The sequence below is a fragment of the Pelecanus crispus genome, chromosome 2 (assembly GCF_030463565.1).
Source record: "Pelecanus crispus isolate bPelCri1 chromosome 2, bPelCri1.pri, whole genome shotgun sequence".
In the NCBI taxonomy this organism is placed as follows: Eukaryota; Metazoa; Chordata; class Aves; order Pelecaniformes; family Pelecanidae; genus Pelecanus; species Pelecanus crispus.
In genome coordinates, this window is record NC_134644.1 from 83,319,647 (window position 1) to 83,391,735 (window position 72,089).

The 72,089-nt window shown below is 40.4% G+C and overlaps 1 pseudogene; it reads right to left on the reverse strand.

Annotated features, from left to right (window-relative positions):
* Positions 1–18,812: 18,812 nt before the first annotated feature.
* Positions 18,813–50,346, reverse strand: LOC142592876 (glutamate decarboxylase 1-like; annotated as a pseudogene).
* Between the last annotated feature and the right edge of the window lie 21,743 nt (positions 50,347–72,089).

Consider the following 72,089-nt stretch of genomic DNA (forward strand, 5'->3'; position numbering starts at 1 on the left):
ACAAAGAAGAAAACTGGAAGCCAGTCTAAGAAACTATTTGATTTTTCAAATCAGAAGTTATTTAAATTATTAGAACTGGGTCAAACTAAGATTTTGTTTCTGACCTCTCAAAATCTATGGGAAAGGCCAGATTCAGACCCATATTTGGAGAAGGTCTCTAGGTCTTCAGTAGGACAGAGAAAATATTATCATAGCTAAACATTGGTATGTTTGGATTCAAATCAAGACCAAGATGTTGCAGTCCAGGTTATAGTCTATGATCACTCAGGAAGATTTTACTGGGATCTACAAAATCTGAGAGATGTATTTTGTAGCCACAGGATAACACATTCTTTATCTGAAGTACCATCTATTTGAAACACTATTCTTGTGCTCTCCCCTTCAGGTTAGCAAAACGAGAGTTTTGCTGACACCAAAAGGTAGAAATAAGAAAGGTACCATGTGTCCCTGTGCATCAGAGAACAGCAAAGTGATTTGCGACCTGCTTCTTATTTATATATTTTGTTTGAATCTGTGTGCATAGTTTTTATTTGGTTGGTAGGCAAAAGGGAAGAAAAAAAGAACAAGCATTCAGTAGGTCAACTATTGATATAAGAGTCTGAGCAAGCAACTGCAAAATTCACTACAGTAATTTATCTGCATGGGTCAATGCCTATTGACTGCCTGAAAATAAAGGTCAATCACAGTGATAGATTTCAATGCCATAGCTATGAACATATATTAATAAACACAGCACAGAAGTGATTTTTTACTCCAGTGGAAAGGACAGATAATCAATATCCTTGTGTCCTTGCCCTGGCTGAACTTTGTACTTGGATTATGCTAATTAAAGACTAAATAAATTGCTGATGTTTTCATATAATTAAGATATGGAGGAAAACAATAAAGTAGAAAGTGGCTTTTTTTGGTTATTTCATGCCGAAATGAGCAAACAAAGCACCTAAGCCATTTGAGAAAACCCAAACTTGTTTTTTGCAAGCATCCTCTGCTGTCCCAGATATTATTTCTACTATATGCTTGCCACAAGAACAGATTCAGCCCTTTACACTGCAAACAAACATGGACAAGCAGTTTGGACAATTTTTTGTTCAACAGCCCAGAAGGTTTGGACTCTTGTTTTTTTCCAGACAGGTGGCCAAGCCATAAAGGTCCACTCATCCCTGGATGTTTCATCTAGACTGAGCATTGTTTTCTCAGACATTTGAAGCTCCCCTTTGGATAGAAGCCGCAGCGCAGCTTCCTGGCAGCCTGACTGTACCTGAACGCTGCAATTCCCCTTCCCCTTGTTTGCATCCCTTCCCTCTATTCCTGCCTGGCACTGGGACTTGTACAGCTGACCTGGGTGAGGGAGCTAATCCAGCTGAAAACTAATCACTTGATGTGGTAGGAGTAGGGTGCAGATGGAGCAGCTCCCCTCTCCCCATGTGCTCTTGAAAATGTCAGGAGGCCGGGAATAGGACCATGAAACTGAGACAGGGCTCAGCAGTCTGGCCCTAAGCAACCATAAACTGTGGTGGATGCACCTTGAGATGCAAACTGCAAATGAGTGAGGCTAAATATGCATTTTATCATGTGTAACCTGATGTTCTATGAAATGATTGAGTTTCGATCACTTGGGGCAATGACTGGCACAACAAGTATTCTATTATGCCATTTGACTGCTCTATCTCGTCATTGCAAGAAATGCCTACATTGGTCGGGTATTTCATGAAATACCTGGCATTAATATTACAGCCATACCGTGAAACCAGTCATTGAGTGAAATAGCTAAAATTTCCATTCATTTAGATAATAAATGCCTTGTAAAAATAAGTGTTAATTTTCTGAAATCATATGTAGAACTGTATGGGTCCAGGGGTGAGTATAAAAGACTACACAGTTGCTATAAATATGTACAGTAGAAATAGTTTTACTTCTCTTTTTGAGTTAGCAATTTCAAGTAATCAGGAACTAGGTATTTTACATATTATCTATCTATTATTTTCCGTATTTTCCTGTTATGAATAAAAACTTTAGCCAATTCTCAAACTGCTTAGGTGCTTAGGTTTATATCAGAACAGTAACATAGGTCTTTTCTTTTTTAAATATTTAAAATTACCTTGCATGCAGAATAAGCAGTTTGATTACATATACAATATCTAAACTGCAGATTTCTAAATGATCCCAGAGGAACCAGGCTTTCAAAATTGTAATCTCAGTTCTATACCTACACATGAAAGCACACAGAAAATGGCAGGAGCTACTAAATTTTTGTCTCCCTTCAAACTAACTGTTTGAAATGTGGATGCACTTGGATAAGCCTGCACCTAGGTGGTAGCCACATACCACTTGACAACAACCAGGCAGTTAATGTGCTCAAACTGCTATTTGTTACACAGAACAAGGGCATTTTACACTTGCATTATGTTCCCCCTTGGTTTTATCCACTTTTTCTTTCACTGTACAAAAGTTGGCATCTTTTTCTGAGGCACAGAACAATGCCTATAATAAAGAAAACAGCCACATTAAAATTACTGTCAGAGACATGTAAATAATAGCAAATGTGAAACAAAGAAGTGTATCAGTTAACTATTTCTCTTTAAACCTTTTCTTCTCCCCTCATCTCTCTCTTTTAACGTTTTTAACTTCCTTTTTTTGCCCTCTGAATTGAACCACAGCACCAAGTTAATTGGCCTCCTAGTGGCCCTATCAGTAAATGAGTTTTAATTCAGTTTCTTCAACAAAAAGCAATTCCTAGCAACTTATTCAGATACCCCTTTCCTTCCAAAAAGGATTGAATTTTTACTAAACCATAAAACTGGATACTATAACTTAAGTTGAATGTAAAAGGACAAAATGTTTCTCTGCTGTAATTTGTCTGTGTTAAATTTAGCTGAATTTGACCTTTAAGCTCAGTTTAAAATTAAAAATTCAGATTTTCCAAACATTTTTCAATTTTCTTTTTCATTGGAACTAGAGGTCAAATTTAAACTGAGTTTATTAATAGTTTACTTTCTTTCTGAGAGGAACAGAGCAGTCTCAAAAGACTTCCCTGCACAAGCAGTATTTTCTATTTTCAAATGAACATTTCAATCCTTGCCACTTTGTAACTCACTATTTCCCCTAAAGCAGTAAGACAACTGCAGTTTTGCAAACACCTACATTGCATATGAGCTGTAAAACTTTTAGCTTCTTTGCATTAACCTGTAAGGTTAGATTTAAGTCTGTGCTTAGAAACTTAAACAAATTCTTAACTATTTGTCTTTACAGTATCCTGAATTAAAAATTCAAATTTATTTAGGTGCTCTTTAATATTTGCTGTTTCTTACTCCTATCAAGTGACTGTACATATTTTAAGGTACATGTTAAAGCCTGAGTACAACATAGCATTATCTATTTGTATGCAAAGTACCTTGTACTTCATCATTTCCATATTTCCATCAAGTAGACTGGCAGCATTCACAATAGCTAAAGCTGTAGAAGCATAATAGATTTCTTAGTTCTCTGACCAGTTTTCCCACCCAGTCACTCAAGAAAAGGAGATTTCTTATCAGCTAAACCACTTACATCTCCACCTTCCCATTCATCTGCTGAATGGGAAGAGAGTTCAAATCAATTGAACCATTTAATTTCACTGTAAATAAAGGGGTTTAGGTGTCTTAATAATCTTTTCCCCTCCTTTCCCTCCTCTGCCTCTTCACATACATTTCCCAAATTTCCTTTTGAAAGTGTTGAAATAGAAGTTGAGACCTTTCAGGTATTTTCCTCTTTAAATAGCCCAAACTACCTTTGAGCTATAGCACCAATCTGTGGGTTGCACTGGCTTCCTGGCAATCACTGTAAGTTGGTACATATATTTCATTTAAAGAAATATTACTGCAGCCTTGACTGTTGCACAGCCGTTACATAGTATAAAATCAGATTAAAGCAAAATTCTACTGACTTATCCCAGGGGTACACTTTCCACCAGATAATACTTAGGTGTCACAGTGGTATTAAGAAGATCAGTTACAGTATAAAGACTGGCTATTGATCTGCCAGTCATTTAGATCAGGCATCTGACTGCAGAGCACTCTGGAGCCCTCCTGTCCCACCTATGCTGCCCTCTTTCCCATGGTGGGGGGAGGCATTGTGGGGATCACTCAGCTGTCATTCAGCTGTGGGGTCAGATCCCAGCTAGGGCACACAGCCAAGGTCTCAGGTACCTCAGTTTAGAAGAAAGTTACCTTTATGTACTCTATGTAAATCAAAATCAAGTTTTAAAAGTTGCAGAGATTTATATAGCATTTTAATCTAAAAGCACTTTCCTCTTTAAAATGACTTGACATTTTTTAAGGCTAATTAAGCAGAATTACATCATTAGATTATTTTACTCTTCTTAATATCTAGAGCCCAGCTTTCTCTTCAAATGCACCTGTTTTTTTAACTGATTATATGACATGAACTGAGAACAGATAGGTAGGGTGATTCTACCTACATGTCCGTCATAATGACTCCAAACCAAACAATGTTATCTTAACTCTCATGGCTAAATTCAACACAGTGGTAGTTCAAGACATTTCACGTGGTATATGCAGACACTCTGGAGATTGCAATTGTATACCTACTATTCTCTTTATCATTAAAACCTTCCAACTGTTTAACACTGAGTACTTTTTTTTTCACAAGGCACAACAGAGCTCCACTGCCATTGGTTTTGTTAGGTAGACTGAGCATGAATTCATGCTGGAAACAATTCAAGTTAACACCTCTAAACACTGCAGTTGTCATAATCTCTTAATTAATTTCCACAATAACATGTGGATTAAAATTTGCCAAGAGTTGTTACAATCTATCCCTTGAAATTTCCCACAAGATGTAGTGGTGTACATTGAGAGCTGTAATTTCAGTGCAGAGATGTTGCCTCAGACATCAGTGGGAAAACAGTAACGTTTGCAGCATGCTCCTAGCAGCACATCTCTGCAAGGGTGCTTCAGGATTGCCATGGGGTTTGAATGGGTTGTTTTGATGGTGTAAACCTGCTCCATGCTTATCAAACAAACCTCTTCACTATGCTTTAATTGAATTTTTTCATTATTTCCTTTAAGTTTCTTTTAGGACTTTCTGAGTGGTTGTGCCAGGGCAACACCCATGGCCTGGAACATGTGCTCAATCTCTCCTGGGAGTGAGGCAGACAGTTGACGTCAGAGCAGGGTCCAGTCCCTCAGACTGAGCAGCCAGAGGCTTATCACTTCCCATGTGTCTTTGGCTAGAGGAGACAGCTTGCATCAGGTTTTGAGCTAGTTTTTTGTTTTTGGTTTTTTTTTTTTTTGCCATCTGCTCTATTATATTTGTGCATTTCAGTTTGTGCTCATCATATTTTCTACAAGTATGGAAATTAATGATTTAATGCCATCCAGGTATTAACTCAGCCAACCAGTATGTTACTTTAGTGCCTCTAAAATAGTTAGAAGCACTAACACCAATACTGGTGTTTAGCTTCTCCCACAGCTGGGGAAGGAACAGGGCAGTTACATCCTGTGTGACTGTACATAAATTCAAGGGAAAAATGTATCTCAAGGCTTTAGATTAAGACAAGTTTTGCTTTAGTAAAGATGGTGGTATTCTTCCCCAGAACAGCAGGCATGGCCAGCTGTCCAGTGCAGAAAGTCACAAGGTTGTTTCATCATTCCCCTTTTTAGAGGCAAACCTGACCCCATGAGAGTTCAAGGAGTAAGATTTTTATTGAGCCTTCGACTGGGCAAAGTGGGGAAGTGCCTCAGTCTCCCCCTTTTGCTCCCTTGGGCAATGAAGCTGGTGAAGGGTCTGGAGCTCAGGCCTTATGAGGAGCGGCTGAGGGAACTGGGGTTGTTTAGCCTGGAGAAGAGGAGGCTGAGGGGAGACCTTATCGCTCTCTACAACTACCTGAAAGGAGGTTGTAGTGAGGTGGGTGTTGGTCTCTTCTCCCATGTAGTTAGCGATAGGACGAGAGGAAATGGGCTTAAGCTGAGCCAGGGGAGGTTTAGGTTGGATGTTAGGAAAAATTTCTTCACGGAAAGGGTGGTCAAGAATTGGAACAGGCTGCCCAGAGAGGTGGTGGTGGATTCACCATCCCTGGAAGTGTTCAAAAAACGGGTAGATGTGGCACTTTGGGACATGGTTTAGTCCAGTCTACCCTTGATTGGCTTAGAGTAGACTTGGTAGTGTAGGTTAATGGTTGGACTGGATGATCTTAAAGGTCTTTTCCAACCTAAACGATTCTATGATTCTATGATTCTATGGAATGAAAAATAGGTCCTTAGCCACCAATAAGTCACATTATTAGGCACATGAATATTTCACGTGAAATGAAACCACATGAAGGATGCCAAAAATCTAGCACGAACAGATCTTCCTTAGCCTCTCTGTTGTGTCACAGTACTGTTTTGATGGTGGGGTTTTTTTGGTACTCTGCCTTTTTGTAGTAATTTTTACTCAAGTGGTTGATCTTTCTTCATCTCTTTCGCCATCCCTGTTCTCCTCAGCCTTTTCTCTCTATCATTGCCACCCTGTGGAACAAGGACAACCCTCCCAAGGGCCCATGTGGCAGTGGGCTTAGGAGGACGGATGGAAATGTGTCCTCACCTTCCTGATGGAGGGCCAAGTGGCAGGAACAAGGAGGCATGAGCATTAATGCATCTTTCTCTTGAGGAAGAGATGGGGTGGGGGATGACAGAGCAAAGCTGGTACAAAACCCCTACCAGGTCCAGATTCTGCTCTTGGTGACTTCACAGGTGTAGAGAAGAACCCAACAGCAAGGCCAAACCTTCTTCCCTCATAAGTGTACCAGAGGTCAAGGAGATCTTTCTGGGCAAGATACAGACTGATGCTTATTTCCTTAAGATAAGGACTACAGAGAGAAGAGGAGATGCAGGAAAAGGATGGCACATTTCCCACGCCAAGGAGAGATGCAGAAATGTTCAGTCTTTTTTTACTGGCACTTTGTACAGCATAAGACAATGTCATAAATTTCACAACGTGGCACTTCGGGACATGGTTTAGTCTAGTCTACCCTTGATTGGCTTAGAGTAGACTTGGTAGTGTAGGTTAATGGTTGGACTGGATGATCTTAAAGGTCTTTTCCAACCTAAACAATTCTATGATTCTATGATTCTATAACCTATTCTCAAGCTGTCCTCATAGGTACATTGGTGGAAACCAGGCATGTGGTCTAAGATCATAAAGTCCAAAAGAAAGTCTCTTAGGAGCTCCAGTTTTACTTCTTAGTGACTTTCCTCTTCTCTTTCTGTACATCAATCCTTCTTTTCCTGCTGCTGAGAAAGATACAGAAAATGCATTTATACATTCTCAAGCCTTAAGATCTTCACCATTGAGGGATGGCTGCAGACAGACCCACAAAATACGCTTAGCATGCAAGATTGGTAATGTGCAATGTTTGCTTCATGCCATAGCATCAGTACACAGTGACACTGCAAAGGAGTGAATCAGTGCCAGCCCCTGTTGATGTGAGGTCTTTTGAGACTACATTCAATGCATTCATGCCTCCTCTACTCCCCAACTTCTAGAGGATTAGGTGTGAATTTTCTCTTCCTCTACTAGAAACTTACAGAAAAAGTTCCTTTTCTCACTTCTTTTCCAGGTTGCTTGCAGACTTTATTCACAGAGCAACAGAGAAAACTGTAAGAACACAGGTAAGTTTAAAAACTTTAATAAGGAGAAAGGAACATATGGTGCTGTATAGAAAGCAATGCTAACATTTCATTTTTGAAACCAGATTTGCTCCAAGAAAGCTAGCATAGGCATTATGTACCTGCAAGGAGAAGCTGGAGTGTCCAGAAGACACAGAGAGGCGGGTATTCAAAGACGGCGCCCCTGCACGCTTTCCACAAGCCCATGGATCGTTAGTAGGACGTTTCCAGGTTTAAAATCGCCAGGTTTTCTTCCACCTGCAGCCAGATGAAGAAGTTTGTCAGTGTGAAGTGCCTCTGCCACCATGTGGGAGCTTGCAGGAAGTGCAGGAGTGCCCTGTAACCAGCAACCACCATTCCTGCACCAAGACTCCTTTTAAATAAAGAAACTGGACAGTATTGCAGTTCTCTGCCAGCCCGGCTGCCTGTAGGGAATCACCCCAAATGACACACAGTCAAAGAAGCTTAATTTCTTCAGTTTTATTTTCCAATGGATTAGAGTAAAAAAAATGCACCGCCAAATTCCCAAAACTCCTGAAGTGGAGTATGACAAACTTTGTGGGAGTTGTAATCTGGAGCTGTGTATTTGTCACAGACACTCACATCCTTCATAAATCACTGTTGACTAATGAACAGCAAGGAGAGTGTTTTTCCAATAAAATACACATAACTTTAAATGGCAAAGGAGGACCTGTCAGCAGGCACTGCTCAAATGCATTAATTAAAAGCTGTTTAGCTGCTGGGAAACTGTCTGTGTTTTGATGCAGGCAGTTGCAGGCAATCCCAGGACCATGAGCATACATTTTTAAACCATTCAAGGACTAGATGTAGTCAGAGTTACAGAAATAAAATGCAGACACTAAAAAAAAAATAGATTATTTTGTATGGACTAGAATATTCATGCAAAAAAGAAAAGAGCATCTTGGTGCCAAGTACGCTGTAAACCCTTTCAGCCACCTATTTCCTACACACCGCTGTGGACATGAAACTTAGCTAAGCGATGCTGACACATAATTTAAAAAGACAGAGTTTGTCATGAACACCATTCTAAAAATATTTCATTGCCATGTGTTTGTTTAAGCTATCAGCAAGGTTTCTGCACCCATCACATACTCAGTAGTGGAGCTAGCTGGAAAAGGGGTGTAGAGGAGAGATGTGTGTGTGTGTTAGTATTACCATTGTTTACTTCTGCTCCTTTCTTGTTTTTGTTTTCGTCTAGCTCATTCAAAATGCAGACCATTTTTATGCCTTAGAACAAAGCAAAGAAGATCTCAAGCCCTTCATAAAGACCAATGCAATTGCCTAAAACATAGGGAAAAACAATAACCGGCTGTGTTAATTATTGCTCCTAGTTCTTTATATTCATATATGTATACATGCATATATACAAATGTGTACACATATAAATGAATATATATTTTTATATACTGCTCCTTACACTCATGAGAAAGGGAAACTGTATTCTAAGACCTTCTTAGATCCCTATGGGAAGAACCGTCATTGTAATATCTACTAATAGGACAGCAGTGGGTCCCAGGAAGGTCAAGGATTAAAGATTATTGAGAGTATTGTCTGATGCAGATGAAGTCTTCAATTCCCAGCCTGGTCCTGCAGAAGACAAGGGAGGGTGGAATAAAGGACAGTGGACAGTGTTACTGTCCTGAACTCTGCCAGCCTCATCTGAGGGCAAACATTTTGATCCAGTTGTATCCAGACCTAGGGCAAATGAGGTCCTATGAAATTTAATCTGATTATCACTGAAATAATAGGCTCTCTCTCCCTGTATGAATTATGTATATTTTACAAAAGTTGAGAGGTGCATGAATATCACTACACTGTAGCCATCATTATGTCTTTCTTTACTTGGATGACATTAAAATAATACTGTTAACCTTCTTCTAAGTCTGACTTCTTATGCAATGGCCCATCTTTATCTGGCTAACCTTTATGTCCTGACTGGGGATTTTCTGTGTAGCATTTGAAGATATCTGATTAGATACATGCAGACCAGAGACCATAATTAAAAATGAATCTAGAAAACTGACATTAAACTTTCCTCCTCTTCCTACGCTGTAGGGAACAAAAGTCAGCTGTGGGCGTTAATGACTGTAAGCTCTTTGCAGAGAAAACTGAACCTCTTAAAGGACTGAGATCCTGTACGTTCTCCAGTAAGAACTTAGGTTGTCCAAGTCAGTGAGTGCCACAGGAAGTTAAGCCACAGGTCCTGCAGCAACTACAGTGTTATGAGACCCTGGAGGCATAAGATGCTCTGGTGCCTGGCGCACTGAGCTAGAGGCCAGGAGGATCCAGATTTTACTCCTTGATTAGCCAAAGACTGATGCTGGTTTTGCTTCCAACCCTTTTTACTACCTATTTTGTTTGTAAGCCACACAGGGCAAAGACAATTCCTCACCCTGGGCTTGCACGGAGGCGAGTAAACCAAGTCAGGCTCAGTGCCAGCCTCAGTATGTTGATGCAAAGCACTCAGAAGTGAGTTGCCTATAGCATGACAGCCATTTATCACTTCTTTTATCCATGCTGTCTACAGTGGAGGCCAAAAGGGTCCTTAGACCCTCTCCATATGAACTTTTGCTGCTGTGGCCCAAGCTCCAGCTCCATGCAAAGAGTTGCTGCTTTGTCCCTGCTGAGATTGGGGCTGGGTCTGCCCATGCTATTCAGCACACAAGCCCTGCCTCTTGGCTGCACATCTTCCAGCCCCTGCCTTGTCATGCTGGCACTGGTGGGAGCTGAGAGTGCTCAGTCTCACCTTACATTGCTAAAACAGCAGCGAGAGCCCAGGGTGAGGCAAAGAGCCTAAGGAGCTCTCCCTTGTCCCCCTCTTCTGGCAAAACACCAGAGACCATCTCTGCTTTAGGCACTCTGTTCCCCACATCCCAGGGCAGAGCATAAGCACGATGCCAGGGACACCCCCAACCCCTTGTTCACCCCAAACAGACACTGTTTTCCTCCCAGCCAGCCTCTGCAGGAGCATCGTGAGAAGACAGAGAAGTGGGCAACGTCATGGCAAACTGGCAAGCAATGGCATATCATAGCATCTGCTGGTTGCTAGCCTCAGTTTTATCCCACCATTGCACTGCAGTTTTCTAGGCATGGACACTGATCTTTCTTTGATTCCTTTATGCACCAAGGAGACTGCGGACACGGAACAGGGAAAGATTCTTCATCTCTCCTGCATTGTCCTGCAAAGTAGATGGAGGCATGATGCAAGATATCACATGTGATGTCTCATATACGAGGTTTCTGGAAGAAATGAGGATTGTCACAAACACCACTTTAATGGCCAGTCATGCCCTGAATAAAGTGGGAGTCTGGCAGAAGTAGTAGTTGCTAAATAAGGGCAGTAAAATGACATCTGCACATACAGAAAGAGACTTGGACGTTCAGAGCGCTGCATCTTTTCAAGATAATTCTAGCAGGAATGAAATAAAGTAGAAGAGGTTTAATGCTAGGGAATCTAATCACATTGCTTTTTTATTATTATTTAAACAACACATCTACTAAAATAGACTCAATGAAAGTTAAACAAGCTCACTAAAACTTAATTTTCATTTGGTAATCCAAGGTCTTTCTGGAGATGTATGAGAAACACTAGAGAAAAGCTCTCTGCCTCCATTAATGTTTTATGTCAAAGTTATAATTTTATTCCAGAACTGCCTTGTTTCAGCCTCTGAGAGTAGTATTGTAATATCTTAGAGACTGCTATGCAGAGCAGTTTAATTACTATCAGATGGTTAGATCAACAGTGTGAAAGCACAGAACTCTCTTACTGATGAACAAGCCAGCAAAATTAAACCACTCACTGGAGATTGTTCCTTCTACAATACCAGTGAGAATTGTATTCCTAAATTAAAATTCCAAGTAATGCTCACTATCTATTTCTTTAAGGTGTGTGTTTGTTTGTGTTTTTGACTAGTGACCATATGTGGGATTTTCAGAATTACTTCAGCAACTAGGATTTCTACACCCCATTGCCAGAAAGGCCTCCAAGCTTCCAACACCTCCAAAAGCCAAAGTACCCAAAGCTATCACTTACTTTTGAAATCTGGGCTGAAATCTAGTTTTATGACCACTTTTGATGTTTGAACACAAAAGTGTCTCTATTCATCTCAGTCATAGCAAGTACTCTCCAAATAGTTTAATTACAAATTTTTTAAAATTGAAATGTGCATTTTAAGTTGGATGTCCAGAATTTTATTGTTGGAATATTTTAACTGAGGAGAAAATCATACTGTAAATTTATGCTATTACTGAAAATGCAGGCTTTTGGGAAAAAAAAAAAAAAAACAAATTTGGATTTGATGCACTGAATTACAGAAGAGCTGAATTAGTTTGCTCAAAAGTAGCATTGTAACATTTCACATAAATGGCCAAAAAGAAGAATTATGTTAAGACTCCCAGTGGGTAGACAAAACCTTTCACATGTTTTTAACAGCATGTATCATTCCTTGGAACAGGCCATTCCTTAGTCCTACCCTGCTGAAATTAATGAACCTAGTTACAAGCAGAGAGAAGGAATCCACTTTTTGTTTTACAATTGGCATTTAGGAGCAAACGAAATCTACTTGGGTGCTAATTCAAGTAATAATGTAATGGCTTGCCAGCTTTTCTCACATCTTAATGATGTACAGTAATAAAATTCACTATGATGATGACAGGATTCATTGTGTAGTTTTTTGAATGGCTAATTTTGTCTTGTGTGTTCCAGGGTACCAAACACTGGTGACTAAAATCATTCAGAAGAGTCTCAGACTTAGAGTATGGGGAGGGCTTAACAGTATTAAAAAGCTTTTCAAGGACAGAATACAAATGAGCAGTGAAATCAGAAAGAAAAAATAAGTTAAAAAACCAAACCAAAATAAAAGGAAAGGTGGTTAGAAGCAGAAGAAAACCTCTGATTATTTAAATCCATTGCAAATCAGGAAAGACTGAAAGCTAGCAGTCAGCCTGACGTACAGTGACTAACCAAAGGGTAAAAACATTGACTAATAAAGCAGGTTTTACATAAGAAATGTTTTTTTAAACCAGAAATCAAGCATCTGGAAGAAATTTCCAGGATTTATAGACATTTTTAGCACATTTTCTTTCCATACACTGTTTTTTTAAATTATTTTAAATAAACTCATATACACTTCATACCTCCCTTCATACCAGCATTCCCAGGCAAAACTTTACTGTTTGCCAGCAGTTCCAGTGATCTCTGTAAATTGCATGGAAGCAAATGTATGCAACAGCATACACATGTAAGGCACGTGGCCCCACTTCTTGCATATTTCTGAGGAATTGTGAATGGGTGTGGTGGAATATGACTGTACTGAAGCCTGACACAAGTCTTCAGTGGCACCTCTTTTTCTCTGTCTAGATTAGCAGTTTGCACACAGCATAACACACTTATGCGCACTGCAGCCTTCTGCTGATGGCCCTAATCAGATGGTTCTCAGTCAGATTATTAAAGAGCCAAAGTAACAGTCACATTAACAGGATTTTAAAGAATTTGGCTGTGGTCAGAAGAGGGTTATTCTTCTGCCTGGTCTCTGGACTAGCCAGTTGTGCAACTACCAAAATAATTTCTTTGCTTAAAGTCTGTTTTCTTCTGATCAATGGCCTGCCTTACCTCTATTTGTTTCTTCCATCCCCATTTCTCCTGTCACTTTTTACTGTAGTTGTTTCAACTGCTAGCTGCTCTGGCCAATGCAACCTCAATTCCTGTTGAATTTACTGTATGCTGTTATAATCAAGAGAATAAATAGGATCAATGTCTCCCTGAGCAGACTGAGTCTTGCAGGAGACTTCCCTCCAAGGACGTCCAGTTGCTTTATGGCTTGGTGCTAGCTCTTTTTCTGGCTAAATGTGTTTTGCAGACCTGAGCTGAGTTGGTCAGGAGTTATTCTAATGAGCTAGATTTCCTTTGAGAAATTTTAACCACCAGAAAGATTTCTTGGGTCTGGAGAGAGACCTGTGCTGTGCAGAGCTACCCCAGGAGCGTTAGTAGCGCAACACCTACCGTACATGAGCAAGAGCATGGATGCACTGGAGAACCAGATGGGTTTCAAGCCCCTAAAGCTACTGCTCTAAGAGTTGTCTCCCCTGTCCTGCTCATGCAGCTCTGTCATTGGCTACTGTATTTTGGGGTGGCTCCCACCTACGCCTCTTTTGTGTTGCTGCACTTTGCACAGTAAAACAAACATCCTTCAATATGGCAACCTCCTCCCAGACCATGAGGGTGCCTGACAGGAGATCACCTTGTCAAAGCCGTAAGTGAAATGAGAGGATCTTTACAGGGCAGCCTAGGTCTGCCTTTCCTGAGGGCAAAGAGAGGGGTGCTGCGGTTTAACTGAAGCACGGACACAGGCGTTAGATGGAAAAGGTGAGAAAGAAAGGACAGAAACTGGGGACAGAGAGGGATGGAAACAGTGGTGCTGAGCGGAAGATGCAAACTGCTGAAAGAGAAGGGAAGCTGATAGCATCTTGACAGAGATGAAGCTGGGTCAAGATACAGCTGACATTTAAAGCCCATACAATTCTCTATGCAAGCTGTATTTAAAATTGCTGTAGGGCTGCAAAGCCTCTCTTCTTTCCCTTTTACTGTTCAATATTGCAGTTTGAACAACTTCAGTGTGAAAGAGAGGCATAGCCTGGCAGGCTTCAGAGCAGGACCAGAACCATCTATATCAACATCCTTAAAAAGGCAGGTGGACATTCAGATTGACAGCGAGATACTAAACAAGGTTTTCACTGCTGCTTAAGAATGACAGACGAGAGTCTGCTAGAAAGAGGTTGGTTAATATTACCCCTTGATACAATTTTCACAAATCATTACACATTTTTACAAAAGAGTCAGCAGTTTTAAAAGAACCCCACTGGTCTTTCATCACTGTCGTTAACCCACATCATACAAAGAGTATTTTCCTTTGTATTCTAAATGCACATATTAACCAGCAAGTGGTCCTGTAGAAATTGAAATGACCCCTTAAAGACCCTTTGCCTTTTTAACAAGAAACAGCATTTTGCTGGGAAATCTATCCAAGTTAAGAGAATCATGGACTTAACAGCACATGAAAAACCCAAACCTTTACTTGGAAACCAGTTTAAAAATTACTTACTGTTTGTATGCCTGTAAGAGATGTGATAAGTTTTTTTTCCAGGCCCTGGGTGATCTGTCCCCTTGATCTTTCAGGCATCTCCTATTAAGAATCTAAATTAAATTAGCTGTTAAAACACAAGGTTTGTTTTCTATGTCTATTTCAGTAAACTGAATTTGCTCTCTTGTTGTTAAAGCACAAATAACTAGGTTAGTAAAAAGAAGGTAGAGGTAGTACTAGGAGCTGTATCAATCACAGGAATAAGATCAGGAAAAAAAGCACCTAAGGGGTGAGAACCATATCATGCTGCTATCATGTCCCAAAGGAGGTAGTTGAAACTGTATTGATAGAATAAGTTAAAACGAGCCTGGAAAACTTGTTTGAAGAGTATAGTTACAACAGTGCTCAGGGGATGGAGTAGGTCATTCCAGGTCACAATTCTTTTAGCGTTAATTTCTATCATTCAGTTCTACTGATTTTGCTTACAACACAAATTTTGTAATTTAAACTAACTGTGTCTGCATGCTGCAAATCATCCATGTACCAGTACTTAAGACGCTGGCGAGTAGCAGTGCAGAAAGAAACAGTGACAGCCCTAATAACTTTAATATTTACAAGAAGACTTAATGAAGCAATCCAACAGCCATGTTATACAATAAAGACAGCTGTACTCCAATACCTTTCTGTCAGATGTCAGGGGAAATGACAATGCTTTGCAACTCTTCGGTGGGACAATATTGGAAATACACGGACTGCCCTACAGGGCTGCTGCTACATTCTCCTCAGATGAGCCTGCAGCAGTGAAATGTGAACTTGAGAAGAAATATTTGGATGTACATTGCAAGAGAAAAAGAGGAAACAGTTTTCCTGGCAGATAACTGCGTTGTGTAAAAGACAGCTAACATTTCTAAGTTTTGCAGAAGATATTTTGAAGAGACTAGGAATGAACAGTGAGTGCACCTGAAGGAGGCTGGGTTCTCAAGGGCAGCAAAGCCCTGGTGTCACAGTTATTCTGGAAAATAACTGGAAAAGCAAGAAAGACATTAAAGCACCTGCTACTGCTCCTGTCACCATAATGACTTTTGTCCAGCTGAAAATAAAGAGAGAGGAAAAGCACCCCCTCCTCCCAAAAAAACCCTCCAATATTTTGCTTTCAGTCTTGGATCAGCAAAGTTTGATTTTGCCCATACTGCTGAGAAGCCTTGAACCAATTCTGACAATATAAGTCCAACTATGAGAGGGAACATGAGTAGCCCTGTAAATTCCTTTTCTTGAAATATGTTCATGGTCCTCATTCTTGAGCAGAAGGGAGGCTGACAAGATAGACAAGATACCATCTTGTCATGCCTGCTTTAGATTTTGCCATAGCTTTAGGGTAAGAATATCCTTGCCCTCCCAACCCTCTCCTGCTGTGTCGTCCTCAGAGTGACCTACTCAGATCTCTGTAGGACTCATGGAAGATGAGGAAGGTAGTTCTCTCTAGACTAGAATTAGTTTGCTACAGGATCTGCAGGAAGCATAATTTTATTTTTCACATTTGCTGTAAGAAAATCAGTCACCAGCCAGTCACCACGAAACCTAGTGACATGCATTTCAGAACAAAAGCTTGTCAAGAGAAACATAAAAAAAACCCAATAAGAAATCTAGCTTATTGCTAATTTTATAGTCATAACTCAAAGTCACCTAAGGCTCCAGTAAGCACAGACACAAGTTCTGATACCCTTACTTTGATATTTCTCTTCCTTGGATATTCATTTGATGCTTGATTAAAGTAGTCTTTTTAAAACACCATCATGTCTTTGCTTCTTCAGCTTTTTGATCCTGAAACAGAAAAGCGTACACAGTTTTCTCAAGTGGAAGAAGCACAGACTTGTTTATCTGCCAATAGCTATCTGGCAATTAATGAACATGTACCACATTTATAGCACTAGTGCATCAGGCTCCTTTGAACATTTGTGTCCATAATGTTTAGCAAATTGAAACATAACAATCTTTGGAACTGCCTCATTCCTGAGGTATCAGTAACAATGACATATTTGGGTGTCCCTACCAGCAAGTAGTGAAAAAGTGACAGGAAGAGAGTTGGAACTGAAAGCTTCCTCCTGTTAAGACAAGGGAATCATTCAGCAATCCCATTGCTGGTGATGGTCGTTGGGCTGAAAGAGGAGTCACAGCAGCTCTCCCAGCTGCTACAGTTTCTGAATTTCTCAGAAGAGGCTTCATCCCTTCTTTTTCAATGGTGCAGGGAAAATGAGGGGCTAATAGTCACTGCTTGCTGCAGTAATCTCTTTCGGCATTCATGTGGACAGGTTTTTTTTTACTCCCATTTTCTATTTTGCCATAGTAAAGTTGCAGCAGATAGCACATATAGCAAAAAAAAACCCCCCCAAAAATCCCTTGTCATTGCAGTCCATTGCTTTTACATTTTTTGTTTAATGAACTAAAGTGTGAAACTCTGAGATGCACAAAGATTTCAGATACAGATGTGATTTTTCTGATGTGCTTCATCATTCATTAGATTCTCTTTTGTCTATGTGTACATGAAATGCTCAAGGCTCAGAGAAAAGAGAGTAATTTAGTATAATGCAAAATTATGTAGGTGTTCTACAAACTTTACAGGCATTACACCATTACAATGGGAAAATACTTATATAGGAGGAAAAATACCCGTTAGAAATTACCTAATTCAATCTTACTGCCTTGTACAATGAATTAGACTCAATTTGCTTCCAGAGTCACAACTTATAAAAATTAGAAAAGAAAACATTCACTCTAGATTAATTAGTCCATAGATTGGAAAAGTGCAAGATATCCTCCTATAGTATATTTTAAAGCAATTCTTCCAGTAACTGCTGAAAGATACACACACAGATCTTAACTGATCTAAACACACACCACTTTATATGTACAGTGGGTGGGGGCAATTTCATTTTTATGTATCATATCCAAGTTACTTCTAGGTCTGCACAACTCTATGCTCTGACTTGTGTGTGAGTTATGACACAGTCAGAAATCCAGGCCTTTGTTGGTGACTATGGTCCCGTCAGGAAAGCTTCCCTCCAATTCCAGCAACTTGGTCACTCCTCCTTTCTTTTCCTTGCTTGATACTGGTAAGTGCATATGCAACATAAGGCTAGAGGAACCTCAAGATGACATCTAATGTGCTTGCTCGCCCCTGGACAAGGTCAAGTATAGATACATAATTACTGGAAAATGTTAGCTAAACTGGTTTTAAAAACCTCAAATGGCAAATGACGATTCTGTTTCTTTATAAACTATCCTGTTCTAGTACTCAGTTGTCACTACCATCAGGAAGCTGCTTCTTAATTTTGAACCCCAAACCTCCTTGAGTGAAGTATAAGCCTATTATTTTTTGCCTTCTTATGCTGGAACACAGACATACAAGACAAGTTACAAGACTCATCCAACGTTGCAGACATAAATTGCAGATGAGAGCAAAACACAGATTGAGTATATCACAAAACATAGCAGAACAGAAGTATTCAAACTAAGAGATGCAACATTTCCTACAAAGACATGATGCAGTGCCACAGAAAGCAACCAAGAGCACTCTAAAACAATCAGATGGCTAAACACAGCTTCAAAATTTCAGCTTGACTGTAAGGAAGAAAGCTGCAGGTAAAGGTCTCTCAAGCTACGACTTTCTATTCTACTCACTCTGCTGACAAAAGAGGGAATGCTATTTTTATAGCACTCAGTTCCTGCTACTGGGCTCAAATCAAACAAGAAAGTAAATATCAGCCCCAAAGAGAAGGTAGGATTCACACCAATTCACAATAATTAAATTTTGTTCAGACACTCCCCCAAAATAGCAAAAAACACCCCTCAGTTGAGGAAGCATCATACAACAAATTTCAAGCTCTGTGAAGTAGTAAAAAAATTCATTTATAAGCTGAGTGCTATGAAAACCTCTGTGCTGATTCTAGTGCGTACCAATGATGACAGCTTATTTCCAGCCTTAGAATGATTAATACCATGTTCAGCTAATACAAAGCAGGAAATTTCTGCTGTATTTAGGTGCCTCATAAAGTTAAGAGATTAATTATTACAAATCTTTGCCAAGTCTTTCAATTTCTTCAAGGAGAAAGCCAACATCTGGTTTCCTGGTAGCTGGGTTAGAGAAAATGATTCTGAAAAAATTGGCTTTGTCACCTTGGGGCTGGTAGCTAACCATTGTCATTCCTTCTTCTGTCATGTGTGCTTTGATCTTGGGAGCAATCTGCATACAAGATGGGAATGAGTGTGGTTAATAGCCTTTCTGAAAAAAGAAAAAAAAAAAAAAGAGCAAAGCTGCTTTCTCCTTCTGCTCTATACCTGGCTTTGCAATATAAGCTAGCATGCTGTTCAACCCAGATCAAAACGTTTCACAGGGGTGTGTCTAACTGATGAAAGAATTTGTCAGGAGGAGGAGAACAATGCATTATTTTGACTGCATAGTTTCAAGTGTCATATAGTCTTTACTGAAGCCAGAAAGAATTCTGTCTGAAGAAACACGGGGGAAAAAAGTAAATTCAAACCAAGGAAAGACAGTAAGTCCCTGGATTTGAAATAATTTGATAAAGGATTAATGCAAGTGTTTCATTCTGGGGATTATCTGATGAGTATTTGATGTGACTAATGCTTTCAGTAGTCATACTTTAACATTACAGCTCTATGACTAGTTAGATTACTGTTTCCTTATCAGACAGTTCCAAACCCCAAGAAGTTTTCAAAAGGCTAAACAAACAAGGGAGGCACTACAGTCATAGCGATGCTACCCTACCCCACTGCAGTAAGAGATCACCTGCTCCAGTACAATCCTTCCTCCCACACTTCTCTGCCTGGTCTTGCAGTCCCCTGCTGATCCCATGAATGCAGAAGCTATGTATGTCCTTCCACTCCCCTCCTGACTCCACCAAAACACCACAGAAAGCGATCATAAATTGCCTTTAGTCCCTCACTTGCAGCCCACTGCAGGGGGAAAAACTCATTCAGGCATCATTATGACAACCCTGGGAACAAGGAGAGAGGTAGAGACTCAGCAGGGCTGGGTCATTCAGACTGTAACACCGTGCAAAAGTAAGAAAGGACTGTAGCTGTATTAATACATCATGATTTTGTTACTGTTGGTGTAACATACATTCACAATTGTGTTACTCCTGTCATATTAATTCAAACATCTCCAGTATCACAAACACTTCCAAAAATATTTTATTATTTTCTTTGGAATATACATGTGTGACAAATTTCATTTGTCTTTGGATTTGTCCAGTTCTACTTCTGACATGTTCTTTGCACAACAATCAGAATTTGATGTTTGAATCCTGGTTACACTCAAACAAACAAAAGAGATTAGACTATTGAGAATTACTCCTAAATGCCTTAGTAACGTCCAGATTGACTGAATGTTAGAAACATTACCTGATGAAGTAATTTATCCCATTCTGGTCCACTTGGCCTTCCATTCAGACTTGGTGGGATGTACCAGAAGTAGACATTGGTAAGTTCAGGCTTCAAAAACAAAGTAAGTTTATTTCTCTGCTTAGGAAATACCAAATCACAACAGAAACCTCTCCTGCTCTTTGGTCTGAAGTCAGAGGACTTGACATATATTGAGCAGTAGCTGCATGATTTATACTCCAAGTAATTTACATTTTTCAGGAATTCTAGCCTGTATCTAGAGAACTATTGTTCTGCCCAAGGCTGATAATTACTGCAAATCAATACTACTTGTTACCCTCCTCATCATGCTTGCTTTCTACAGAAATTGACATCTATGAGAACTTTTCCCTGGAAAATGCTGAGTACTCCGGTCCTTATAAAGCAGAACATTAAAGCAGATGTTTAACATTAAACTGTTGAGCTGTTCTGTCATTATGTGAGCCTGAGAGCACAATGCCACACAAAAAGCAGTCTGAATCTCCATTACACATGCAATGCTGCCATTTTAAAATGCTGCCATTTTAAAAACAAATTCTTCAGAACAGAAAACAAGGCCATATTTCTAAGTTTCTCCTAGAATAAAAATAGTAGAAAAAATGAGTAGGGTTAAATGGGAGTGTTCTGTTTCAGTAATCCCAATTTCTACATTTTAAGCATATATTGCTATATAAGTAGTGAAACAAAAAAAGTCAAAAAAGGAATTTATTTTACCTTTTCAAACTACCTTGACATTACGAAAATTAGTCTAATCAACATAATAATCCTTGCACCTTCCTGCTCTCCCAGTGAAACCATTACAAATAAACACAACACTATGAAATTATTTGATTTTTTTACTGCTTTGACAGAATACTATGATAGGTTTTAGTCAACATCTTGCAGGATCAATACCTTCCTTACCTGTCCCCAGCCAATTATCTTCCTCCAGCTGAGCACTAAAAATAATTCTGACCTGATTTTCTACCCTTAGTTGCAATAGCAGCAGTGTTTGCTGAATAAGAAGGGTTAAAAATGCTTTGTTACTTCAAGAAATACATCTTACCATAAGAACTCTCAACAGTACACTATGATGCTTATCTGGAAAATGCCTGCTTCAATTAAACAAAGAAGAAATAAAAAACCCAAAGTACAACGTTACATTAGCAAAGAATACTGAGTATGTAAGAAGTAGAAGAGAGCAGAGATCAGAAAGATATTCCATTCATCCATATTTACCTCATCATCAAATACAAGCCCAAAGTTTTCCCTTGAACTTAGATCCTTGTAAAGGTACTCAGCAAGTTCAAGGAATCTGTTGGTAAGAGACTCTAAGCCTGATGTTCCCTGTTGAATATCAACTCATTTAGAGAATTGGTCATAGCAATGACAGACATTCACTATATATTATGTAGAGATAAACATGATGGTAGAAAATTATAGGTTACACTGACCTGATAACATTGTGTTGTACAGAACATACCAGTCTAGAATATGCCAACAATAGCTTTATAAAAGTAAGAAACTGTTATGAAATAATGTCATTTCTGGAATAAGCATTGGTTCTTGTCATTGTTGTTTGTGATTAAAGTACAAAAAAGTAAGTGCTCACATTTTATATCCTATGTTTACAATGGCAGCCTTTTATGCAGCGTGCACTACAGAACATAATTTTGTTTACCTAACTCAAAGAAGTGGCTGCCATATTCTAAATAAAATTAAAATTCCATACTTATACATAACTATTTAGAACAGGAAAACCGGCAACACCTTCTCAAGGAAAGGGACAAGATGTTTTAAGCTTTAAAGGCTGGAGATGTTTGGAAAACAAGGCTACACAAATAGAAGCGTGTAATGATCTTATATAGAAGATAGGAAGAAATCATAGACTCATAGAATATCTCAAGTTGGAAGGGACCCATAAGGATCACTGAGTCCAACTCCCTGCTCCTTGCAGGATCACCTAGAACTAAACCATATGACTAAGAGCGTCATCCAGATGCTCCTTGAACTCTGACAAGCTTGGTGCCGTGACCACTTCCCTGGGGAGCCTGTTCCAGTGACCCTCTCAGTGAAGAACCTTTTCCTAACATCTAATCTGAACTTTCCCTGATGCAGCTTCATTCCATTTCGTCGTGTCCTATCACTGGTCACCAGAGAGAGGAGATCAGCGCCTCCCCCTACGCTGCCCCCCTTAAGGCTGCGACGAGGTCGCCCCTCAACCTTCTCTTCTCCAAACCGAACAAATGAAGTGACCTCAGCCGCTCCTCATAAGTCTTGCACTCGAGGCCTTTCACCATCTTGATCACTCTCCTCTGGACACACTCTCATAGTTTGATGTCCTTCTTGGATTGAGGCACCCAAAACTGCACACAGTGCTTGAGGTGGGGCCGCACCAGGGCTGTGTAGAGTGGGACAATCACCTCCCTTGACTGGCTATGCTGTGCTTGATGCACCCTGGACAGAGTTGGCCCTTTTGGCTGCCAGGGCACACTGTTGACTCATATTCAATTTGCCATCCACCCAAACCCCCAGATCTCTTTCTGCAGGGCTGCTCTCTAGCCTCTTGTCCCCCAATTTGTACACATAACCAGGATTCCCCCATCCCAGGTGGAGAATCCTGCACTTGCTCTTTTTACATTTCATATAGTTGGTGATTGCTCAGCTCTCTAGTCTGTCCAGATCTCTCTGTAAGGCCTCTCTACCCTCAAGGAAATCCACAGCACCTCCTAGTTTAGTATCATCAGCAAACTTACTTAATGTATATTTGATCCCTGTGTCCAGATCATTTACAAAAAGAGCACTGGCCCTAAAATTAAGCCCTGGGGAATCCCACTGGTGACTGGCCACCAGCCTGATGTAACCCCTTTACTACAACTCTTTTGAGTCCAACCAGTCAGCCAATTGTTCACCCAATATATTATGGATTTATCTAGCTGTGTGCTGGACATTTTGTCCAGAAGGTTACTGTAAGAGACAGTATCAAAAGCTTTGCCCAAATCCAAACCCACCACATCTACTGGCTTCCCTTGGTCAACTAGATGGGTGACCTTGTCATAAAAGGAAATTAAGCTGATTAAGTAGGACTTTCCCCCCATGAACCTGTGCTGGCTATGGCCAATGACTGCATTGTCTCTCAGGTGTTTTTCAATAACTTCCAGGGTAACCTTCTCCATAATTTTACCTGGCACTGAAGTCAGACTGACAGCCCTGTAATTACCATGGTCTTCCTTCTTACCCTTCTTGAAAATTGGGACAACATTTGCCAGCTTCCAGTTGACTGGGACCTCTCCAGACTCCACAGACCACTGAAAAATAATGGAGAGAGGTCCCATGATAACATCGGCCAGCTCCTTCAGTACCCTAGGATGAAGACCACTGGGCACCATAGACTTGTGTGCATCCAGCTGGAGCAGCAAGACTCGAACAAGTTCAGAGTCAGCTGGGAATTTATCATCCCCCCAGTCATAGTCTTCCAACACAGGGCTCCAGGGGTCCCAGGGCCTATCACTGGTGTCAAAGACAGAGGTGAAGGTGGCATTAAATGTTTCTGCTTTGTCTGCATCCCTATTTGTGAGGTGACTGACCTCATCAAGTGATGGACCAATGTTATCTCAGATCCTCCTTTTGCTGATAACATTTAAAAAAGCCCTTTTTGTTGTCCTTCACAGTGCTGGCCAGCTTGAACTGTAATTGAGCTTTGGCTGCATGAATTTTCTACCTACAGTGGCAAAGAGCATGTCTGTAGTCCTCCCATGTCTCCTGTCTTTGCCTCCAATGTCCATACACTTTCCTTTTCCACCTGAGTTCTAGAAGAAAATCCCTGCTCAACCAAGCCAGCCTTCTGCACCATGTGCTTGACTTCTTACATGTTGGAAGTGCCTGCTCCTGCACTCCTAAGAGATGGCTCTTGAAAAGTGACCAGCATTCATGGACCCCAATACCTTCAAAAGCAGATTCTTGGGGAACTTTACGAACTAGCTCCTTCAGCAGCCTGAACTCTACTCTCCCCATATCCAGGGTCGAAGTTTTGCCAGCAGTTTTCCTCCTATTGCCAGCAATTTGAAATTCAACTACTTTGTGGTCACTGTGACCAAGACAGGCACCAATCACCATTTCTCCCACAAAACCTGTTTACAAACAACAAATCTAGGAGGACACCTTTCCTAGTCGGCTCCCTTAGCACCTGCACCAAGAAGTTATCTTCTACATGCTTCAGAAACTTCCTGGACCTGTTTGTGTGCACTGTATGATATTCTCAGTTGACGTCTGGGAAGTCAAAATCACCCATAAGGGCAATGGCAGGTGATCTAGTGATTCTCTTAATTCCTTGTAGAGTAATACATTAGTGTTGTCATCCTGGCTGGGTTTTCAATAGTAGATTCTCACAACAACTTCCACTTTATTTGCCTTCCCCTTCATCCTTACCCAGAGGCTCTAAACCATGACATCCCCAACTATAAGCACCCTACAATCCAACCCCTCCCTTACATACAGCATCAACCCCCCACCTCACCTGCCCTGCCTATCCCTCCTGAAGGGCCTACAACTGTCCATCACAGCACACCAGTCACAGGACTCACCAGGTTTTGCTTATGCCAATGACGTCATAGCTCTGGGACTGGGCCAAAGCTTCTAGCTCCTCTTGTTTATCCCTCATGCTGCATGCATTAGTATAAAGACATTTCAAATGTGTTCCACACTGATGGACCTCACTAACACACCATCCCTCAAACACTGGCATGCTGCCCTATGGCTTATCACTAGCGAGCCTGGTTTTATCCCTTTCCCCCTTCAAATCTAGATTAAAGCTCTTTTGATGAGCCCTGCTAACTCCTACACAAAGATCTTTTTCCCGCTTTGAGAAAGGTGTACCTTGTCTGTCACCAGCAGACCTGGTGTTGTGTAGGCTAGCCCATGATCAAAAAAACCCAAAATTCTGCTGGTGACACCAGTCACAGAGCCAGGTATTGATCTGCTGGGTCTTCCTGTTTCTTCCAACATAATTCCCTGCAACTGGAAGGACAGAGGAAAACACTATTTGTGCTTCTGATCTCTTAACCAGTCATCCCAAGGCCCTGAAGTCTTACTTGATTGCCCTTGGACTTCTTATTGCAACTTCATTGCTGCCTACACGAAAAAGTAGTAAAGGATAATAATCCAAGGGCTGTGCCAGGGTAGGAAGTTTTCTCATCACATCTTTAACCCAGGCCCCAGGGAGGCAGAAGACTTCTCTAAGAAGTGGGTCAGGTCGGCACATTGGGCCTTCTGTTGCCCTCAGAAGAAAGTCTCCTATGACAATGACGCATCTTTTTTTCTTTATGGAAGTGGTTTTGGTATGGGGTATAGGCCAACTTAACCTTGGTGACACGTCCAACCTAGATGAACCACCATCCTCATCATTGTTTGGTTCCACTTGCAGAGCCTTGTACCTATTATGCAGTGGCATCTGGGAAGGCGGGGTAATCGCAGGGGAGATGTGCCTGCTGCACCGGGCAGGAACTTGTTGCTGTTGCCCCCTATGCCATAAGTCACCCTGTTCTGCTGGGTGGAGAGAGGACAGGGGATCCTCTGTATCATGTGTCCTGTCTGCCTGACAGGTCTGTCCCAGGAATGGTAGGGTGCAGATCCAGTAGTCGATCTCTCTCTCGCACTCCCTGAAAGTCCTCAACCTGCTCACCTCCTCCCGGAGCTCTGTCCCTAGGCTGAGGAGTTCCTCTCTCTACCTGGGCCACCTCCCACAGGTGTGCTCACTGCTGCCCTCTGGTACTGGTGTAAGAGCAGGGCACAGCCTGCAGCCTGGCACCTGCGTGGCAGTGTGTTCCCATGGGAGCTCTGTCTGGGAAGCTGCTTCAGCGGCGGCAGGTACAGAGCTTAGAGGGGCCGTGGCTTTCTGCCGGGTGGATACCATTGCTCCCCGCTCGAGCTGGCAGAGCTACGGTGCCCTCCCGCACACACTGCCGCACCACGCCCCGCTTGCCTGCCCAGTTGCCACGCCACGCCCTGGCTGCCACGTCTTGCCCTGTTCGCTGTTGCTCCCCAGTGGCTTCTTTTATAGGCATGGGGCTCGGCTGTGGTTGCTCCTCTGGTCCTGCCCAGGTCTCATCAGCCGCTGTGGCATGAGTTGCAGGCTCCTGGCAGAGCTCTCTCCTCCCCTGAGGTTTTCCCAGTTCAGGAAACCCCCCTGTGCCCCTCACCAGAGCACTCTGCTGTGGGTCATGCCAGCACCGGAGCTGCTTGAAATGGCAATATAGGTTTTAAAGAGCATTAATATTCAAAAGAGTCCGGATTCATCTGAGAAGCTGCAAGTTCACATGCCTGTCACAGTCACAGGGTGTCAGTCAGCAGTAAGTCAATTAACCCTGAGTGACATTATTCTGCTACAAAAGTCACCAAGAGCATTCATTCAGTAGGCAGTTGATAGGTGCACCTCCTCTGTTTACAGATCTAGACCAGCAATGAAACTGAGTATATGCTGCTGCCTCCAGTTCCCCCCTCTTCCCCTCTCCAAAACATTTCTAGTATGGAAAGGAGAAAAGCAATGCATGAAGAGCCTTTTGGGTGACATGTTGACTTTTATAATGACAGGAAATATATCCCATCTCTTCAGTATAACATTGATGCAGAAGCAAGCAAAAATAAAAAAAACAATGGGCGATAAGCTATTATTTTGCGTTACGCCCCTGAAAGCTTGATTTTGAATATGGACAAAAGATAATTTTAATTCTTGCTATGTGTCTACATGCATTTGCAGTTGTTCTCTTTCCAAAACACTCTCTATCAGCATAGCTTTCCTTACAATGCTTATAGCAGTGATTTTGAAAAATGAATAAGCTGCCCTTTTTTCCACGCTTTAAAAAGCACGTTTACCCTGTCTGAATGTTGTGAAGCTTTTTAGCTGCTGAAGGGTCCCACAGCAAAACAGGATTTCAATGCTGTGATCTATGGTTTTGAACTCAATTCACCTGTCCTTCACCACTTACAAGTTTGACTTGTACTTTAAACTGCTTTAGGATCTCTGAACTGCTAAAGAGACCAGTTAAAGCAAAGATACTTGCAGGATGCTTAGCAGCATGTTTAGCTTAGGGTATAGAGAACCTACATGTTTTAATTTAAACAAGACACTTAATTCAAATAACTCTGGAGAGGGGAGATGAACCTCACAGCCATATAATCTCTAACTTGAATGCGACTCGTAAAAAAATGTGCTTCTTAATATTTCCTGCTGCATTCCAATTTAAAGTTTACTTTTATCTTTAATTTCAAATATTTTTCAGTCTGAAAGAATGACGAAAACTTTTAAGTTTCTGGAATAAATCTGTATATTCAGAGTCCTTTCCTACCTGGAAACAGGCTGGAACAAATAGCCTGCGTGCATTCGGTTACAAGATTGTAGAAGATCCTAGTAAAACAATATAATGGTCACTTTGTAATGATATGTGTGCAAAGAACTGTTTAGGCAAATTCATTTTTTTCTTTCTAACTGGAGGTTAAAAGAAAATAAGCAGGACTAAAAATCTCTCCTTGCTCAAAGCCACACCTCCATCAACTGAAGAGAAATAAAGATTTATGAAGCAGTAAGAGGATCTTCCCAGCTTAAACCCATGAAAATTAACAGCCAATCAGACATGTGAGGAAGCATCATGTGATGTTAAAGGTGATCATTCCCCCAAATGTGTTTTTCAGGCATTTAATTTTACCTCTAAGACAATATGTATCCTGTTGCTCCTGTGGCTAAGAATGACAGCACAGACTTTGGTAAATCTAACCACCAAATAAGCAAACCTGTTAACTTCTCATAGTAGTATCTCATAGGTACGTTGAGTGTATTTGCCATATAATGTCAAGTTTGAAAACTATAAAGCCCTACAGATAATTAATGCACCCACTGCAACATTACCCGGTGGCTTGTCTACATGAGAAAATTAGTGAGTACTTAGCTAGGCTATAAAATAATGCTACATTCCCTGTGTGGACTCCAAGCATCTCCATGAGAGGTTGGTTGATGCATTTTGAAAGCTACCCCATGCTGAGTATTTGAAGAACTACTTGCATAAGGAAACAGAAGTAACTAACATGTTATAAATTTACACTTTACCCTACTGCATGCTGACTTCTCCTGCAAATAAAACTCTCAGACACGCTGAACTCTTAAATACTGTACTAAGGTACCTAGCAGCACAAAGGATGATTTAACTTTTACTATGGTATATTCTGTTTTTCAGGCATTAGTTTGGCAAGCAAGCTTTGCTGTTGAAAGAATGGCAGTTTCCATAGGTATTTTAATGAAAAGGTGAGAGAAGCGAGTAGTCTGCTCTTCTAATTTATACAAAGAGACAACACTTAGAATAACAACTAACCCTGGGATCTGATAGAACCTCACTCAAATCTTTTCATTCAGTGTACTTCCAAATATTTGCAACAGCTTAGAAAAAGAAGTCTGGGTTTCTTGGAAGAATCCCAAATCAGATACTGTACCATGTAAACCTGATAATTCTGCCTTTCAATTTTAAATCTTTAAATTTATAAATGCATAAGCAAATGTAAGCTTGGCTCACACAACTCTGCAGTACTATTTTCTCCTTTTTGGGGAGAGTTTTCTGAAATCCAGAAGTGGGCTCAAAGACATTGCATCACTTTTTAGGTGTTTGCTAACAAAATAATGCTTTTCTTTTACAGATTCTTAGACACGCAAGACATGCATCCATTTTATGTTCTTCTTGAGCCCTCTCTGACTTTTTGAAACTGTTGAGAAGTGAACCTGATCACTGTCCTTGCACACATCTCCTCTACAGAGTATACCTGTAGGGTAGGATCTCAAGGAGGCTCCTAGGAACATGCTTCTCTACTCATTTGACACCAGTGGAATAGGAAAACCTCTCCTCTTGACCACACAATGGCTCTGGAGCAGGAAACATCAGACATATAAGCTATACAGCAGAGGACAAGGTTGGCTATACAAGCTATCAGAAAGCTCCAAAGAAAGAAGTAGTTAAAGAACTGATGCTTCTGTCCATGGTAACCCAGCTTTCATGCTTCTAGCATTAACAGGACCTCAAACCTGCTCACAGGAGTCACCCAAAGTGCATTGTGATAGAAAAGTGGGCCCACTTGTGCTACCTTTCCACAGATGAGGAAGGCTGAACATTGGAGCGGACCCATCAGCTTGTGTGGATTCAAAATAACAGAATGGGCCATAGAAATCAAATGTAATGTAAAGCACTATCCAGATGTTATGCATCTCTTAAGTACTCCAAACTGTTCCCATGGCGATAGAAGCTTATTAGTTATGTATGACCACCAGTTTGCATAGCACACAATTTGTGCCATATGTTATAGCTATGCTGTTCACCACAGTACAGTAGAGACCCCCCAGATTAGATTGACAGTAAAAACAACATACCTTCACAGCAGCACTATGGGCTAATTTGCCCTGATTCTGGGATTTAAACTACTTGCATATACCCACACAGCACTGTGGCCTGCAGTATAAATACACTCTGAAAAGGCTTGCAGTTCTAGGTCAGGGACATAGGATAACAAGTCAGGGTACAGAAACTGGGAGACATCATCCTTAAGAGGAAAGCACTTCCAAAAAGAAAATTAAAGGAAAAAAAAAGGCCAACGGTTGATGAGGAAATATGTTATTGTGGGATATTTTAAGCAGAAGCAACAGTTTGATGAAGCTGTAACACTTGTGGCAGGAAAAGGAAATACATGGAAGATATGTTCAAGAAAAGTTTAATACAGCAAGAGGGCAAAGAAATCAAAGAGAGAGGCTAGGATTTTTTTCTAAGGGGGCCAGGATTGATTTTTTTTCCTGTTTTTTTTTGTTTGTTTGTTTTTGGGGGGAGGGTTAGTTGGGGTTTGTTGGGGGGTTTTTTGGGAGGGGGAGGTTATTAGTTTGTTTTTGTTTTTTCCTAGATGCCAAATGTCATTGCATAGGGACAGAAAGCAGGGAGAGATTCAAAGCAGCAGAAATATGACAACAACGGCAAGAGAAAAATGATCATCTGAAAGAAAAAAAAATACACCATGTTCTTGTGCTCACCTTTCAATGCCTTTGAGTTTAAAAGAATGTTTCCTAGACATCATAGGGCCACCACCCCATGCAGCCTGCATAAGATGACTGACTTACACTCACAATAAAATAGGGAAAGATTTGCAACCATCATTAAATATTTTATCTTAGGAATACAAACTGTTCAATGAATTATTCAAGTATTACACAGAAAGAAACTCAAAGAGGAAAAGAAACTTAGAGCTTACCCTCTTCCCCCAGCACAATTAGAGGACAAAACCAATATATTAAAAAAGAAAGTAGGCTGATGACATATGACAAGTATTATAAAGGGCTGCACTATGCCAGTGATTTTCTATACCATGCTGTTGTTTATTATAGCAGATAATAAACTGGTTGTATTTGATTCAGCCTGTAGTTGTACAAATAGTTCTACTGGCTTCAAAATGGTTTAATGCATCAGTAAGATCAGCAGGATTTAGCACCATAACAAGAACTCAGAAATAACAAGGGTTATATTCTGGTCACCTTTATGCCAATCCACATTTCACTATTTTCAGTGAAGGCACGATTGCATATGAAAGTAAGTTTGGTCTTTAGCTACAAATAGTTGGATTACATGGATGTAAGAAAAGAATTTGCCTCTGTATTCATTCTGTATTCTTTATTCTGTAATCATCCTTTTCAAATATCTTGAGCTCCCACCTCTGAAGTACCAAACAGCAGCTATCAGAGCAAGACAGCTTTAAAACAGTTTCCTATTTTTCCCCATATAATTGACATCCTCTTCATATTTTGCAGAACTTAGAATATCTTTACAGGACACAGTGATTTCAGTGGAATAAGTTCATTATACTTTTATTATACTGTCATTGTACTATGGAAGAAATCAATGCTATGCACATCAGCATTCAACTGTTTTTACATGCAACAGCCAATATTTCCTTAAAATGGTTTCCTAATATTAGTCATGCCAGCCTATTTATAGCATCTATCTAGAAGTTTTCGGGAGGAGCTAATGGACTACAGCTCCTATAAACTTCAAAATCTGGGGCGGGGGGGGTGAATAAAAAAAATCAGACTATTTAGTAAACACACTGCCAAAGTTGGCTAAAGATATAAACCATAATTATTCATATCTTTTCACAACAGCAGCAAAACCCCAAAACCAAAACTAACTACTTTCCCCCCTACACCCACATACTTATACCAGAGCAAAGAATTTTCTTTAGGAAGCACAATCAACCTTACTTTGTTACAAGGCAAGTGTCCTGAAATAGGAGGGTAAACTGAATAACAACTCTGAAGACAGACAGTAACTCAGGAGCTCAAATGTTATAGGCTGCACAGGTAGTCTGTTTAATTTTTAGAGTTGTCTTAGCTGATGCAAGAACCACCATCTTAGAATTGGTATATGTTATATTACTGCATGAGTGCAGGTGACCTTTTTTTGTAAACAAGCACAACCTATACTGAAAGATTATATCCTCTTCTATCTTTTCTTCCGATAGCATCCATTCAGCTAAATAGGCCATTCGTTTCATAATCTCAGGAAAGCTGTACCTACGGAACTAATTCCAGTTTTTAAGCTTACAAGAATGCCAAGCGTTATTTCCAGAAAGCCTTACATCCACATGCATCCAGAGCTTGTGCTTCTCACATATATCAGCAATGTTAGAAAGAGGATCAAAGGCTCCATAAATGGTGGTACCAGCAGTGGCACTGATAAAGTGGGATGTGACCCTGAAAGTGATAGAAGATTTTGCAAGTCCACACGAGCTCAAAAACATCTCAGAAAACCTATTATGCTTTCCTCATATCTCTAGCAGAACTTATCTCTCTAATTAATAATGAAGAACATTCTTCTTTACTATCCCATCTCTTCCCATTTCTCAAATTCCTATTCCATTTCAGGGTGAACTGAAAAAAAGGGTGGTCTTCCAAAAAAGAAAAAAAACCCCAAAATATAATGGCACTGTATCTGTAGGATTGCTTTTATTTGTGTGTGAAACAATCTTATATATCTATGACAAAACACAACCTAAATACTGACATCCATCAGGAAACTTCCATTACTTCTAATCAGAAGCTATCCAAAGATACCACAAGCTCTTAAGCACTTTTCCAAATGTAGATCCTATTCCTGTTGTGGTGGTAATATAGCTGAAGAACATTTTCTGAGCTTTCTTGGCTCTCCCCCAAACGCATACGCAGGTGTTTCAGCAATGGGAAAAACTGAACAATAACAAAAGCCTCCATTTCAGATCAACCTGAAATGGAATATCTAAGCATCGAGTACCACAATAACTTTAAGTTACTTTTTAAAATAGCTTAGCTGTGAGCCAGAGTCAACATGTTTCATTTAAAAATATGTCAAAGCGAAGCATTTCAAATTTTTCTCCATTTGGAGAAAACTGGCTGAAACAGCAGGCCAGAATTTGACACAAATTAACAGACAGTTCTCATTCTCTTCAAAACCAGATTTTTCAGCTATTTTATTATTTCCGAGGGTGGGGTGGGGGGGAATATCCTGCTCTGTCTTTCACAATCAGTATCAATGACAATTTTATGTGAGTCAATGCTGCCAGATTTCAGATAATGTTGTCGGATTCAACTCCACATTAACAATGAGACTGAAAACAACAACTAGTCTTTTGATTTTCAGTATTTCAGTCTCCAAATCAGCTGGAATCATTTTCCCAGTGTCAAATATTGAAAGAACTGCCCCCCCCCAAAAAAAAAAAAAAAAAAAAAAGAGAATTGTGTCATTTATTCTTCTGATTAGTCTCTAAATATACAGGAAGCCAGGTATCAGATTCTACTTCTAAGACTATTTATAGTACTCTGTGTTCCTTATTATTTACCATGCTACTAAGTTCATATCTGCAAATTTTACCAGCCACAATTTCATGTCATCATCAACACTGTTGAGAAAAATAAAAAACAGCACTAGAGGAAGAACCGATTCCCCAGTTCATGTTCCTCAGCCTCTTTTCATCCAAGAACCACCTAAACTTTTGTAAAAAGCCATCATATGCCATTTGCGCATAGCGATCCTTACAATCCTTTTTGGTGGCTGTCTTGGTGTCTTTGGTCGCCTGCGGCCTCAGCCCCAGGCGTGGGCGAGACCTGGGCACGCAGCGGCCGTCCTGGCTCCTCACCGAGGGCAGCTGGGCCGGCAGGGAGAAGGCGGAGCACCCCTGTGCTCAGCCACACGGCCTCATAGGGCCGGGACCAACCTTCTCCTGAGCATTTACCCTCTGGACAAACACATTTACTAAGAATCCACATTTTAAAGCCATTTATAGCCCAGGGGGCTTCTTCCCCAAACTAGGATAAGTCAGATGTCATGCCCAAGTCCCTTTCAGGGCAAAACCTTCCAAAAACCGGTATTTTCTGCTTTTTCAGTGTCCTTCGTTAAAATTTCAATGTCATTACATTAATTTCATTTTTTAATTTTGTACCGGGCACAGGTGCCCAGGTGTCGGCAGCAGCAGCAGGGAGGGGGAAGGTGGGCACTGCCGGGCGGCCCCTGTGAGGAGAGGCCGGGGCTGCCCCGTGCAGACCCCAGCCGGTTCCAGGCGGTTCCAGGCGGTTCCAGGCGGCTCCCAGGGCCCCAGCGCAGGGCAGGGCCGAGCCCCTCAGCCCCGGGCGGGCGCCTCGGGGAAAGCCTCGGGGAGGAAGGGCAAAAGTGCAGCTGCCCGGCAGCCGGGGCTGAGGGAAACCCTGGGAGAAACAGCCCTGCGAGCCCCGAGGGGAGAGCGGGAGGAGGGCAGGGGGGGCCCCGGGCGCCCCGGCAGAGGTGCCCCTGCGGCCCTGGGACAGGGAAGAGTTCATCCCGGTTTTGAGTATCAGTGAGGAAAAGTTACAGACATGAGAATGTGCTAAGTTTCTGGATTGCCTGTCTTGTTTCAGAGTACGGATTCAGAGACTGAGGCCGTGATCCGAGGGCTGGAGCACCTCCCCTGTGAGGCCAGGCTGCGAGAGTTGGGGTTGTTCAGCCTGGAGAAGAGAAGGCTGCGGGGAGACCTTATTGCGGCCTTCCAGTACTTAAAGGCGGCCTACAGGAAAGATGGGGAGGGACTCTTTATCAGGGATTGTAGGATGAGGGGTAATGGTTTTAAACTGAAAGAGGGTAGATTTAGATTAGATATTAGGAAGAAATTCTTCACTATGACCATGGTGAGACACTGGGACAGGTTGCCCAGAGAAGCTGTGGATGTCCCCTCCCTGGAAGTGTTCAAGGCCAGGTTGGATGAGGCTTTCAGCAATGTGGTCTAGTGGAAGGTGCCCCTGCCTGTGGCAGGGGGGTTGAAACTAGATGATCTTTAAGGTCCCTTCCAACCCAAACCATTCTATATGCCTGCCCGCTGTATAGATTCAGTCATTGAGGCAACAGGGAGTGGAGGCATCAGCTTTTTAACCTTTCAATAATAACAATGATAGACAGCAACAGGAAAATAAAGCACTACAGGAAATACTACATTTTTTCCAGACATCTTAGTGATACTTAACCCCCTTCACCTCATGCTTTCATGGACAGAAGCAACACCACTCTCAGCTGGATTTTCTTTCTCCCCTCAATCTCAGTGTTATGTCACATGATACAACCATACATCATGTAACTGTGGCCATCCTCCATGTTGCAGAGCAGCAAAATGGAGAAATACACTCTCTGGAAATGCTTCAGTTTGCCCTGCTTTCTCAAAAATGAATGGGGTCAAGGAGCTCAAGACAACCTTGAAATTCTGGGATTCAGGGGCGGGGGGAACATGTATGTGTGTTGAGTGGTGGGAGTTGCCCTCTTAAATGCCTAGGACATCTCAACCTTAATAAACCAATTTTGCAAAAGAGGATAAGCCTTGAAGTAGAGAGTGCCACGGAAAGGAATGTTGCTTTTTAAATACAGGTACTACAAAGTGAGTTCCATGTAGCTTTCGCAAGATGCTGCATTAAGCAGAGAAGAAAATGTGAGGAAAGGTATCAAAGTTTAAACACAAACAGTTGGTTCTTATCCATTATGTAATATCTAAGAAACAAGCAGACCTCCCCTCATCCCATCCCCCACTTTTGTTTCATGATGCTTCTCACCAGAATTTGACAGCACACTGGGCATCATACAGTTTGTAACAAGAGCAGGTTTCCCCCCTGCAAGACTCCCAGTTTGCATTTTGACAATGCCAGGAAATAATGAAGAATTCAGTAATAGGTGGTGTGGGTGGTGGGTTGTTTTTTTTTTTTTCTTTTTTCCCCTGAGTGAAATGCAACTTAAATACTGTTTTAAAAAGAAAAAGCCTGAGGCAGAACTAAAGAGATGTGCCCTTAGAGCCCTGCACATATTTCAAGAGCAATGAATAGAGAAGAAATATGTCTGTAAACCTCTCCTTGAAACCACTACTGCACCTGTTCCACTAGTCTTATGTAGAGGATTTTTTTCTTCTCACTCTTCCAGTGAGAAGAAAAAAAATCTTCTAAACAAAACAGTAGAGGCCTAAAATGAAAGTAATTCAGACAGACTGAAAATGGTAGAGGGTGCTTGGACAGAAGCTTAGAAGAAGATAGACTCCAGCCAAGGCTGCCCTAGTTTAAGAGGCCAGTTCCTCACCATCTGTTCCAGTGCATCCAAATCACTTCAGGCAAATCCTTTCATTTGGAAAGCAAAGGCAGGTCTCTTGCACTCCTACCTGTGCCCAAGGAAGCACTCTGATATGAGCAAGGGCCTCCCACCCCACCTTAAGCTCCTGGGCTGCTACTGCCCGAAGGAGATGAATGTGTTTCAGGTAGGAGCAACTGGAAAATTATCACACACCTGGAAAGACTGAGTTAAGAAAGGACGAATCTATCTTATCCCACAGGTTTTTTCCCCCACATTTCCTGAAATGGCTGAGCAACACATTGCTCTTTGCACAGAGGAAGATGGCAAGAACACCCAATCCCATTCTCTGCCTAAAACACTTTCTGCCACCTTGACTCACACCAAAGAGCACCATTTCCTAGAGGCAAGTAAACAATGAGATTGTGGAATATAGGAGAGTCCAATAATTTTTACTGCATTTTTTTCCTCAGGCACAACAACCACTTTTTACTTAAACCGAACAGGGTAAGACCTGAATAAAGACCTACAAAAAGCAACTTGTAAAACTGAACCCTGTTTTTATGAACAGTGAATATTGTTCAAGACAGTCAGAGTTCATTTTATAAAATGGGATTCCCGCTACGAAACAGAACCAAAGGCACCCTGCATCAGAGGAAGTTAAGTGCAACAAAACATTCTTGATAGGCATGACACATCTTACCTTTTATCACAGTTCACTGTAATAACATTATCTGTCCTGATTCCAAGAACAGGTGCTGCTTTCTTCAGTGAATAGTGGCTCTTAAATCTGAAGAACAAAAGCATGTTTGTGCATACATGAACTATAAATGGTGTATATAAATATATATATTTATGTATGGTATACGTTCCTTTTCATTCTTTCTGTCCTAAAGAAATACATTGTGCATGACTCAGTTACATTAAAATGCCAGCATTAAAGAGGAGCCCTGTTAAAGTTCACCAGCATTCTGTTGGTTTGTGTCTTCAGCAGGAGCTGCAACACATCCTTCAGAAGCAGCTGTCTGTCTTCTGTAATGCATTCAGTTGTGCTACACTGTACTATGCCATATAGGAAACTAACAGTTTTTTCTCAGATGGTTTCATAATGCATTCTGATAAGAAGGTCACATATGTGTGCATGTGTATATATATATAATCATAGATAATTAACTTAAGCTTGGTACTCAGCAATTTACTAAACAATTTCACTCAGTTATAAGCGAGAAGCAATTTTGGAATGTTTCTTGTAATTTGTGATGGCATTATTATTGAGCAAGACTGTCATATAGTCATGCAATATCATCAACCATTTAAATTATAGTAGTAACACATTTGTATCATGAATACTTACTAAGTGGCATCATGAATACTTACTAAGTGGTTGGTTACTTGAGCATTGGTTAGTGCAGTTAGTCCTAAAGCAATAGGTGAAAGCACTGAGATATCTAGCTACTTAGAATCTCTCAAATCAAACATTACAGGATTTGCATAATATAAAGGAATAAATTTAATCTGAACTATTCTCCACCACTTTCGTTTGGGTATTAATATCCTTGACTTCAAAGTGGAAAACTAAAGCCATTAAAAACTTTGCTAACTTTTATCACATGCCTTCACAGCAACAAAATGAAAAGCAGGCAGGGAGCATTGCCCCCCGAAATGACAGCCCCAAAACACAGCTGAGGCAGCAGCACCAAGGTGGTGCTCACCATCACCTCAGCCTCTGCATGCACAGCTACAAGGTCACACTGTTCCTCTCCAAACACCTGCAGGGAGGCAGCTGGTCCCCACAGAGGGCTGTCACGGTCCATTTGGATCTCTCAAATTTACAGGACAATGTGCTCTGTGATTTAAACTTTATTTCATGAGCTCATTAAGAATTATGACAAACATGATAAACAGGGGCTTAACCTCCTTTTGCCCAGACTAGTCTGTCACGTGAATTCACTTATTCACCATTCAAGTCATAAAGTTTCATAACTTATAACCCATAACTCTTAATTCAGGCAGCTATGAGAAAAAGGAAAGAAAACAAAACCCAAGGGAATGAGTTACCTAGCTGATGGTGAGAGTGCTCACCCTTCCTGCTCCGTCATGGTGCAGACATCCCCTGTATCACACCAGGAAGCATGAAAGCTTCAGCAATCCAGCTGCTGTTGGATCCACTCCTAAAGCTTTTTGAGTAAACTGATGTTTTATACCTTCCATCTTGGAAGTTTGGTCTGTACCATTTCCATAAGTTAGGGGATTCTGAGGAAACTGCCAGCCAAAGATGATGGATGGCTGCAGGAGACAGCAATTTGCAGGTAGTAATGGCTGCATAATGGCGCTTCAGCTCTTTTCAGCCACCTTTCTTGCCTACGTGGTGCTTTCCCTTTGACCTCATGGCATTGCTCCCAGCATACATCAGGCCTGAGCATGAGCTGGGTTAGTCAAAATCTAAGCAGGAGTTGAGCGAACACTCGCAAGCGCACAGCCGCAGCACCGAGTGCCATGTCCATCCCACCTGCGTTGCCATGGCAGGGTGTCCTGGGAGAGTCCCTGAGGCGGGGCTGGGAGCAGGGCAGGGGAAGCAGGAGAAGGGAGCACAGCTTGGCCGCCCAACTGGCTGTGAGACACCCTGGTCCTACCAGGCAGATTCTCACACTTGAGGAAGAAATGCTCAGTTTTGCTGATACTTTGGAGACCCCCAGTATCAGCTTTTACACCCAGAGGGTGTTGCTGCTTTCACAAATGCCTCCAACTCCCTAACCTCTGGTGAAGGTCAAGCCCAAACAGCTGTGTACCAAGCTCATTCAGCTTGGCACACAATCCACCCAACTTCTTTGGCTGGGGATCAAAGCCTGGCAAATTTTTCAGTGCAAATCACGGCTCTTTTAAAGACGTTTGCAGCAGCAACACAAGGCAAGCACTCAGTGGCTTAGCCAAAGGGGCTGCAGGGCAGAGCGGTGTTGCCCAGATGCCCTCTGTGTGCATTACCAGTACTTTCTTTGTGCCACACAGCTACGAGTAGGAGTAGCCCAGTCACCTGCTCACCTGTCTTTGCCCCTGATGCTGGCGAACTGTGCTCTCCATACTTCTCCATAACAAAGGGCTGAGTGCTACTCTTGCTAAACAATCAGAGTTAAAGGAGCATCTGGACAATGCTCTTAGTCGTATAGTTTAGTGTTGGGTAGTCCTGTGAGGAGCAGGGGGTTGGACTCAATGATCTTTATAAGGGTCCCTTCCAACCTGAGATATTCGATGATTCTATGATCAGAGCAAAAGGGTTTTTTTATGTGTGTGGGCTTGGTTTGTTTTTTTAAATAAAAAGAGACCAGCCCCCCCCCCCCCCAAGAAAAGAGTGATACCACAGGGTTCATGACTATCTCACAGCTTTAGCAGTTGTTTATTATCGGCAGGGAAAATAATCCTGGAAAGAACACCCCTACACTTAATTCTGATATCCATATTCCATATCAAGTTCTTTCAGCTGAGAATGATTTTACTTTTGAAATGTCTTTAGGTCTTTGTACTGTTAAAAAAAATCAAATTCATTACTAGCAGTTCTTTTTTTTATTGAAATAAAATGTTTAACTCAAACAAAAGGCTGTTTGATATTCTTATTTGTAAAGGAAATAGAGGTACTTGGTTTTGGCTAATGAATAACCATTTTTTTTCCCTACTCTTTGAAACTGTTAAAATTACAATGACTACGTAAAAAAAAAGAAAGAAAAAAAATTAAAAATTGCTGTGTGCCCTTGAAGCTAATTTGCTAACACAGGTCAGCAAGGTATTATTGTTCCTTCCCTTCCTTGTAGTAGCAAGCAGGAAAAGAGGCTAGATTAAGGGGTTTGCCTTCAGGTAACAGTGATTTCTAGGCTACGTGCTTATGCAGACCATGGTCTCCCATGCAGACCATTGTATGATTTAAGGATCATCTAAGGTTCAAATACTTGCAGGGTGTCGGTGTGTACATTAAACATCACAATCCAAGTGACTCAGAAGCACATAGCACTGCAGGCTCAAATCTAGGACCAGAGGTTCCTAAACCACTAAGAATATTCTCCCCACCACCACTACAAAACATTTGGATTTTCAGAAACCACAGGCTGCGCCCCCTAGCACAGGCATTACAGCACTCCTCACTGATAATGCGCCATGGGTAGGCGGTTTATGGAGCCTTACTGCAGTGAGATACTTAGGTGTTCAGAAACAAACATCACAACAGTGGAAGTACAGCCGTGCCTTCAGTTTTAACCTCAGGGAAAGACCTGTAGCAAGCCAGCAAAACACTGTGGAGGTTTCATATGGTCCCACCTAATGGCATGGAAATGACAGAAAGAGTTTGAGTTTTGACTAGTTTATTCCTTTGTAGAATCTGGACGTTACATTCTTGGAGATCTTGGGCCAGGATCCTCAGTTAGTGTGGGACACCATAGTTCTTCCAACCATATATTAATTCCTTGAGAGGCAAGAGACTAACTTGCCAAGCACTTCCCATGCTGTCTACTTGCATAGTCTGCCACCTGACATCATTTCAGAGGATTGCCTCTCTGCTCTAGCCCATTTTGTACTTCCTCAGTTTTGATAATGCTAGAAAACTTAGTCTGGGACACAGGAAAGAAAGGATTCCCACACCTCCCCACCCAGTTGTTATTTAAAGAGTTGTACTTTCTAGGCCAATTTGACCATCTTCCTCTTCCTTCACCCATCAAGTCCTGCACTTTAGCAGAACACCAAAGCACTGAGGAGGAGGAATTAGTTGCACCAAAGTCGTCATCACTGCAGTTAATGTCTTATAAAAAGTTTATTATTTTGTTTTACTGAGGCTGATTTCTGATATCTAACTGAAGAAAAATTTAATTCTAGTACCTCCAAATCTTTAGATGCTTCTTTCTGGGATTTTTTAGGCTGAGAAAGTATTTTTACCACACTTCCACACTTTTACAGTATTGTCACTATTTATGTGTTGAAGTTATAAATAGTATTTAAAAAAAAAAAAACAAACCCCAAAGTTAACTGCCTTCAAAACAGTTCCACTGCTGTGGAACAGTTCTATCTGCTTCTAGATTAAAATGAAAGTACAAGTTATTGCCTATCTTACTGCAAGCTCTTTTGGCCTCTCAAAAACTCATCCTCCTCTAGAGCCTGATCTAAGTACAAAGTCTTTCTCAATTCAGTGGGGCTAGAAGACTTCACAGGCTGCTGACACAATCCATGAACAGCGTTAATTACCTTGCTCTAGTTAGCTGGAGAAAATATGCTATCTACTTAAAATTCCCTCCATCCAATAATTTCATGCATTTTCTTCAGCAAAATCTGCTCCATGGTAGTGAATGGAGGAGCCATATACACTTTTTTTTTTTTTTAAACACAAAACTAACAGCTTATTTTAAGAGTATTTCATGATGCAGGAGAAACATAATCAAATGGAGGCTTTGATTTAGCAAGACCAGAGAGCACTGATATTTGCCTTTCTGCAGATGCTGTGTTTCTGATAGACAGACATGTTAAGGGGCCACCGTACAGTCTGTGATTGTACCTACTGCTTCTAAAAGAAGTGTAGTTCACATTCAAGTTTTTGCCACAAAATATACTTAATATATGGGTGAGCTGTGAGCTATAGCTCCCTGGACTGAAACATTCCAGCATTTCAGAATCATACCTCAAGTTATTTTTGCTGAAAATTAACACTGGACTGCGTAGCACAGTCTTTGTGCCACACCATCACATTTGAGACATTCTGCATGGGGTGCATAGTGATGTTGGGTGACTACAATAACTCCAAAGCATCAAGTACTGATTTAAGGTAAAATTACAGTCCTGTCAATTTATGCTTTGTGGAGCGAGGGGGTTTGACAGCTACGTGACGTGTATTGTAGAGGGTGTTAAAAATTCTGTAACCAAAATTGACTGGTAAGACAGACAGTCAGGAAACCAATACTGCCTAATAAGGTCCGTTTAGTGCATGGACTTTATCATGCAGCACTAGCCCACTTCACCATACAACTCCAAACAAGTCTGAAGAGAGACACAACTCCTAGCCAGTAACACAAGTATTTACATGGGCTTGGTGAAAGGCTTGCAGGCTGTTTTCTGTACCTGTAATGCAGAGGACAACACACTGTGTTTGATAAAAGTAAATTACATAACATGCAAAAGTACTACACTATTTGATGACTTGCATGTAACTGAAATCAGTTTTACTTAGTTTACACTGTTTGATTACAAAGCCATACAGACTTTTACCTGAGGACAGATTTATGAGAGGTGCTCATAAGGTATAGTTATGCACTATTGCCTAGTACCAGAGCCCAAGGAAATGCTTTCTGCTTTTCCTTTAATTGAACTTCCCTATAAACTTTCTGCTTTTCAATTATTTTAAAATACGTGGCTACAACCACCCTGATGTAATAAATTTATTCAGCACAGACTTAGTAGACATGACACCGAAGCGCTGGTATTTTCTAGTTAAACCAAAGTCTGTAACACAACAGTCATAAAATTTAGCTTAGAATGTCAAAGAAAATAATTATAATCTACCCAGCCCAGATTAACATATCACACCACCACCTGAGCTGAAAACCAGACCAGGATAACCTCAACCATTAGGTAACAAGTAGCAATAAGAATTGTCTTTGGAGGACAAAAATCAGAAGCTGAGTTTTAAAGCAAGCAAGAAAAAATCTCTGAAACTTCAGACAGAATTCTGTGTGCTTTTTGGCCTTCTTCATGCAGTTTTTTTTCCATAAGGCCAAGTTTGCCTGGAGTGCAGAAATTTAGGCTAATAAGCAATAAGCTACATTTGCATGCCAGATTGTCAGAGTGATGCTCAGATTAATTATAAACAAAGGCTTTGCTATCACCAATGAAGCCAAGTGCATGTTTAATTTAATTGTAAACTTCAGGAATGAAAAATGGTGATTCGCAAACTTTATGACACCAGCCCCTTTTTTCCCCCTGCAAATTATGCTATAGCCTATCAGAGGGGACCGAGAGAGACTTTTTCAATCCTTTGCAAAAAAGTTCCCTATCCAAATAAAAGTAGTTCAACTTGGAATGATTACTACTAACGTGTTCAAAACATATAATGGAATAAGATTAGTAGACTGAGTCTACAGACCTTATCTGATATTAATCAAGAAATGCAGTAGATATAAGAAGCCTCATAAACCCTTTTCAAAGGCTATCAGACAAGGTAACATTGCAGTTAAAAATAACCACATCCACAGTCCAGAAAATAAAAATGTTATCACATACATACACTCTGCATAATTCTTTCTCCATCTACCCTTTCCAAAGGGAATCATGTATACTACAGTTATCCAGATTTCTCTACTCTGGTTTGTTCCATTTTTTGTACACATACTGAAGAGCTAAAAGGCTATGCTGATTAGGCAAGAGAGGTAGGAGCATTGTTTATCAAAACCTGAAAACCACTGGCTACTTCCACAAATATAAAACCTCATTCCAACATCTCCAAAAATAATTAAAACAAACAAACAAAACCACAAAACCAAAACCTTTCCTCACAGGCAAGTAAGTATACATTGTCTTCATCTCCAATAAATTACAAACAACTCTTGAGTGACATGCCCAAGAACCTACAATATAATTCTAGGAGGGACAGAATATCCTGTTGGTACCTCAGCTAGGCCTGCAACCATCAGTTCTTTCCTCTGTTTCCCTTAGTTACTGTGGAAGTTCTTCTCATTAACCCTGTGATTTGTTTTCTTATATAAACACACTTTGGTCTCTTACTCCTTTGTATCTCTCCTATGTCTCAGCACTATTCATTTTCTGCAAGTAGAACATGTTTGCTAATGCTCTCAAGGCCACTCCTACTCCATTCTTACCCATTCCCCACTTCTGAAAAGCTGTATTTTCAGACCTGAAACTTATCAAAATGTCTTTGACAAAAGCCTGCCTTTCATTCATTATTATTTTATGGAGGTTAAAAAAAGAAAATGAGTCTAGGGCAAATATCTAACAAGCCTGATACAGAAAATATTGTTCTGGTAAACCAGGAACTAATATTAAAATTTGGGTTTGTTTTTTTTTTTTTTTTTGGGGGGTGTGTGTGTGTGTGTGAATTGTACATATACCTATATACGTACACATATATATGTATATATGTGTGTATATATATATGTATGTGGAGCTTTTACAGGGAATTCATTAAACAAAGATTTTTAGGGTACACAAATATAGCAGAACCAGTCACATACACACTGTAGTTTAGATTTCTTAGAGCAAAGCTATAGCAGGAGGTCAAATCACCCTTTGCTGAACCTGTTGTGTTCCCTCCTATATGGGTCTATAATGCTGCCCAGTCAATAAAATCTTGCATGCAGATATCCAGTCCTGGTCAAATATCCTAAAACATTAATTCCTCATGTATTAGTCCTGCACCTACACTTTCACATGGCAGATCACAGAGGTATTAGAAGTTTTGATCTGCATCAACAGCAGATTTTAATTCAATGTATTTGCAAAGGAATATAGTAATTCTTCTGGTTAGCACACCCAAGTCAAACATGTAAGATTAGTTGCTATTAAGCAAAATGTAAGAGATGAGTATTTTAATGTAGTTGTCTACAAGTATTCTGCCAACACTCACTGGTGCTCTGAGCAGACGTCCTGTGGGAAGTGAATGGGGAGCGCTTTCGGAAGCTGCTGCTCTCAGCTAAGGGTCTCAGCTAAGGCTGGCTGCCCTGCGCTGGCAGAGCCGAGGTCTGTCCTGTACTGCTTTGTCAGGCCCTTTGCTGAGCAGGGGAGAAGTGGGAATACAGTCAGGGAAGGAATGCTTTGAGCAGGATGCTGTCCACCACTGCTGAGAAACAAATGCATGATCACACCTTGGGTTTATCTGCACTAAATGATCATGCTACAGGAATAATTGATATAATTATTTCACTTGCTACAGAAGACTGGTGTTTACAGTACGTACATGTTAGTATTCGCTGTCGCTGTGAGCCATTCCCCGCCTAGACCAGTAGTGTCAAGGCCACTAGAAAGTTGATTGAAGTAGTGAAGGATGTCCTGAAGTAATAGGCAAGTAAACCAGTTTCTGTGTAAGAGAGAGTTTTCTCAGCACAGTCTCTACTATCTTTGTGAAGTGATTAGTTAAAAGGACATGGAAATCAATATGGGACACAAGAAAGAGTGTGTTTCATGGTAATGTTAGGAAAGACAAACATCCTTGAGAAAAGAATATAATGGAGGTTGTAAAGCATTAGGCACCATTAAAAAAAATTAAAATTAAATTAATCAACTAAATTTACTATCTACACCAGAATAACACATAAGTGTTTGCAGAAGTTACTCATTTTGGCAGATGTTCAGAAGCATCCTATTATCTTTAGAGCTAGAACTCCATATGTCCTTGAATATCTGAACAAACCCAAAATGGTTTTACATCTTTCTGCTACTTCCTGGACTGTACTGAGTTAAGTACTGTGCTCCACTTAACACCTCTGTAAATACAGCAAACAAGAGTTAGCTGAAGATACAGGGGGGAAAAAAGGGACATGGGAAGTCAGCCAAGCATGTCATAAACAATGCCTTAATGAAAAGGGAGAAAGTGAAACAATGCAAAAACCAGTCCTGCAAAAGCATTACTGTTTCAAATAACATTATCATAATGAGGCGGTGAGAGGGGCATTTTCCTCCTGCATTTATAGGTACATATCAATCTTTAGTATCTAAGTAAGGAAGTAATACTTAGAGCACCCAATATAGAAACCTATTTTTTTTCTTCCATGGACCATGCAGAGACTCCTAAATGAGATGGCATAAATAACTTCTCACGTGTTAACTGGTCCCAGAATAGTGTATCACTTCTCACGTGTTAACTGGTCCCAGAATAGTGTATCTCTTCTCACCAAATGTCTTCCATAATAGCAAAAACTTTTCAGAGCATTATGAACATTACTGGAAATATAGAATTGCCACAAAATATATACCACATGTATAAAACACAGATTTTTTCATACAAATCCAGTCCAATCCATGAATCAAATAATATTTCATGCACCCGTGATTTGACAATGTGAGCCACATATGTTTTTGCTGCTTTACCTGTTTTAACTCTCTATATTAAGGTGTCCCTACAATCTGCAAGTATTAGTTCCAAGGGTTCCAACTGGTCAGACAGCTCCAGGCTGAACCCTTCCAAGCCTTCCAGAAGCTGATGGGGGTCATGAAAGTCCAGGACTTTATTTTCTCCATTATAGGTTCTCTTAATGTGACTCATGAGAATCCTACCACCTCAAGCAAGAGTTGTTCTGTGAAGCCTTCACCATTCTTAGCACGTAACAAGCCTAGGCAGAAATGAGAACATGTGAATCAGTGATAAGCTTTATCAGGTCAGTCAGGCTGGTCAGAGGCTGACTGAATATTCTGCTGAGTTTTTCCCTGTATATCCATTTCACAGGGAAACAGGAATTGGTATATAACAAAACAGCAAGGAGAGGGAAAAACATGGTTAAGAACATGGGGCCTTAGCACATGAATGTTTTTGCAACATTCATAATTATGGTGTTCTTGCTTCTGGGATAAGTAGCGCCAGAGTGCAAACCTGGCTTGTGAGATGGCTTGCTTAGTGGCCATCTGCCAGTGGGTAAAATCAAGAAGAGTGAGAAGCGAAGCATTAGCTCACTTCACAGCCATTCCCAGGACGCAGCAGTGTACTGCTCCTTCTTAACTCCTCCTTCTAGCAACAATGATAGAACACACCTCCCAGCAAGAAAGGGAGACTTTACCTGTAAATCTTCACACTGCTCCAGAGAGGTGGCTGCAACAGTGACCTCTCTGCTTTCAGGGGAAGAAGTGGAGAACACAGGTGAACATCTTTTTTCAGCGTGGTCCTTTCTTCCTCAGCATGGTCCTGAAAATGCCTTTCATCATATTTACATGGGAATAGGGAAGACAGACACAGCTGGGCAATGCACAACTGCTTTAGAAACCCACACCACCAGCAGTTTTCAGCCTCTCCAACTGAGGCAGCAACCTCAACAAATACTCAGATTTTGCCTGATGAGAAGAAAGGAAATTTTATTTCTAGGTAAGTTTTGAAGAGGAAGAACACAGAACAATGATGAAAAGAGACTGAGAGAACTGCAAAGAGTGATAATGCACAGAGACAGAGGTTGGGGAAAGGGGATCTTCATGCTCAGTGCCCTTCGCTCTTCCTCCTCTGTCACGTGTGGTACTGGCCCCCAAGGACCCTGCCACGGTAGCTCCACACCATGTTATTGAGGCCTGTGAGATCCTCCTGAGAGAACAGGCAAAGAAGGTGCGTTCTCAGCAACATTTAGGAAAGATGCAGTAATAGCAAATGGTAAGATTTTTTTTAATTTAGCCTTACCTGATGCATAGGTATTTACAAAATAATTCACAAAGCTCGCTGTGTGAGTCTCTCCTTCTCCTCACCCTCTTGCTGGAGACTGCAGATACGTATTTTATTTGCACCTTTAGGTTTAGAATTAGTGCCTTCATCTGCAGAAATACCATCAGGATGGGGGAGAAGGTGGAGGGAGAAGAATAAGAAAAAAACCATTGTTACTAGGAACATAAGAACTTCCATGCCTGTTACATTAGCCCTCCATATGATCCAGCTGAAGATAGGATCTGTTATTTGACTGTGAAAGTAACTTTTTGGTCTCACATAGCACTGATGCTGAAAAGAACATCAGATGGATTTGAGGAAGCACTCAAAAAAACAACCACCAACCCCAAAAATCTCAGGTGAGGTTACTGCACTTGGCAAGGCAGGGTAGCCTGGACCACAAAGATTGTTGTGGCACAGTAGAACAACTGGTTTACCTGTATATTGTCCTGAATCTGATTCCTAGCTGTGAGGAAGAAGAGGGAAGGGTAGAGGTTAAACACATTGATACAGCCTGTGGTTTGAGAAGTCACCAAGCTGCAGGTTGCTGGAAGCTGGAGGATTATGCTGGAGGAAGTATCACAGGGTTTTCCTGCATTATGGTCATTACTAAGGGTAGACTACAGACAAGGGACAATCACAGGATATTGGCCTGTGGACTATTATTCTGTTGTTCTTATTACTAAAACTGTTATTTTAAAAAGAACAGATGCTAAGTCCTGGGCTTTGTTTAACATCCAGGCTGAGCTAATGCTTAAAATTTATGAAGGAATAACAGACCAGCTATTCTGAAAGTTAATAAAACAAGAATAGTTTTGGAAAAGCTTTGCTGTCTTGGTGCTTACACAGACAGGCTTCATTTACATGGGCTTTTATCAAATAATTACATTTGATGGAACTTTAGGTTCTGTTTTCACAATGTAAGGAAGGAACATGGTTAATGTCACTTGGCTTTTAAGATAATAAAAGTAACTAAATCAAGTATTACTTTTCCTCCTCCATCACAATGGTACCACAGCCCTTACTGGATAGTTACATTTACTTTGCTCTTAGTGTTTTCTGACTGCAAAACTTAGGGTAAGCAACCAAGCACTTCCTTCACTGAAAAAACAAAATGTAAACAAACAAACAAACAAAAACCAACTAGAGAATGCTGTTAGTGCTGGCCTGCAAAGACACTGGTAAATCTAATAGTCTTTGGAAAAACAGGCACACAGTGCCCAAAGCAGCTTCTATAGCAGCTGCCAGAATTTTATTGCATCTGAGGAGTTGAGGAAAAGTAACACTTGGGAACTGTCCTGTCTTCTGGAAATTTAAAGTAGATTTTTAATTTCAGTTTCTTTGAACTTTTAGAAGAGACTATTCAAACTTCTTTAAAAACCTGTGTTTTATAGCAGCAGAATATTTACTTTTGCTGCGTATAAACATCATATACATCCTGATCTGTAACTATGACTTCAGATTTTGTAGTTCCGTTTTCAGACACAAATGAAGATAGCCACAAGCCTAACAACATAATTGTGCCCATAAATCAGACATTTAACTGCATTAATGAAGACAAAAGAAAGAAGGATAAACTTATTCATACTTATTTCATGTATATGGGAAGAGGATAATCTCTATATGGCTGAAGTTACAACTACACAAACACTGTTTACCTTAAATATATTTGACATTTTGTCATCTGTCCTCCAGGGTTGGGTTTTTTTAATAAATCTGTTCTGATTTGCCTCTAGTTCTAACTTTGACCATAAAAAGCAAGATTTATTACCAGATTCCTGTGGATGCAAGAAAAAGTCTTGGTATGAACTTATGTTTCAGAGTTTTATTCCTTGTAAGTTGTGAAAATAGTCTTTAAAATATTAAATACTTATCTAGTTCTTCTGACTGCCTGTATTTAAAAGAGGGCTTCACTTTTGTTTCCTTAAAGTGATCCATATGTATATTTGTTTTGTCATCTCTCCTATTCACTCTGACTCCCAGCGCAATGCACCTGTCTTGTGCTTTTAGCCACTGCTTTCCAGTTGATTGCACATTTGCTAACCATGAAAACTTAACAGTGTTACCTGGGAAACTCAACCTTTGGAGAGGGAAGGTGAAGCCCACAAAAGAGACTTCAGCAGAGCAGTATCAGGAGGGTCACTCCTAAGAGGACTGCAGAGTCCACCCCTCTGGGTTTGACATACAGCTGCTCACTCTGCGAGGTTCAAATGTCTAAAGAGTCCCAGACTAGTCAGAGTGCTGTTCAGGCTAACCAGAAATAATGGCTCCACTTAGATCTCTCCACACCCCATCTGCTTGTATTTAGTAACATTTTTCCCTAGGAAAAAATACTTAACCCTGAATTCCTTTCTAGAGGAAGGTGCCTGTAATTCTCCCCGCCCCCTGCCAAAAAAAAAAAAAAAAGGTCAAGCTCAGAGAGCAGAGAACATGGTGGCATCTTTCCTTTATTTGGTATTTCAGTGAGCAGATGGTGGAAGGCCTGTTTTTAAAGCTTCTCTCCGCTTTATCCCCAAGCAAGAGATTAATTACTTGAAAAGGGAAGGAGGAAAATAAGGGAGAATCACACTTTCCAAACTGTCACATCAAGGACTGGTTTTTGAAGGGTAGGGAGCCAGGGCACTGCTCGTGCACCAATAACTATTTGTGTGTTTATTATTAAAACTTACCTTAGCTCTCCGCTTTGCCACGTTCATTTTCCATATCTGAAAATACCTATTTTCTTATCTGTAATATCTGTAAGAATAATATACCACCTCTTTTCTTACTTGCATAGTTGGCAGCAAGTCTATTCAAAGATAACAACCTTTATAGTTGAGGTCTTAAGCTTGCTAATTTGATTTAGGACGGAAATAATGCCAGTTTTCCTTGTCATGTTAATGACAGACAGATTTATCAGGCTGGGCTAAAAGAGCTGTAGGCTCCCCATTGCTAACAGACCTGTTTTCTGGGATCACATGCCAGGAAAATGGCTGCATCACTGCAGAGCATCATTCTCAGTCTGTAGAGTGTCTCACATCCAGCACTGCAATATCCATGTCGTCAGCTTTTTCTTCTTCATCCATACATGCACTGTCCCATGGAGAGGTACAGTCAGGCACATGTGCACTGGAAAGAGTGAGCATAGGAAAGAGCTGGTCTGGGGGCAACTCTGTCCAGCCCTTTTTCTTATTCTCACACTGCAACAGGAACATGCAGCGATGCTGACCCCCACCTGCTTCCCCCCAGGCTGGCAAACAGCCTGCTTCTGGGAGACCACAATGTCATGTCCACATGTCTTGGCATGTGCATGGCCAGGCATCGACAGCCAAGCACCAAGACTGTGGCTGGCGGGGGGACAAAGATGACAGCTTTCTACAGCTGAAAAGGTTGGACTGCCCTGTTAGATGTTAACGCTTAGCTGAGTAGCAAACTCAGGTTAGTAAACTGAATTCTTGCAGCCCATCATGGAAACTATTCTGGCAGGATTGAAGCTGGCATGGCCCTAGTGGGAGGCTGCCACTGAAGATGATGGTTCTACCCCTGCCCTCTCCATGCTTTTACCAAACCTTGGCTGAACGTTTCCTGTGACAACTTCTGTGTCAACACTGGCTATTATGTGGCATGTGGCCATGCAACAAGTCAGATCAGATCACCAATACAGCTACAAAACTGAATCCTCGCCGGGTGGGTGGGGAGCAGAACAACCAGGGTTCAGCAGCTGACAGCCCCCTGCACTATGAGGCTGCTGAAACACAGGGCTGAGGAGACGAGGAGGAATGCAGGGCCATCCCTTTCAGCAGCAGCACAGACTTTGATCAGCTTTAACCAAACACAAAATCACACTTTCACTGTACCAGGGAGAAACACAGATACGGTTTTCAAGATTAAAGGTATTAATGCATTTCACTTCAATTTCCTATTTGTTCCAACACATATCTGTTTCTATGCTCTATCTGCTTAATAACTTAAGTAAAATACTATCTTTCGATACTCAGTCCAGACTAATGTGAACAATAAAAGGCTATCACCACACCTTCAACAGGATTAAACTGTTTTCCTGTTGTGAATCAGAACAGGCTAAAGAGAGTTCCTTTTGCTGTAAATTACTCAATGAAAAATATCAAACCAACCCACTCAATAGACGGATAACTGCATGTGTCAGCTTTCAACAAATTTTCTCTCCATATCTTACCCTGGTGGCAAAGTACAGAAGGTTTGGTTGGTTTCCTCCTGTTGTACAGCAAGCATAAAGAAAGCTTGGTCCACAAGCAGGTTTCCTACGCTGCATGCACAGTGATGGATGTCACAGCACTGTTTAGATGTAGTAAGTCTTGGCCTTTGTACAAAACACTACTGTTTTGATGCTGAAGTATTTACCTCCAATCTGTACTCCTAAAAAGAGTCTGCAGGGGAGAAGAGGGTACCAGCTTACATGGTCCTACCTTAAATCAACTTACTTAGGTGACTGAGTTGCCTTCTGAGAGGTCCACTGCTTCTAGGCTCTTTCCTTATTCAAAGCACCTAAGACACTTAAAATCAGGCAGCATCTGTACACTTCAAAGGAAGGCAGAGTCATGCTCCATATATTATCCATGAGTACACCAGTTTTATGAATGCCACCTTCTCTGTTCCAAATTACTTCAGTGTAACTACAGTGACCTTGTGGGAGTTATTACTGAGCTTGCTGGGGAGCCACTGATGTGGCCACTGCAGAGCTTTTCCCTCAAATTATTGAGCAATTCTTTCAGAGCATATTTCTTATATTAATGTCTATCAGATGACATCATGGTTTTTAATGAAGTTGGGGCTTTTCTTCAGTGAAATTCACCAAAAAAAAAGTTTAATGGTCTTAAGCACTGAAAACAAAATCTTGAAACCAATACAGATGCCGAATTTTAGGTAGAGATTGGGTGCATAACTGAAATTGTCCACAATAAGCATTGAAGTTTATCATCCAAATAAAAGTATAAATCAGTGAACACAAGGGCACTATTTGGCTTTTCAGGGTTTTGCTTCAAAAAGCAACCTAGCAGATATATGGGTGACTTTCAGAAATACATTTTGCTTAAGAAATTTATGACTTTTTTTTGAGGGGGAGGGAGGAAGAAGTACTTTTTTTTTTTTTTTAATCAGTTGGCTGTTTGGGGTTGGGGTTTTTTTGGACAAGATTAAGAAATCTATTAAAAACATAAGTCACCTGAACTTGGTCAGCTACCAGCTTTTGCTGCTTACACTCAAATGATATAGAGATGAATCAGAAAGAAAAAAACTAAGACCAAAACAGTTGTTTGAATTCTTTCTATTACCTTAAAGGGATGGAACTCAAACCCATTTTTACTCTAGTAATACAGATGATACAAAAATAATCTGTGTTGCCTGCACACAGTTTAGGTAATCTTGAAAAGTAGTAATAAACTTTATTATTTTTCCTACTTGACTCTGAGTGGTACAAATGATGGTGATCATTTTTTAGAGAGTGTTTAATACTAAGTAGGTTCCACAAAAAATGCTATTTAATGACATCTTTAAACTTACTTGTCTTATTAGCAGCTGCCTTTTGGTCCATGCCTGTGTGTCTCTGGATAACAGCGCAGAGCAGGAAATGGTAGGAGCCATCTGCACACAGTTTTGAAGAAGCGAGGTTTTTCTGTGCCTGAACAGATATCCAACATGCAGATTTTATATTCTGATCTGATGGAAACAACTCTGAGTCATGTGTGGTAGCTAACTGGATGGCTGAAATATGGTGTGGTTTTTTTTTGTTTGTTTGTTTTCTGGTTTTTTTTCTTTTACTCTGGACAGAGCCAGTCAGTTTTTACAGAGCTCTCATCTGTAGAAAAGCTTCCTTAGCACACTTCTTTCCCCAGCTGCCCTCACCTTGTTAAGTTCAGGTAAAGAAAGATGGTGCTTCTCATGCATGATGTTAAACAAATATTTGAAAGTGCAGTGCCATCTGTGGCTGAAACTCTGACCTCAAGCATGGTCACTTGGACCAAGAGTCTTCACATGGCATTACCTCACTTTTACTTGTCTGACTCCCCAAAAGCAATCCTCAGTCCTGAATTAGGTGCCAACTCCTTCTCTAGTGAGCAGGAGAAGCTGCATATTTCAGGTGGCATACTGAAAACCCAAAATAAGATGTGGAGAAACAAGTCAGGTGGTTGCAAATGCAGTGAGACATCTGAAATAGCTCCTTTCACATACAGGTCTATGTAGGTAAGAGATGGGCCTTTTGTGATGGTGTAATGACAAAAATACTAAAGACTAAATGAAGAGGTTATGTAAGCACCAAAGATGAAACCTCCTGGAAGCCTTAAAATTCTGTCAGTCGTTAGGGCTCTGATGATTCATCTAACTTTTGTAAAGTTCCTATTGGCTAGTTTTATATATGAAGAGAAATACCTTTCTCAACATGCTAGATTTTTAATATACCCATGATATCAGTAGATCCATTATCAGGTAGGTATTAAGAGAAGCATATTTACCACCAAACCATAGAAACAGAATGTCAGTTACAAGGCACAGCAATTTATTAAAAGCATCTTTTGCAGCAATTACTTTTTGCTTTGAAAAAAGGACTTGCATCTTAGAAATAGTGTGCTATCAAAAGAAACATATGCCACTTTCTCTTGAGGGGTATGATTAGTATTTCACAAACTCAAAATAATCACTGTATTGATTCACTTAGTTCTGTTTCACTCCTTATTAAGGAAAAGGAGAATAGAGGAGACTTGAAAAGAGGTTTCATTTGCCTGCCTTCCCACCCCCCCACCAGCCTTGCAGTGAGCCATATTTCTCACTGAAAAATGGAAAATGTCTGTTGTCATTTACATCTCACTGTTTTCCAGATATTTTATAGATGTTCTCTTTACTTTCCCATTGATTTGTCAAATGTTATTAACTTCTTAATTTTTTTTTTTTTTTAAACTCACTGCAGAGGGGAGAGAAAAGTTTGCAGACTTCTACCCTGGCTGTGCAACTTATAACACATGCACGGACAAAGCATAGCATTTAGGTCCTAACTGTTTCTTCTGTAACTATTTTCTATCTTGTAGAGATATCTGTATGCCACTATCATAATGCTTATTAGGTATGTTTGCGTTTTTGAATGGAAGATGGTAACAAACTGACACTCAAACATGCAGTTTTGATTTTCTTGCTCTCTGTGTTATAATTGAGGATTACAGATGACTAGAAAAGTGGGTTTTTTCCCCACTAAAAGTTTCAGAGAAAGTACATATGTTACTTTAAAACAAAGTTTTCCCTAAACCCTGAAGCATTTCTTTTTTTTTTTTTTCTCTGAGAGATCTCGCAGTTTGCTTAAGCTCCCACTCCCCTCCTTGTGCAGGCTGTTTGTCTAAACTCCAGGTCTCAGAAGATATCACCCTCCTGCCTCATCTTTCCTTGTCTGCAGTATGAGAAGTATATTATGAACAGTACCTGTCCTACAGAGGACTTCAGGAAGATGAGAAAGGCAAAGTACAATTTCAGAGAGGCACAACAATATTTTGAAGGTAAGCCATTTGGATTTTCAGCAGAAACGTTTCAAGTTGAGGATCAAAAGAAAATCTAGGTTTTCCATGAAAAGCAGCTTTCTACAGGAAAAGTCATACACTTTACTGATGAAACAGACTATATGGACTAAAGTGCAGAGATCCCTTGGGCCAGTCAGCATTGTAGCAATACTTAAGAGCCTTCAGATAATTCCTGAATTAAGTCATAAGGCTTGTTTCACCAGAGTCCTAGCTACTTCCCTATGAGCAATTACATAGTTTCCCTTACCTGATCAAATCATGGGTTGAAAAAGGTAGTGTTGAGATGTGGCTTCAGCAGCAGGGGCACCAGGAGAGGCTGTTTTAGAACAACATTTGCTGGGGTAGGTCTTGCTGATATGCCCTATTCTAGGTTCAGGCTTATTTTCCAAATAAAAGCTGATGAAATGGAACTGAAACCTCGTATTTTGCAGCAACCCCTTGGTAAGTTGGCAGCACTCTTTCTGATGATTTTACTGCAGTAAGAGGTCCTCCATCATTATGCAAAAATGAGGTGAACATCTTCAGATATTCATTCAATTATTTATTTCAGCTTCATGTTATCTGTTGGCATCAATTGCCACCTACATACAAAAGTGCCTATGGATGCATTTTTTGCATGATTTCACAATTTTCCTTCCAGAGTTGGCTTGGAAGGGAACTGTTTTAAGAAGGTTCAAAAATATGACTGTAGGAAAAAGAAGAAACCTACATCTCCCTGTTGCATGTGCAGTGAAAAAGTATGCTGTCTGTCAGAGGTTGCCCATGCATTTTCAAACCCATGGATTCTACCCATGCAGGTTTTATAGACTTCTCTTTTTTAGATTTCATCTGTCAGCGAGCTCTACCTAATTTCCATTAATTTTAGCAGAAAATAGGTATACAAATCTAAAGATGAAATGTTTGCCTTTAATGACTGTCTAAAACTAAACCCATTAAAATTTAGTAGACTTTAACCATTGGCCTTTTCTTTCATTAATCTTTGCTCTCAGTTATTTCTTCTAATATAAGTTTTGTATTACAATAAAGCCAAGTCTTTCTGAACTTCACATTTATTTTTTAATTGTTTCCTTGAAAAAGGCATATGAAAAGCGAACTACTCTGCAGTAAGAAATATTGCATTAAGATTATGAAAACCAATTTTAATATTAAACATGGCTAACATGAATTTAAAACAACTGTGGAAAAGGACCTAGAAGTATTAAGTGTCAGATTTTTGATGCCTAGATTATAAAATGTTTGACTTTTAGCCTATAAACTTATAATTGCTAAACCAGATGATTGTACAGATTATTAATTAGCAGTTGAAATTACATGTCATGTCATCAGGAGTGCAACTAATTCTCTCTGAATTTGCAATGTAATTTTGGATCTTACTATTGCTTTTGGAATTTGACAAAACTTTAGGAGACCAGACCAGAACCTCCTAAATTATTTACTCCATTTTCCTCTATAAAGTTAGTTTTCATTGCATTTGCATCCCTTCTCTCAGCCAGTATATTTACCAGCCTAGAGATGTGACAGCATGATCAGGAGTCTACCCGGTCCTACACTGGTGTGTTGGGTGCTACACAGCCCTTTCTTTACACATCTGAGCAAAACGTCAAGCAGACAGATGCCTTGAAGTGCCCTGAGCACAAGAATACTGCCAAGTTAGCACGGCTGGTCTCTCTAATACAGATAAAGAACAAGGAAAACAGGCATAAAAGGAAGCATATGCTGTTCTCACGACACTGTTTTTAAGTGGGATGAAGCCTCTCTTTCATTCACTTCCAACATAAAGCCCTTTCTTCACAGCTTAGGAGATCCTGCTATCTTTACAACTGGAATAAAGCATCAGTAGCATACCTGCACGTGTGAAAGATAAATGCAAAATATCATCAAGAAGCTTTCTTCCCTATGAATTCATTTGTACAGAAGGAGCTTGGAAAGTTAAGAGGAAAACACTTAGCTCAAAACACTCATCAGATTAGACACCATTCTTGAGGCACAAACTAGCATCCCATTTAACATGTTGGAGGGAGGCTGGGAGGGCAGAAAAAAAAGTTTTTAAAGTGGCTGCTCACTTTCAATTTCCTCAGAAAAAGAGGCAATAAGGACCACAATAAAGCCTGTCACAACAATTTTGGAAGCTGTAAAAGCTAAGTTTCCTTTTAAACAACTTCTTTGAGTACTCCGTGTTCTCAACAAGGGTAATTGAAAGACAAAGCTTTTACAGCTTCTGAAATGCTTGTCCCTGTTCCCTCTTTACACAGATCAAGGACAGTAAGAGGGTAATTACTAACTCCCTGGAAATATACAGCCCACCAAAAGCTTGAAAATTAGCAGATACGCCCTTTTTCTGTCCTTATCCCCTTCCTTAATTTGCTACAACAAATGGACTGAAGAGGGCTTTTGAAGACATTCTCTCTTCACCTTTGTCACACACTGTTATTTAAAAAAAAAAAAAAAAGTAGTTAATTTTTCCCCTTGATCCTCCTTTTTAGATTAACGACCTGCAATGCCCTATAAGGACCTAAAATTAACCTACTTGACCACAGGCAGATCATCCTTGCTTAGATACTTTCTCTGGTTCTGCAAAAGTCATTGTAATTGCATCTACATTGTCTTTTCACTAGGCACCAAGGAGTAGACTCCTTCATGCCTGCAGTGGTTCAGGCTTCTGCCTCGCCAGATCTTCAGTTCTCCCTCAGACAAGGTCAAACAGTACCCATACTGTAAAATGTCTGCTTTGCCTCCTAACCCAATGCCCATCCACAAGCTTCTCCAGCTGGGAAGTGTGGTCTCACATACCCTGCAAAACCCACAGCATCTCTCTGCTTCTCTCAATACACCGCTGCCCCAGCACTCTCTGCAGAAGGCCATGCCAGATGCTTGATCCGAATTACTGCTGAAATCCTGCCCACTCCTCCCTCTCTTCCTGTTGCTGACGGGGATGTTTTAACACCATGAACGGGTTCCTTTTTGGGACAGAGACAGGACACAGGCAAGGCTGCTTCTCAGCTCCAGCAGCAATTTGTGTTGCTTTAAAATGACCATGCAACTATGGCTTAAGTTTGTTTAAGATTTGTGTTTAAGATGAACATCCCATACATGCACATACACAGACATGTCTAGAGAGCACATGGTTAGAAGTGACACGACCTACAGCAGGTTTCCCTCTGTGGTGGTGCCCCCACAATTTAGGATAGCCTGATGCACAGATTATTAGGGACAATGGGAGACTCAGTTCTGTTCTGGATAAAAGCCTAAAACCCCCTTGAGAGTATTATGTCTTCAGCGTGGGCTGAGGCTCACATGCATATAGCTTCTCCATCACCAGGGCACCGTGGAGACACTTTAACAGCCAGTCTTGGCAAACACTTCCACTTTCTCTCCACGTGGCACTATTCAGTTCTTATCCTCAAGCCTGGAATTAGCTGCAGGACACGGCTCCCTTTTCCAGCTGGTTAGCTGGCTACATCTGTTAAACTGCCTCACTTGGAAGGTGTCTTGACACTTGCAAAGTCATCACTTATTGCATTTGCCATTTCGTGCAAGCAATGCCCACACAAATAAATAGATGCAATCAGATATAATATACCATACTACTTCCATTGTCTTAACTGACAGCCTCTTAGAAAGATTACTTTTTTTTTTTATCTAATCTGAGGCTAGGACTGCCACTAGATAAGAATAATTAAATATTCAAAGCCTATTTGCGGAAAACAGCCTCTGACTTGAAATTTGCAATCTGCAATGCAGAAAAAGTAGAAATCTTTAGAAAGTCATTTGAGTGACGTACATACACAGGTTCAGTTATGATTCATACCTGCAGATCAAGCCTATATGAGATATCTTGGTGTATTGCCTTTTATGCTAGTATCCAGATGACACTGCTGCGTGTGCCATTAACAGCAGATTGCAGAAAACCAGATGATAGAAAGGTTCCTTTCATTACTCAAATACAACCCTCAAGCTTTGATGAGATAATCAAACCTCTTCACACAATTATGTCCTTGATAAAAACACGAGTCATTTTTGAACTGATACTCGAAATGCTATTTCAATAAATCACAAAAGGGGAGCTCTCATTTCTGCATTACAACAAGCTATTTTAAAACCAATCCAGACCAAACAACAATAAGCATCCAGTGAAAGGCTGAAATATGGAAAACAAAAGGAAGGAAGCTATAATTATTGGTGCCCATAGCATACAACTCACAGTCAACATCCCAAAGCCACCCAAAAAAAGCCTCCAGAGAACACTAAAAAGTTCTTAATATCTTTATGCTGTGGTCAAGCATTTACCCCATCTGTGTGATACGTCAGTCCTGCGTAGGCTAATAACTATTTGCCTCACCCAAAAATTAAATAGCTTTTGTTATAAACACTGGGAAATGTTCCAGAAATAAAATAAAGGTTTTCAAATGGGAGGGGTAGGAGGATGGGAGGTGGAAGGGAGGAAGAGAAAAATCTGGAAAAAATTAAAACAAAGCTCTGCACCCAAATAATCAAAGACTAAAGTAGAAATTTGGTTGGCTAAGTGAACACTAAAAGGTAAGACACAAAACAGGGTGCAGATTTGAACAATAGAAGAGCAGTGTGCACAGAAGAAATAAAGAAAACCCCAACCTTTATAAATGCAGGAGGATCACATCTAGGGCTAAATGCGTCTCAGACATTTCAAAGCACCAGTGGGTTAGTAGTAATAAGACTGACCTACACAAGAATTATTAGGTCAAATAATTATGGCTTGTAGACTAGGAACCAAAAGCAGTCCTGGCTTCAACAGGCAAATCTTACACCGCGGGGACTTTTCTGCCCCCTGTTTGTTCTGTGTCAGCTTCTCCAAAGGGAAAGCAGCTGTCCTGACTCCTTGCTGGTGGTGGCAGAGGACGAGGCACTGGGGACCTTCTTCCCCAGGGCATACATCTTTATTCTCAAGGGTGTTCCTGGGGCACAGCCTGATGACTCCCCCCCAAAATCAGCTCCCTTGCTGAAGCTATGGATCATGCAGAGAAGTGAAAATACTACAGAGCTGCTCTCTCACTGATGCACCGAACTATCGATTCACACATTTCTGGACTTTTAAATGTTGCAAATCAATAACTGGTCTATAATTGAGTTAGGTGTGACAGAGGCAGTGCATCTGCAGAAAGTCCATTGGAGAGTGACGCTGTTAACACAGCAATTTGGAAAACTAGTACTGCCTAAAAACAGTATGCACACTGGATGTCAGTGTACAGCATGTTTCTCCTTGGTGTATGAATTAAGCCAATTCAATCAGCACATACCTACAAGCAGCTGGAAACAATAAATTAAAGCCACTAATTATCACACATTAACAGAAGCTAAATAAAAAAAAAGTGTGCTTTATAATAACACAAACGTAGCAGCGACACCAGAGTGACATGAAACAACTAAGAAATAAAGCATTTCTGCAAGGGAAAACTACACTTTTTCCTGTGGTACTCATGGTAGTACTCAGATATTTAGGAAAATTTATACAATGTTTTAAATAAGTCACTTATGATCCCAAGTTCTTATAACTACGATAATTTAACACATTTTTTCCTAATCATTGGGATGATATAGCTATATTTCAGATTGTAGGTTTTTTAAAAAGTGAAACCAAGTAACATTGTGAAACATTTTTCATGCTTAGAGTAAAAAAATGCTCTGTTGCACCCAGAAATATTCCCCACTCAATCCCACTAAGTCACACAGTTAAACAACTTTCTGTAATACAGCAATAACACTTTTGCTTAAAATATGCTTTAAAAGACACCTGAAACTAAACAAGAATCAGGCAATCTACATGCATCACAGAATAAGGAGGTTCTCTAGTTGTGCAAGGTGGCAATTAGTTTGAATAATAAAAAAAATGAGGTTGTAAAATAAAAACAATAGTATTCTGATGTTTAGATAAACGTTTTTAATTTAACAATTTAGTAAAAATAGGTGTTTGAAACTGATTTTTTAATAAAATACTTTATTGTTTTGTTTACTTTTAATTTTTTATAGCAAATTGGGAAAATAAAAAGAATTAATTTTCCTCAGCTTATTTTCTTTTTTTTTTTAAATAAAACTGAAATAATTTCTTATTTAAAAGATCGTGATTGAAATTTAAAAGATTGCACTTTGAGTGAAAGTGATTTTTCATATTCCAGGAATGGTATTAGAACAAATACAGCAGAAAAAGTATAACAGAAGTCAGAACGAAAAAGGAAAACATCACTTTTTTCATAAAGCCTTATTTAGAACAATTAAAGTTGTTTACATATTTTGACCAATTTCAGTAATTTTATGCTTAAAATATATTTTGTTACAATCATGATCAATTTCTAATGCCAAAGTAGTTTTAAAAGAAATTTATCTTTTGGTATTTCTTTTTTAAAAGCTTAAGTTAATTTTCCCCACCCCGTAAAAAAACTGATTGTAATAATTTCTCATGTGTTTTATCTTTGTTCAACAGCTCTAGTACTTTCATTGATAGTTCTTACTGAAGTGTGCTCAAAGACAAAGTACATGAAGGTATCTCTGCAAGGTTGTTTAAAGCAAACATATCCAACTGATATTACAACATGTTTGCACACTGTTTAAAAAGTTTATATAATGTTTTAGGCTACCACTACTTCTCTAAGTAATATTGACTCCAAAAAGCACTCCAGATTTAATTTTGCAAGTATAACCTGTAGTTTGCTTGGAGAGTATTAATTTTTAAAAGGATATTGCCTCTGAACTTCTGTTGAGCCCAGAACATTCCTTCAGGGCCTTTTATCTTTACTGAGTGACAAAATTAAATCAACAGTTATTTGTTGTAGCCCAAAACAAAAATGATTTCTTTACTTTCCTTAATTACTCTGTTTAATAATTCAAGACAAACTGAAGTATTTGGCTAGTGGTCCAAATAGGGATCAGCACGGATCTGCAATGCCTCCAGAAGAGACTACAATCTAATTTACCATGGTCTTGCCTCTGCTTTATTCCCCTCCCTGTGTTCCTTGCTGAGCTGTAGCTCTAGGCTAGACTGAAGGAAGCTAGACTGAAGGAACAGGTGTCTCACATAAGGTTCTCTGAGGGATTGTCTGAGAAACAGTATAGCAGGTAAAAAAAAAAAAAAGGCAATGGAGAAAGAAAACTGGAAATCAAGACCATAATGAGTTGCTATTTTGTGGCTCCTCTTTGATCTCTGTCAAAGCCTTTGAGATGTGTTTAAAACCATGATTAGAATCAATTAGGACTTAAAAAAAATAATCTTTTCAAGCCTAACATTTTTCCCCCCCTCCATTTCTGGAGGTTGCCAATTCTTGGAAAAAAGGGTTCTTGGAACTGAAACTTGCTGGGAAGGTTTCTCAGAGCTAGGCTTGCATTTCTCCAAAAGATGAGACAGAAGCACAGCAGCCAACAGGTGAAGGCATTCCTCATGACTGTAACCATGCTTGGGAACCTATTAGAAATACAGGTATTCTGTGATGCTGGTTAGGTTGTTTTTCCTAAGAACAGGCATGCCTGTTGGAGGACATGGATGCTGTAAGCAGCATGAAACCCTGAGGGCAAATTGCTGAACAACTGGGCATGAAGTGGGATAATGCTCTCCCACACACTCCCTCAATGTCCATGAGCCAGAGCATTTAGGAAAGTAAAAGATGCTACCCAACTCTAGGTACTGCATAGTTGTGAAGATCGTCTTTCAGAAAGCAACATAGCCCCACGATTTGGGGGGCCGGTGGGGTGGGGTGGGAATAATCTATATCCATAGGAACACTGATGTTATTAACCTCAAGCACAACCACAACTTGTTCTAACCGATCTGCCCCAAATAAGGGTCCAATCTGGTCTGATACTGTGTTGGTATAAACACATAAATGCATGCATTGATGGAAGAGTTTTTGTAGTTCTTATAAAAAAAAAACCCACAGATAAACCCAGGAGTTCTTCCCATAGGTATGCTTGGGGGGTGGGGGGCTGGAGAACAACCACATTTTGTACACAGATGATGTTCCAAAAGAAGATGCAATTTCAACCAAAGTATTTTTTTTTATGCTGTTGGAAAGCAGAGCTATCAATGTGCAAGTTCTGTCCACGCCTCTTAAGGAGTGTGCCGCACAGCATCTCCAGGCTGGAAGGGCATTTGTCAGTCATTGCTGCTTAAGTAAGCACCAAGCACTCAATACCTTTGCCTGCTTCTTATTTGCATATTTAGAAAGGAAAGCCCAGGAAAGTCTCTGGGCTCACTTTCTTCATTTTCTGAAGAGTTTACAAAGCATGATTTCCCTATGATGCTGTTTGGCTGCTGTAACTATAATGTCATAAAATGAAAGTGTAAAATATGTCATCAGATGTAATATAACTATACTTATATTAATACAATATTAATTATAAATGTATAATGTTCACTGTATCCGAAAGCACGTATGATCTCTTCCCTTTTTTAATGGGCAAGATGTGTGCCTCACTCATAATACTAGAACTATCTTATTTCTAAGTGCTTGTTAGCACACAACAAATTAGATGAGCTTCCAGCTCATGGGCATGGTGGCAGTGGTGAGAAAATGATAAAAGAAGTTAAAGTGTACTGAAGTTAACCCATGAAGTGAAACAGTTAAAAATTAACTAAGGGGAGAGGAAAAGGAAAGATTTCTCAAAATATGAGTGTGTTGCAGAGAAATAAATCTTTTGCTCTTGCTTTCCCTATGACCCAGGTGGTCGGAGCTTCCAAATTCTTTACTTCCTCACCTAAATGTATTGGGTTTGTCCCAGTGCTTTCTAGGACTTTAACATAAAATCTGTCCTTTTCCCCCTATAAAATTTCAACCCTAAAGCCATCCAAATGTGCAGAGCATTTTTGGTTGGCTGGATTGTAACTTTCTGTTATGCAGTTATAATGCTTCCCTTCTTCAAAGTAACACTAATAAGCAAGTACTAAGTATGTATTTGGGAGCATGCCTAGAGAGAAGAAATCAATACAGTTTTCTGGGTGTATCCCAAACACAACCTGATTTAGTTTTTCTTATACACCACTTCAGAGGTTATCAAAGAGTTGACCCCTTTCCTCATAGATCTGTACCAACAAACAATTCCCAGAGGCTTCTGCTCCAAGAAAAAAAAAAAAAAAAAAAAGGCAAAACAAACCCTAATAACAACTAAGAAAAACACAGGTAGGCAGAAAACAGACTTGGAGACAGAATCTGATCTACAGAAATTTAAAGTGTCATGGAGTAGTTACACCAACTCTGACATGGAAAAAGATACAGCACCACCTTGTGAGCTTCCCCTAAAAATACTCTTGAAGGGACTGTAAAGATACAATTGGAAGCACACTGATCAGACTTAGAACATGAGTAGTAAAATGAGCAAAGTCTCTGAAGCTTGGGTTCAAACACATAGGGTGTATAAAATCAGCTTAAAAAAAAAGGTCAGATGTCATTCAAAAAGAATGCAGGAATTAATGAAGACCAGAAAAATCACCTCTGTGTATATCGAATAGGCAAACACTGTGAGTGTTACCAAAGTCCTCCATCATAGGGTCTGCCAACAGTTCTTTTAAATAAATAGCCATACCTTCAAAACTGCTGTGTTTCTGACCTCGCTGGTAATGGAGCAACCCTGCAGCAGTGGGGACATTGACAGCATTGACATCCAGCTCCAAGTGAAATGACAAAACCTTTCTGACTGCTTCTGCTACTTCAGTCCAAGAAGCACACACAGAGCGCACCATCACCAAAAAACATTTTAAATAGAGAAGTTCTGTACATTGAAATAATTAAATTGGGAGAAGCCCTGATGTGACTGCAAATACACAAGTGTAAAAGTTACTCAGAATAATGTAGCTTACACCCTTTCAATAAAGTTATGCCAACACAAGCCCATATACCAGTGAAATATCAAGGCTAGAGTCGTAGAACTTTAAGCCCAGTACCTTATTTAGTTATGTCCACAAAGATGAAAATACAGGCAACTAACTTCTGTAGAGCTGGATCACTTAATAAAAAAAACTGGTCACAGAATATTGCTTTATTGAATAGCCTTGCTATTTACCCTTCAATAAAAAACTCCACTCATGGGAAGTGTATCACCAGAGAAGAAAACACTTGCAACAGCTACAGCTGCTCTTCTACTACCTATAAGCAAAATCAGTGGGTCAAAAAAATTTAGTTAAAAACTTCCATACCTTCTCTGCCTTTTTTATGGCCATGAGGTTTTGCTTTTCACTCTCCTCACCAAAAACACAGAGTAAGCAAAACACTGACTTTACTAAGAGGGAGTAACAATGAAGTTGATTTCCCTGCATTCACTTAATAGTAAATTTTGAAGATTCTTATTCAGAGCAGTTCAGAGTAAAGTCAAAAGAAAGTGTCCTCCAATTTAAAAGATTCCCAAAGAGCTTGTGGTAAGTAGGCTAATTTATTTAAATATGAAGGTTTAAATTTTATAATCTAATAAAAAAACTAAGACAACAAGCATGCCTTTGCTCCCCTCTCAGGAAACAAGTTTGCTGTTTTTCCTCTTTTCCCACTATACATTTTCTTTCATTGTTCCAGTTTGATTTTGCACTGTTACTTGAAAAAAAAAATATATATATACACACACACTGTATACCAGAGAAGATTTTAACAATGTTTTGTACAAAGGCAAAGCACTTTAGTATTCTTTATTTCTGCAGAAATATCGTTCATATAGCCTAGAACTACATTTTCCTTTCCCCTCCGTGTGCCTCCTGTGTCCCTATCTTGCAAACAACTACTATACACGGTTAATTTCTCAAGTAACTGTCCTCCAGCATCCTATTTTCATTTCAGCAAAAACCACTGTAGTGACTCCTTTGACCCTTTGTCCAAGTGCCCATACTACTTCCCATCTTCTGTAAATTAGTAACTTTTCACAAAACATCATACCAAATCCTTTACTGAAGTCAGCATGAATTATATTGCCTCAGTTCCTTTGCCTGGATTGTAGTTTTTCCAAAACAAAGACAGATAATAGGCTCCTGGTGGTGACCTCATGCTCCTTTTTAGTCTGTTCTCCATGCCTTTACTCTTATGTTTGTAATTTGCTTTTAATCTTTGTGTGCCATTGAGGTCAGACTAAAGGGCCAGTAGATGCCCAGAAAGCGTATCAATGATATTGTCACCCGACACAGCTCACCTTAGAATGAGGGATGTATTTAGATGCGCTTAAAGTCATAGGACGTAGAGGGTGCTGTTGCACTGAGCATCTAACAGGGGTCTTCGTACAGCTCTGAAATCAGGCATTGTCCATGTGTTTTTACTGGGTCTGACAGCTGAAACTCAGGATATTTACTGTCATTTGCTAAAAAACAAATACTATTAAAAAAATCATAACTCACTTTCAGTCTTGTAAAAGTGAAGATGAGCCGATGGCAGCTTCATGGTCTTAATAGCAATCCAATTTCTATTTTATAAGCCTTCAAGTAAAACCTTTATTTCACTGCCTGATACCAGCTATAAGTTTTAAGCACCATGGGAATTGTAAGATCAACTCTTGTTGTAACAGTCTAGTATGAAGACTTTTTGTTGGTCTCATTTTTTTAACCATGAAGCATAAAGAACAAAGTTTGGCATTTTCTATTTATCTTGCAGGAGTCAATATTATTAATATCACCCTCAAAGCAAGGAAAGGTGGCAGGGGAAGGTAGTCAGATTCATAGACAGATGACTGAAAAGGAAGAAACGCTTTAAAAATATTCTCCAGTGCTTATTTTGCCCTAAATTTCAAGAGTCTAACTTTAGCTTGAGCCTTTCAGTAAACAAGTTACTACTTTCATGCTGTCTTGTTCAGGTTTCTGATATATTTCTTCTATATCAGTATCCCAGTGAAGAGGTACAAAGGGAGCCAATCAGCAAAAGGCTTTCCTCTGTTTCTACCTGTTGTGGGTGGAAGATGGCTTAAAAAGTGGAAGAAGTACATACTGTAAGTCCAGACTTCTGTGCAATTTTTAGAAGCCCCAGCTCTTGGAAGCTTTTTTCTGGAGGGGGAGGAGAAAGGGGAGGAATAGGTTCCCCTTTCTTCTCCTGCTCCCTGCCCACATAACATGGCTGTGAAGGAGCATTTGAAATATATAGCTGGTATATCTTAAAGGCTAAAAACTAGGTAGCAAGTCAAAAACTCATTTGAAAACATACCCTTCCCTCCTCCCCCTCCTTATTATTCTTCAGTTGGCTTTATGACAGTCAGGTAGGAACAGCTGCTATCTGAACATTAGACTGACAAGACTGAAAATCCAACCTTCACGCTATTAATGGTTTCACTTTTTTGTTTAAGAACAAAAGATTCCATCTCATATAAGCATTTTCTTTTTTTTTTTAAAAAAGTGTTCCCTTCCCCTGAGTAATGAAAGCTTACGCTGCCTTTACATGATGTTTTACAAATTTTATCTTATCCTATTTTGGCATTGAAGATTAGCAGCACATACATGAGTTCAAAAGAGGAAGGTAAAGACTCTGCACTATAGTGCTCACAGCTCTTCTCTCAGGAGCCTGTAGAGCAGCAATGAGAGAGCTGAGAACATTCTGGCTGGATAAATTATCACACAAGTGTGCTATGTTGAGTCGCTCCCTTGGTAAATATTTTTGGTATGAAGACATGCCAGCATTTGTGGGTTGTTTTTTTGTTTGTTTTGCTTTTTTAAGAAGTGGTAGATGAATGCTAGATGAAAAACAGAACAAAAACATTTTTTAAAAGGCAGTTTCATCTTCTCTTCTGTACTGGCATAGATATAAAGGAATAACAAAGAGCCCTGACTGACGGCAAGAAAGAAGCCTGTGCATTGACTACAGTAGTCACTGAGGGACTTCAGCAACCATTGCCTTCACACTTTTCTGAAAGGAAACAGGAAGAGAGTTTGTCTACCAGCTGCCTAACTTGATCCGAGAAGAACAGAGAAGGTTACTCCCTTTTGCACGCTTTTCAGTAGGCCCATACTTCAAGCACAGAGCATTTTACACTCATTTATTTGTATCCCTGTTGAATGTGCTAATTTAGATCACAAGCTCTGTGGGCCATGACCTTCACCTGTTTGAGTGGCCAGCCCCTCGCATCACACATACCTCGATGATGACAGAAATCCTTTGCAAACCACCCTGCAAAAAAAATTAGTTGATACAAGAGATTCAGTTCAGTGGATTCAGGACCAGCACGGTCATAATACAAATACACTGCTTAAATTAGTACAAATGCAATGTCTAAACCCAAAAGCAAATATTTTAAAATGTTAAAATATTGATTATTTGATTGGCTCCAACAGCATGCTCAGCTTGGTGAAAGGAAAAATAAACGAAATGTCTGGCAACTCAAAGTTCATCACTGAAGGCAGAAAGCAATTTCCTTTATGACTTTTTGAAGTATACATTTTGATGTCTGGTTGCTGGAAATAAGGGAAGGTGAAAGATCACTCAGCTCTAGAGAACTAGTTGATTATTAGTTTATATGGGGACAGCTGAAGTGATGAGCTGTAAGATCAGAAAATTGAGGGTTGTCTATCAAGGCAAAGGGCCAATTTTTAGTGTAATGGAAGAACGCAAATGGCTGTACAGATGTCAACTCAGTAAGAGTTTGTTACGGAGGAACAGCAGTTCAAAACACTGAGACTAGCATTTATGAGCTTACAGCTACTTTAATTGCAATAAGCCGACTCACTAGCACCTATGCATTCTCATCTAAAACAAATCAGAAAAGAAAGGGCAGGCTAATATAAGGTGCTCCAAAGTTCAGCCAGAGAGAGGCTTTGAATCATGGCAGAGCTATGTTATCCTGCAGTTCTTCCTTTGACCGAACTGTAGGCTCCTAAATGGCTCCATTTACAACCACCCCTTTTCACTGATGCATAACTTTGCCACAGACAATTCTCTGAGAGCAAGTCAGTCCAACTAGTATACTCTTCTGGAGCTCAGCCTGACCTGTGCTGGAGAGCAAGCAAGCTGAACAAGGTCACCGGCTTGTCTTTGCCTCTATGGTGAAATAGGTCTGCTTTATCCATCTGAACTGGGACAACAGCCAGCCTTGCTTGACATTCTCTCCCCTCTTCAAGAAGTCCACCCAGACTGTCAATCTCTCCCTAACCTTTTAGCTGATCATTGTCTTTTGACCTTGGCTTTGGTGAATAACCAGGTTTGCAACGATGTGTCTGACATCCTATTTTGTTTGAAATGGTGGACCTTGCCAGCACTTTAACTTTCCATTGAATTTCTTTAGCACCTTCCGATTGATCTAACTGTATTTCACATAGCCTACAATCATAGTCCAGTTTCCTGGAACTTGTAACTGTGATATAAGCAGTTCCCTCTCATGGTTTTATCCCCTTCTACTTTATTTCAGTGCATTTTTTATATATTTATGCCAACTATACTTGTAGAATGAAATCAAAGCATGCATATAACTATGATCTGTGATAAAATGTTTTAAGCTATTAGTAGAGACACCTACAAATAAGAAACACCAAAAGATACCACACAAGCGGAATTTCTGTTCTCCTTGACACCCACATTCTGGGACTTGACAAGGAAAAAATACTGTGGATGGGTCTTTCAATGTCCATAAGAAACTGCAAAGGTAGGATATCTGAAACAATGCCTGTATAGAGTTTTGTCATGGTATTACACTGCTGTGGTAACGGTTATAGACCTAATTTGAAGCACATTTCTTTGTTCTGAGAAAACTTGCTCATGTTCTATTTGTCTTCCCAGCTCTCTGAAATTGATTATATAGTGCTTCTGACCAAACACAATTCCAATAACTTAAAAGAAACCTTTCAATAGTAGTGTATGAAATTAAAATGGGAGGTAGTTTTTAATCACTAGACCTCAAGAATGAGGTACAAAATGAATTAATGACTTCAGTACAGAAGGAGGAGACACACTGCATCTCAGAGTGTGCCTATATAGCACACAAAACAATCACCACAATGCTGAAGCTAGAACATTTGCTACTGTAAAAGACAAGTCTTTCCAACAGTGAGGGTGGGTAAACATGAGAACAGATTATGGCAAGAGCTTTAACATTACTTGAAATTTTTTTTATTCAAACAGAATGCCTTTCTAAGACATAGGCTGTAGCACAGTGACAAGGTATTCAACCCAAAACTGAGTGAAATTTTACACTGGCTCTATTGAGGTAGGAGATTTTTAAGGTTTATTATTAGGTATCTGATTTTCTGAAACATTTCATATTTTACCAGCTATAACAGAAAAGGACTTACTATGCCTGCTTAGAAATAGTGGGCTGTTTCCTCAGCCCTTACCCACCTCAGGGACAGAAGGAAGAGTTTGAGATCAGTGTCCTACCTAAATGGAAGGGAGCACATTTTATAGATATATTTTTTTTAAAAAAAAAAGAGAGAGAGAGAGAGAAACTACCTCCTTGCAGAAGGGAAAAAGCAGAGAGGGGCTATTTTTCTCCAAGATAGCATCACTGTGAGCTTGTGCTGGAAGAGCACATCAGACCCCACCTGAATAGATTGCTTCCCAATACAGACAGCTACATCTGCTGCTGCTTCTCTCAACACCTGCAGTTCACTCGCCAGAGCATACAGATTTCATACACCAGTAACCCCAGGAGTGTTCCTAGCCTAAGTATGGCATGTGAATTTTTACATCTGTAAAATGAGATACTCTTGTTTCCCCTCACTTAAGGGCAGCTCAGCAAAGGCACCTGGAAATAATCCTCTGTGTTAAATACCTTCCAGTAGCTCTAAGCGTTCTTTAACTGTACATACCTTATCTGAACAGGCAAGCAAAGTAAATGTAATTCCCCAGATTAAGCCCTCCAGTGATTTTTATTCTGGGTGCAGAAGCTGGTTTGGATAAAAGAAAGAGAGGAGAGATATCAAAGAAAAAAACAGACCAGGAAGGCAAGGATAAGAGGAGAGAGGAGCAGGCAACCCAAGCAGAGAAAACACAGTCCAGACTTCAAAGCTGATGTTAACAGCTTGATATCGCCAGCTACAGACACCAGTTCACATGAGGATGGCTCTGTCACTCAAAACTCCTCTTTTTTCCCAGCAATTCTGTGTGGGGAGAGGTGGTTTGCTGTGGAGCAGGGGGCAGGAGGGTAGTGTGCTGGTGGTGTCCTGATGCTCCCTTCTTGAACAGTACTCTCCTCATGAGCCTGGGTTACCATACAACTGGTGGCAGTAACTCGGGCAAGGGCTCAGTGATAGCCCAGGTCCCTGCCTGGGGGAAGAAGCAAGTTGGTGGGAGCTGCTGCAGCTATGGTCACAATGTCACCCTGGGACCACCTGCTTCTCTCAGCCCAGGCTTCTCTGACAGCAGGAACAGGGGGATCCCTGGCTAGCTGCAGCCACCCTCTCCCTGTATGCTTCCCTCAAAGCCTCTCTCCCCAGGTTTCTCTGGGGCTTGCGGTTTGCAATCCCGTTGGTCAGGATGGCAGCTCAGGGAGAGCCGATTCAAGCACAGGCAGCACTAGTAGCTAATTTGATGTGCATAGGAAGAGAGCAGGATGAGCAAAGCAGATGCCAGCTCCCACTCACAGCATGTACATCCCTTCTCGCCTACTTTATACAAGATCCTTCTGTTGCTTAGAGCAGCCACCACAACCTTCACATCTTTTCTGGGTGGCAGCAACAACAGCAACCGGCTGTGAAGATCTGGCGAATGGGTCCATGCTACATATGGAGTTCCTCAAGACAACCAGAAAATAGCTTTCTGAGAAAAAGCAGGAGTTCCTGATGTTTCCTAAAATTCTATATCAGTTTACTTACCCCCTGCTGATTCTTCTCAAAGTTATGGGACATCATCACCTTCTTTCTTTGACAGAGAATCAAAGCTGTGTTGATACACTGCAGCTCTCTATAACTTACTGTCAGCCAGTCTTAGCAGCACTAGATCACCCATTTTTGATGGCCCATCAGATGCAGCCTTCTTCAGTTTGCAAGATAAGATCTACTGAAAAGGAAGAGGAAAGTCCAAGAAATATAATGACCCTCATGTTGCAATCAAATAGTCTCTCCCCCCATTTGTATCAGGGTAGCATCTACTTCTGTTTTTCAATCCAGTACTGAAATAGGGATGCATAGAGTGGTCTCAGGTACCACCCAGCCACAAGTATCCCTTCTTGCCATTGCCTGACAATTTATAAACAGGCTAAAGCTGTTAAATGTGTAAATAAGCTGTCATTGTCACACACCTGCAGAGCAAGCTGTAATCACTTGAGCTGCTGGGAGTTCTGCAGGCTGCCTGCCTCCACTCCATTTGTGGGTTGTACTTGCTTCTCCCAGTAAGATTCAGAGCAAACAAACAACTAAACCCTACAAAGATTGTTGATGAGAAACAGACAACATTTACTAAATCACACATTCTTTGGGGCTATCTGGCTCTTTATTGCAAACAGCTCATTTTGAGAAAATTCAGCCTTGTCTCCCCCGCAAGAGTACTGCCTAAGGAAACCCAGAGATATCAAATGGC